We start from the raw sequence: 65,824 nt of genomic DNA, 5'->3' as shown, positions 1-65,824 counted from the left end.
TAATGATGAGTTAGTTATGGGTGATAGGTCACAACTGGGCTCGTCACTAATGACTGACTAGGATGATTCGTCATCATAGATAACATGTCATAACTTTGTTCCGGCATCTATGACTGGTCTAGATGATCCGACACCGATAATTTGTTATTAATGACAGGTCATAGCTATGACCTGTTGTTATTATAATCAGTGACTTATTTATTTGTTTTTCACTTAGCGTAAGATGTGAGGGTTTGCGTAAGAATCCTCCTTACTTAAAACATGTTCTTTGAGGCGAAAAGCCGCAAGTTAAATATGTTTGTCTTCGTTACCGCTGCGAAAACTTAAACGAGAAATTTAAGGGGTGGGGGGTTGGCTGATTATGAACTGACTTATCAAACCAAATACTGGTTGTGAGGGCGTAGGAAATTTGTATTACTTGCAAGGATTAAAACTTATCGTGTCGAGGAACAATGTTCTGTTGCATCCAATTCGATTTATGCAAGGATTGATGGCTATTAATCAATTGAGTTTGAACGCAAGAAGAAAACGGTGAGCTCAGGGTAAAGTCAACCAAGAGTTGACGGACACTCGGGCTTGGGCTTAGGGAAATTGATTGTATTTCTAAAAATTTGATAATATGTTCAGAGTTAATTATCTTTTGATTATATGGTAAATTAGTTTATAATAAAATTTAGTATCTACTTTTCTTATTTAATATAAAATTTGGTTATAAACGAATCCTTACAAGATACGTCTCACGTGTTATCGAACGATAATTAATTATAAATATATTATTAAAAATTAATCAACTTTGATATATATAATCAATTTTTTCCTTCGCTTGGTGTACGAGGCGGGGCCCTCTCTGACAGGATAGAAACGAATAGTCAATTCCACTTCAACCCTTCCCACCGGTGACATCGCCGTTCGCTTCTTGCTGTATCAAAAAAAAAAAAACTCCGGAAAACTTGAAAAGTTGCCGGCCGATCGCGAGGACGATGATGAATTGACGAGCAGGAGGAGGAGGAGGAGGAGGAGGCCAGGAGGGTGCTGAGAAAGGGGGAGCGGGAGCCGGAGACGGTGGTCCGCTGTTACTGCCGCGTTCCGAGCCCCGATCCCGCGGAAGGTTGGTGCGGCATCTCATCCTCCCTCTTCGCGGCTTGCAACCGCGTTCTGGATCTGCTCAGGTCCGATTTCGCGCTGTTGATCGGTTGCTGGCCTGTTTTGCTCCGCGGTTGGTTGATCTGCTCTGTTGGCTTTGGCTCCATCTCATTTCCGGCTGTTTCTGACGCCGCCGTGACCCATCTCACAATAGTCTTATCCCGTAGATTGGTAAGGAGCTTGAGAATCTTTCGCCATCCGAGTTCCGTAGCAAGGACACCATCGCCTACACATCATTCACACGTCGCGGACCGCATCCTGTAAGATGCTGGTCCTGGTCCAAGCATTTGGTGTTTTGTTTAGGGAAAGTCTTCTTAGCATTTGATTTGATATGTTATACAAATTATAGAAATTTCTTGCTGCTTAAGGTTCGAATTACTGCCCATTCAGTGCAAAATGCTAGGTCTTTGTTCAGATGAAACGGCTCACTTCAAAAATGGAACAAGTCCTCATTAATTGTTACTACTAGATACTTGCTCATTAGTTTGCATACTTATCTCTTCAACACCACTACCAATAAGCAAATAATAGCAGTATATGGTGAAAAAGTGAAAATGGTATCTCAAAGTCCGAGAACCAAAACGGCAAGTATTTGAACACCAAAACCAAGTGGCTAAAATCACATCAATGTTGGAGTGGGGATAATAGTAAGTCAGTGATTTTTTTCTGAAATCCAATGCAGTGAAATCAATGAACATATTGTTTCTCTCAAACTACTGCCATGCGTCCCATTGTTCTTATTGTCTCATAGACTGACCTTAAGAAGTCATGGCAGCTGCAGAAGTTCTCAAAGATTGACCTCCAGCAGTCATGACAGCTACAGAATATATGGCCTTCTTTGGCACTGTAGTTTGATTCAAATTGCAAAATCATCTGTCAGAATGCCACAAATTTGCCAATATCACGAATAATATGTCATATGCTATTGGTTATGTAACTGGAGGCAACAAACTTTCTTTTAAGGTACACTGTACAATAGCAAGTAGAACAGACTTGCTTTTCCTCTTCTGCTTCATGAGAAAGCAAAATGAAGACTTATATTTGGCAGGCTAGATAATCAGCTCTGTTCTCGCAAGGTTTACTTCTTACTATTTTATCATCGTGAAGATGCTCAGATGGAAAGGAAGATACATACAAGGGACATTTGTGAGAAACTGAGAAAATAATTGAGCAAAAGAAAAGATCGTTACAACATTGTGCCTCAGGTTCCAAAGACAATTAGTTTCTGCTATTGAACATGACTACAAGAAGTTGGCGTCACAACATAATCCAGATAAGAATTTTTACAACAAACAGAAAAAAGGTTGTAAGAAATCGCTGCTGGTTATGAGGCAATGCAGAACATGAACAATTAGCATTTTCTTGGCGTCCAGTTATGTGGATTATTTGTTCTTTAATATATGTAGCATCTACAAGTGATATAGTTAGGCCCCTCATTAGGCGTATTGACTGTACCAATAACCCAATGTTTGGTAATCAGATATTCCTTCGACACCAAAATAATGTTATAAACCTATTATAATGGAGTCCACCATTTTGTGAATCCCCTAAAATATATAAGTTCACAAATAATTTTAAACTGTGATTGGTGCAGTTGAAAGAACATTTTTTTGATAGGTTTAAAATCTGACAACACCTTCATTTTCATCATAATGTATATGCTATCTGTGTCTGAAAATACATACCTTTTCTGTCCAAAAGAACACATGGCCCCGTTGCTTCGGTCCTTTTTTGGTGTGCTCACTGTCATATACGACCTGTACTTTCAACCGAGTAGTTTAATGGAAATGAATTGTTCTTATTGGAATCAGTACACTGGTACGTGGTGTAAAATAAGGTTACTTGGTTCATTCTAGTTATGCACTGTGAAGCACCGGTATACTGAGGATAAATCACCAGTCATGTATCTTTCAGACTCAGAACTATAGGAGCAAAGCAGCAGTCATATGCCTGTTTATTTACTTAGTTCAGTTGAATCATATGCTTTTGTGTGTTTATTCTGTGATTTTGATCTTAGGCTGCATTGTTGAACATGCTAGGCAAAGCAATAAGGCATCCTATTCCTAGGTGCATGGGAGTCGTGCTGTCAGGTTCCTTATGCCTGGAAGGGGCTAGTGAGCAATCTTAAGGCACTTGGTCCACACCAAAGTGCCAAACTCACAATAAAGCCCATCGTATCCTTCCTCTCCTCGCTGAGAAGTGAGAAAGAAGGGAGAAAAGGTGGTGTAGCTTCTGTGCTGTTTCCAAATTGCAGGTATTCCTCGACGACGATAAGCATGCATTGAGTATGAGATGAGCACAGCTGGGAGTTCGGATTCCACGCTGATGGCCAGGATTTTCCTGGAGGATATTCAATTCAACTTGTGAATGAAGAGGCTGGTTTCTTCAGCCTGACAACAGGTGACAATCTGTGTCTTTGTAGCCGCATAACGGTGAGTTACATCCCATGAACTCAAATGCATGCATATGCTGTCTCCAATCTCTGCAACCGTGTTCACAGGCTGGTTATGCCAGTCTCCGCTCTTTTTATTTCTTATGGGACAGAGTCGCCTACTACTGCTCAGTGGAATCAAGTTTCAGTTTTGGTATCCGCGTGGTCAACGGACTCAGAATCGATGATGGATGCAGGCCGCCTTGTTTCTTGGTTCAGGTTGCAGCTCGCACGTGCGTTGGAAGTTGAGACTGTTGGGATTTGAGGGGATTTTCCCTTTAAAATTCGATTTTGAATATTAAGTCAAATTTGAATCTGAGCAAATTCCATAAAAAAAAAAAAGAAAAAAGGGAGGAGGAGACCTTGGACAAGTGGGCCGCTTCTAGGTCCAAATGGCTGAGCACCCCACTTGGCCCAGCCACCTCCTTGACCTCTTGAGCCAGGCTTCTAGGAGGGGGGCTGTCGCACTCGCGAGACTCGGTGTCTCCGCCCTAGCCGACGACCGTTCGTCCTCATGGCGAAATCGGATGAGAGGGGTGGCATGCGCTTGCTCGTGGCTCGGGTGGATAAAACCATTGCGGTTCCTCCTCTCTGGATCTATCCTCTTCGAGTTCTCCACCTTCTCCTCAGGCTCTCACCTCTCCACCCTCCTCTTTGGCACTTCTCTTCACCTGTCCTGCGTCTACGCCCCATCGGCTCCAGTTAGGGTGCTCACGATGCCCTGGTGCACCTCCTCTTGTCTTGTGCTTCAACGTCTTGTGCTTGCTGGTCTGTGCGGGCTCGGACGCGAAGCATTTGGACTCTTTGTGCATGGCGTTGCTCGGTCTCCGGGTCACACGTCTGTGCGTGTTTTGGCCGTGGCGGTGACGGTGCTGTGGTGGTCTAGGCCGCGCCTTCGTGCACGTTTCTGCAGGTGGAGACCTCGCTGTGCGCTTGCTATGCATGCGATGGCTAAGTCGCGTGCACGACTTTGCTATGGAGCTCGCCTTGTGTATCTACTCTGCTCGTGGTTATCTCACTCCGACGTTGATTGTCTCAGGCTAGTGTTCGACATCTCCTCCCTGGCCCAGAGCTAGACCTTGCGGTGATTTATGCTCCTTGGGTACCAGTTGCAGTGTGTCTTGTAGCTGGTATAACGACATTGTATCTACGAGAACATACACCATGTTGACCTCGACATAGGGGGGGTGTTTCTATTTTCTGGGACAACGCAACTGCGCGCCTTGTCTTCGGCTTCATCACTGGATTGTAAGCTCGTTCCAACCCTCCCTCTATTATTTACTATCTAGCATGCTTGTACTTGATTATTTTTGTTATGATTGATAAACTTACATGCTATTTGAGATGCGTATGATGCTTTGTGATGATAGCGGGCTAAGTGTGATTAGTGTGACATTTGTGCACTTGAGTTAGGCTGCAGTTGCTGGTTTATGTTCCTGTCTATCTTTGTGAGGTTTTGCTTCTTTTATCTCTCTGTTCTGTTTTTCAGCCTTGTTTTGTTGGCTTCGGTGGTGAGATATATGCATGATAGGCTTGATTAGTAGCTTGGGTATCTCGGCTTAGCTCTTGTGGTGTCACACTAATTAGTAAAGCTTAGTATGTGTTGAGTGGTCATTAATTCGGTAACTAGCATTGAGAGCAATTTTATTCCTTTAACACTTGCTATTTTTGTCCATGTGCTATTCCACCTTTTAATGTCAATTGTCATATATGATATCCTTGTGAATATGAGTAGCATATGTTCTGTCATATTCACTTTTGAAATGCTCATGTTAGTAATAATGATATTTTTTGTTGGCAGTTATGTTTCAATCTATCCACATTCTCATATGTTTAAATTTAGAATCATTGTAATCAAAATGTTACTAAAATGTACTTTGAAACAACAGAGATGTGGATACATTGATAAATAAATAGGCGAAATTGATCTGCATGTCCCTGCACCTAGACACATTAACATTTAGCGTGCTAAATAAGATTTTTCGGTCATTGGTTTTTCAGTCTTAGACCCTGTTTATTTCAGCTAGAGATTGTGGTTACAATATCTCATAATCTCTAGCTGTAACAAATAGACAACTTGCCACATATTGTAGCAATCTGGATTTCAGATTGTCACAATCTAGCAATCCATCTCATATCATCTTTTAGTAGATTGTAAACCGCGAAATAACCATTGTGCCCATCACAGTTTCAAGAAAATTACCTACCACCCCACCCACCAGTCCCCCACCCCCCGTGCAACCCGACTAATCAATGACTCTTCTCCCTTCGTTGCTCCTCTCTCCCCAAACCCTAGCCATCTTCGCCAGTGCGATGATGTGGAGCTTTGACTCCAACCACGAAGGACGTGTAGCACATGCTGCAGCAGGAGGCGGCGTGCCTGTGTTGGGTGTCGTGGCCTGTCGTGGTCACCGATGAGGAGGGCTCCTCTGATGGCGCATCTTCCACCGTTGGAGAAGGTGGCGGGATGAGGAGAGCGAGGAGCCTGATGGACGACGACCTGAAGGAGCTAAAGGGGTGCATCGATCTAGGGTTTAGCTTCAACTACCACGAGATCCCCGAGCTCTACGGCATGCTCCCCACGCTTGAGCTCTTGGACGAGCATCACCAGCTAAGCAAGGCTGAGGAGGCTCCGATGGTGTCGGCGCTAGCCTTGCCGGCATAGCCCGTCGCCACCAATGGGATGATCTCCAGCCCTGGTAAGCGCCAATTGTTCAACATATGCTTGTTGATGATTAGATGTTCTTGATTTTCGATGTGGACAAAAAAGCAAATATGTTGAAGATCCTGTGAACCTTAGCAAAAACTCATTTCTTGATTCATGCCAATCTTGTAGAAACCAGTCTAGAAATTTTCTAAGACAATAATTGAACAATTTGATGATTTGTTCAGCCTACTATGCTCTTCGATGGTTATCAAGCTCATGTGTTATTCAATATGTTGTTGCAGGGGACATCCCAGATGAGGTTAAGGCGAGTCTCAAGTACTAGGCACAGGCGGTAGCGTGCACCATGAAGCGAAAGGAAATTCTATGAGATTCTTCACCGAAAGATCCATATGAGACCCCCAATCCATGTCGTCATCTCTAATCCAACGGTTTGACACATGCAACTGAGAGGAAAGAGGGTGACACATGTCATACACAAGAGAGGATCTTTCTGTGATATCGGATCTTATAGAATTTTCTTCCCCACAAAGCTCTGCAACTAAGCAATGACATCATCGTTAATGCAATCACAGGAAGACGAAGAAAGGACCTCATTCTGCTGGTTCATCTGCTGAAATTATATTAATCACGACAAAAGATTGGACTAATCGTCAATGAACACAAGAGCAAGCAATCTATTAAGTTGCTAGGAAATCGCATCAAATCGTAACCTTCACCATGATCATTAGAAGCATACACACATGTTATTTTGTCGGATCATGTAGACATCGCTCGGAAATCTTAGAGAGTCATGCGAAAGCAAAGAGGAATGGAGATGAAGTGGAGGGGTTCAAGGCATGCTAATAAATTGCACCAACAATTCCTAATTTTTTACTCACACGTACTCAAGTTTGCTATTATGTATTTCTTAAGTTTTATTTATGCATTTTCGTATTTATGGACAAATATTCAAGTTTGCATTAATTATGTATCTTTTTATTTTTATTTATGAATTTCATATTTTAAAATAAATCACAAGTACAACACAACATGGGAACAGGCACAACAAGCTTTTGACTTTTCTTGTGTGAGGCTGAGTCTGCCAGGCTGGTTCAACAACCCAAAACAACGCGTTTCCATATGAAACAAGGAGTCAAGATCAACGAATTCCCTTTTTCTTTTAAATAAAAAATATAGAAAGAAAAGAAGGTGAAGAAAGCGAGACCATGGGTTTGTACATTTCTTGAGTTGCAAGCGAGCGACTTGCAGACAAAAACACCAGCGACAGCGACTTGCAAAGAAAAACACGAGCAAATCTGCACGGCACGGAACAGGCGGCGATCAGGCATCAGGCGGCGCAGGCGAGGAGTTGGCGTCGTCGTGGGCGAGTGGCTGGAGCGCGCGGATCTTGATGTCGTAGCGCGGTGACTTGTTGCCGCTGCCGTCGCCCCGGTCGTCGTAACCGAAGCCGAGGCTCTTGCCGCACTTGCGGCAGAGCAGGCGGGTGCGGCGCACGAAGAGCCTGCGTGCGCGGACGTCGACGCACCGGAACTCGTCGGCGTGGCCGAACCGCGCGTCGTCGATGGCGTCGAACGCCACCACGCCGCGGCGCACCGCGCGGCCGTAGCCGCCAACCACGATGCCCGCCGTGTTGCGGTCCGAGGAGCGCAGCCTGAGGTCGTACCCGCACGCGCCGCAGCTGCCACGCGCACGCTTGCTTGTCAGCCAAGAGCTCAAGATCGGAGCACGCAGGAAGCCGATCGAGAAGGGAATGCGAGGGAGGACTGACCAGTAGGTGACGGTGGAGAGGCTCCTCTCAAGGGATGACGACGCGTCCTTTTGTGTCTCCATCGATGAGCTTGATCGATCAGCTAGCTAGGTGCCTGTGTTCTTGGCAATTAACTGTTGCTTGATTGGTCGAGATCTTGTGTTGCCTTGTCGATACTCTTCTGCTGATGAGGGATGTGTCACTATATAAAGATGCCGACTTGCCGAGAGAGAGAGAGAGAGAGAGAGAGAGAGAGAGAGAGAGAGAGAGAGAGAGAGAGAGAGAGAGAGAGATTCAGGGGAAGTGCATGTGCAACTGCAAGGAAGGTGGAGGAAGGCGTGGGTCTGCGCCGACCGCGAGAAGAGGATGGCGCGTGGAGCACAGGAGGAGGTGGTCATTGCGAAGGCTAATGATGACGTGGACGCGCAAGGAGCTGGCGTTCATGCATGATGCGGGGCGGTGCTGTGTGTGTGGTGTGACCCTCCCGGGCCAGTCTTGCCCACGTTCCAACCAACCGTCCAACCAACTCAACATCTCGACCAATCAAGCACCTCCGGCGAGCTCCCATTCTCCGGCGAGCTCCCATTCTCTCTCTCTCTCTCTGGCTCAGATTCTCCTCTTCTCGATAGAGCGCCTCCCTGTAACGCAGGGTTGCAGGCTATGCTGTGCTTCCGCAGTGGTTGGTGGATTCTTTATGTCCGTCAAACTTCCGAGCTCTGACATAAACGAACAATGGGCTGGATACATAAACGAACAATGGGCTGGATACATAAATGGGCTTTCCTCTGGGTCCAAAAGAACGCAGTGCTTCTTGTGATTTTTACAAATGTTATTCAATAAAAGGACGATTTTATACAATTCATTTTGTTAGTACTTAAGTAGATTATGCTTTGTTGATCCTTTAGTGCAGTTTTCATTTGGATACCCTTCTTTCTATGCAAAAAAAGGAAGAGCACACCAAAACAAAAAAAAAACAAGAAAAAACTCCGCAAATGTATGCTTCGTTGTGTCGTTTGGGGTTTTTCGCCGGTTTTCCCTCTAATTAAGTGTGCAATTGTATAGTTTTCGGGTCCGATTTCTCTTATAAATTGGATCAACTCTCTTCTTCTAATATAAAATCGGCAGAGCTCATGCCATCGTTTCAAGAGAAAAAAAAAACTCCGCAACTAGTAAGAGAATGTCATGTTCGAAGATTTCACTCACAGGTGGACTTTGTTTTTGATAGCTCTTGGCCTTGATCAAGACATATGGGGAGCCTTATATAGTCTCAAACAAGCACCTAGAGCGTCGGTTTGCAAAATTCAAGATGGACATGGTGAATGAAGCTGGATTCAGAAAGAGCTCGTGTGATCATTGTTTGTTTGTTTGTTATATGACTTATGGTATGGTTATTTTTCTGGTCTAAGAAAATAACATTAAAAAAGCATGCATTGTTAATTGGGAGCTTTCTTTCTTTTTTCACACCTTCAGAAACATTTCAGAATTAGGGATGGCAATGGGTCGGGTCGAGTTCGGACGAAGTAGATCCGTGCTCGACCCTCCACCCGAATCGTTTGCCCTTAGCCGCACCCGTGATGGGTGACGGGAAAATTTTCGTACTTGTGCTCGTGCCCGTCAGATACCCGAAACCCGTCGGGTCCCCCGTGGGTACCACTGTTCGTCCCAGGGGAGAGGCGCGGGTGGATGGATGGATCTGCAGCATGCCCATGATGTGGATGGATATGCGGCGACGGTGGCAGCCGGCTGGGGGCCCAAACGTCAACATCAGTCAGCTGGGGAAGGGAAGCGGGTTGGCGGTGATGGCATGGCATGGGTGAGCGGTGGCGGTCGGCTGGGGGAGAGGCACGGGCGGGCGATGATAGCACGGCGCGAGTGGGCGAGCGGGCGGCCTGCACGACGGCCTACCATGTGGGAGCGCCGGAGCGGGACGTGAAGTAGCAGTGATGGTCGGCTGGGGGACGATTGTAGGTGGCCGGTGACGACTACCATGGGCAGACGGCAAGGGCCGACTAGGGAAGGGGCACAGGCGGGCCACAAGCATCTGGGGAGGGCGTGGGCGGGTTGCAGCTTGGCAGCGACGGGCGGTTGGGTGAGAGGCATGGGTGGGCGTGGCTTGGCGTAGCCGGCCGGTTCAGTCGGGGCGGGGATGGGGATGAGGGTGGGGGACTAGGGGTGGGGGCTGGGTGGGTGGGTGGGTAGGGGACTAGGGGTGGGGGTTGGGCCATTGGGGTGGAATGGACTGGGCTAGGGTTAACAATTGGATAGTGGACTAGGTTAATAATGCATATCGGGTATGCCCATGGGTATCCACAGACAGAATATAAATCATGTACCCGACCCGAAGCTTCGCGGATACTCGACCCATGATGCGCGTGAGGCGTGGGACCCATGGGTACCCGAACCCGCGGGTAGGATTTCCATCCCTATTCAGAATGAAAGATATTGATGACTTGAGGTAGTTTATCGGTATTGAGGAATATAATCCCTATTGTGGGTACATAGATCATGAGCCAACAGAAACCCTTGAGTCGATTTGCTCGATTTACGACCACATACTACTTACTAAATAGACTCTACTTTAGGGGTCGGGTCTTGATCCTAGTTGTTTAGTGAATGACTCAACCAATACATCTTTACCCTACCTCTATCTTCATGAAAGAATCAAATTATCTACATTGACCTTGCAAGCACCCACTCCAAACAAGGAAACCGGGACGGAGAACTCATATATCTCTGATCTCCAGGACCGCAAAATAGATGGCATTTTCTATCTTCTTAGCCGACGTAAGACCTTCATTCGACAGCAAAAAGCTTTTCCTTATAGCAATTCAAACATCTTTTAGGTATGAAGAAGCAGGAGTGCACCACATGAAGGAGAACCCAACTCGCTTTTTATGCCAAGTCATTGGACTAGCAAAAACAGATTCCTCTGAGGTTGAGCTTTTAAAGCAGGATTGTTCCAACGTGCCCGCACCTTATTGATTATTCAGGGGTGGGTAAAAAATCCTATGGAACCTTTCGACATTCATTGCCTTTCAATCATATTCGGATCTTGCAAGACTAGAATAGGAAACATAAATCATTCTAAAAGATGCTAGGAGCTTCTTCCCTACATATCCATCCTATGCTGGAACTGGCTACCCAATTGTCCTGATTCAAAATTCTTTTCTCGGCTTCGATGATTGGGACATCGAGGATGACCGCATGAGAGAGAGAGAGAGAGAGAGAGAGAGAGAGAGAGAGAGAGAGAGAGAGAGAGAGATTTTGAAGCCTTTGACACATTTGACCGACTGAATCAACGAAGTTCAATTGGCGGCTTTATCGGTCAATCACTCGTGGCTACTGCTCTCTTCTCTCGCTGCTTTTTCATTCAGACAATGGATTCAAACCACTGAAGGATTTTGAGTCCTTTGCTCTAACCACACGAACAAGGATTTGCAGTCTTGGGAACCTTTGCTTATTCATGGCTCTTCAATAAGAAAACTAGCATTTTCTCGTGTCTTTTCACTATGTTTGTGATAGATGGTGATCAAAGAGCTTCTTCTTGCAGTGGGGCATCTTGGATGGGGCTTTTGCCCATTGAAAACCTTGCCTTGTTGTGGAGGTTCCCTAGGATAGAGTCTCTTTCTTGTAGTCTCCAAGAGTGCAGGGAGAGGTGGACCTTCAATCAAATGTAGGAAGTCTTACTTGTCATCTGCTTCTTTTGACATGCCCCCTATTATCAATGTTGAGAACAGAATTAGAAAGACACTAGAAAGTACTCGGTAGAGAGTAAAATCAATGTAATGTTTCATTGCACTGTTGGTGTGTGTATGTATATGTATGTGTGTGTGTGTGTGTGCGTGCGTGTGTGTGTGTATAGATATAGATATATAATGAAGGGGTACTTCCAAGAAACATTTACAACTACTTGTTGCAGTTACTAAAATTGATCATTCAACCGGGTGGATGGCTTTGGACGCTGTCACAGAGTGACGACCGTCCGTTAGGTGTGCCACCATGGCATGGGGGAGGGTCCTCATTTGTTGGAGGAGGGCCACTTTCACTGGATCCATTAGATCTCGTCGCCCTAACCTCGGATTTGAGGAGGGTGGGGGTGTTGCCATTTGAGGTCGCTGCGGGGTATGTGCCGTCAGCGCAAATGAGCAGCTTAGGGAGAGTGTGCCAAGATCATCATGTATGCTGGTACCGTTGGTGCGTGATGGTTGTGGCGCGTGGTGAGCATGTCCACCGTGGTGACCGGTGGAATTCCAGTGTCTACAGAGGTGGCAACCGCAACAAAGACATTGGAGACGGTGAAGAGGATGGCTCCGGTGAGGCCATGAAAGAGGAAGAGCAAGAAGAATGACGGTTCCAAGCACCATCGGTATTGTAAGTTCTTTGTGATCCATGGATGCTGACCCTCTGTGGTGTCTATAAAAGTGTTTGATGCCATGGTGATGTTTACCATCGATGATTGTTCTCGGTACTTGTTCTCATGGCCTGCATAGAGTGGAGAGCAAGTGTGTGATGATAAAGTGTTGAGAACAGAATTGGAAAGACAGTAGAAACACTACTAGAAACTACAATGTTCCTTACAAAATTTTCCTTTCTCTAGTAGTCATTTAACAATAGAAGGGATATTTAGTATCCCTACATTATGATTCTTGATTCCTAAGAAAAAAAGTTTCCCCTACTTTCTTTTCCATTTCGTAGGGAACACTTTATGGGGGAGGGCCCGAACTGTGCCAAATCAATGCCACGCTGGACCAAAATTTCATTTGCCTCCCCACTGACATGGCGAACGAAGCCGCGCACACACAGAATATTTTACCAAGTCCCAGTAGTGTTCCCCTTCCTTCTCCTTTGTCAAAATAGTAGATGCCTCCTCCTCCTCCTCTCTGCCCCCAATCACAACACCATGACCACAACGCTTGCCGCCCCCAACCACCACCACTCTTGTCGCCCCAGAAGATTGACGACCTCGCTGCCCCCAACCAAGACAGCTCTGAAGCTAAGGGACCCCGACCTTTAGCCCACTGTCGGTAGAAGGATGGAGCCATCGCTACATGTAAATCTTGCCTCCAGTTGCCGGATGGATCATCAGTGACGGAAATCCCTCCTCCTAGCCTGCTTCACTTGTCCCCAGTGTTTCCTTTCAGTCCGGCCACCCTAAACCCTAGCTGAAATCCCTAATTTCTATGAATCCTACCTGACAGAGGTTGGTATCTTCTTGTTCCGATTCTTTTTCCTGATTCGTTGGACCAGATTTGGATGCATAGTTGTTTTGGAACATATTTGAGTTGATCTTGTGTTGGTTATTTAGTTGGAGGTGCAACCGGGAACAAATTAAGGAGGGATTGAGGAGGACTTCGGGTGTTCAATACAGGAGACAAGGGAGATCAATGGAGGAAATTCCACTTCATCTTGTCACTGAAGTAAGTATGCTCAGTCTCTCCTTCTTGATTTCCTTTTGTTCTTGAGTGCACATGTGATGCAAATTGTGTATTAAAATGAATTGTTTATTGTGTGGTGCTCAGTTTACTAATTATTGATATAACTAGGGATCTATACTGCTGCATTGTTTAGTAGCTGAGTTTCATTGTTTAATAACATTGTAGATTTAAAAATGTTGCATGTGAGATACACATTAGATAGAACCTCGGTACTGCAGTGCCGCCTTATGAACTCTTGTTAAAAATGGATAAGGTGTACAATATAAGTGTTAAACAAACAAACTATTTTCCAAAGGTGTTGGAACGATTCACATGCCCCATAGCTTCTGTTACTGCATACACCACCACACATTTTAAAATTTCTAAGGTTCTTAAGACTTAGCATTACATGGACATTAACATAACTATTTATTTCTAGTTTATTTTAACAATAACAACCCTGTCAGTTGAAGACCGTAGTTGGATGTACAACAGTTGGTGCGATCATGGTTCTCATTCTCAAGAGTGGGTGCGCAACATAGATGCGTTTTCGGATCATGCTTTTCAAGGTGTTCCAAATGCTGATCAATATGGAGTAGTATGTTGTTACGGCCCGAAATCTATAATTACGTATTTAAGCATAATTATGTATCATAAACATCATGTCTAAATTTTGAGTAATTTTATTTTAAGTACTAAAACACCTCGTTTTGAGTCAATCGGGCAAGAGAAAGAAAATTCGAGAGAGAAAGAATTGAGTTTGCACCTTCTTTCTCTAGCATGTGGGGCCCACCTAGCTAGCCGGCCCCACCACCTCACCTCCCTCTCTCCACAGCAGCAGCCCCCTCCCCCACCCGTGCTCTCTCTCCCTCCCTCACCCATCCACTCCCTCTCTATCTCATTCTCACACTCTCTCCCTCTCCCACCTGCTCTCTCCTGATGAGGACATTACTCATTTAGATATACGTGCTACAAGTGATCCTCCGGTGATTGATCCATTACAAGGACCGATTACACGGGCTCGTACACGTCGTTTAACTCATGAGTTGAATTCGTTACTCGCTGTCCATACTACTAATTATAAGGATGAGATGCTACTCAATTTTTGTGAATTTTTTATGCTTAGGAATATGGGAGAAGCACCTATAGAACAGCCAAGTCGGACGGGGCTCAAGCCAACTTCAAGTCGGAGTCGGAACTCGGTTCGGATTCAGCAGACAGCGCCGCACTAAAATAGCCATAACTACTTCATATGGAGTCCAAATAAGGTGTTCTTTGATGTATTGGAAAGCTAAGGACGATAGCTTTGTTTTGGAACTGGTCCTAGCTCCACATTCATGGTGGATTATTTTGTGTCATAAAAATAATATGCTGTGTCACAATTTTGGGCTATATCGGGCCTTGTAAATGTGTTCGGGTTTAAGACCAAGTTGTGGACGCCCCCTGGTCGTCCAAAATCCTAGCACGCCCCTCTTCATATATCTAGCAGCCGTCGTCATAGACTTTTTAGGTTTTGCTTAGATTAATCTGTCATTGAACAGTTTCGCCGTCATTCGGTTTGTGAAACCTCAACTCGTGAGCTTAATCATATTTGCAATTTTAGATTGTGTTCTTCCGTGTTCTTGCTTGTGTTCTCGATTCGCTTGCAGGAATTAGCCTTCTTGGCGAGGTCAATCGTGCCGTGCGTGGTTGATAACCAATGGAGCAGTGGTGTAGCGATTGCAAGGGTTGCGTTCTGTCCTGATCGGAAGCCTTGGATCGTCAACGTCGAGTCTCCACTAATCGACTTACCATTACCTAACGGAAGATAGGGCCTAATCCTCTCATCATCTCCCTCCCCAACTGAGCCAAGAGAAGAAGGAGAAGCAAGGGGAGGCCATGGAGGATGTCTCCGGCGAGCTCCCCCACCGTAGCTCGTCGAAGGTCGTTCTCCCCATCGAGCTCAAGCACCTCGGCCATCTCTTCTTTCTACTCAAGCCAGCCACCACCCTCCTCGACATCATCTCAAGCTCCGACCCTTCCTCAACTCCTACGGCCGAGATGCAATATTGTTAGGGCATGGTGAGCACCTCAACCCCCTCCCATTTCATTCCCATGGCCGGATCTACCGCATCGAGCTCAAAAGAGCCCAACCATGGACGCCGCCACCATCAGAGGTAATAGCTGAGCTCCGGTTATTTTTGGCTTATGTGTGTTGTCCTACATGGTAGAGGAGGTCAAGATGATAATCTATGTCCAAAATTCCCACCCCAAAAGCTGTCGGAATCGTTACCGGAGAGATCCCCAGCGAAAATTAGTATTTCTGACCTCACCCGACGGTTTCAGGTCACAACCCGGAGGTTTCGAGTCACAATCCCCACCCGAAGGTTCACCCAGAAGTTTCAGAGCCCGGAAGTTCCGGATTGCACTGTTCATCAAACATTTTTTTCTTTGCTAAAACTTGTAAAATTCATAATAAATTCTCTGTAGCTCCAAAAATTATGAAATCTATTTTGTTGGTTTCATAATAATCTCCTCTACCTATTAAAAATATCCCAACCATGAAATAATTAATCAACGTTTAGAGATAAATTAATTAGATTAAAGCTTCATTAATTCATTGTTAATTCTTTACAAGTCCAAAATTGGTGAAACTAATTGTGCTAGTCTTCTTATGACTGGTTCTAACTAGAAAAAATATTTTTATGCATTATAAAGCATATTTTATGGTATTTTGTTATATACTTATTGCGATGCTTTTTTATTCTTTTAGTGAATGGCGTTCTAGAGAGTAATAGGTTTTCGCGGAAAGGTTTTGTGGTTGATTTTTGATTTGAAGATAATCAGAGAGGAAAGCATCTAAGTATACTCTTCTCAGTACTTTGGATCAATATGTGTCCGTTGTAATAAACTATGCTTTATGTATGTTTGCATAGTAATAAGTTAAGTGTCGGGTTGATATGGGTAGAACCTATGTTGATGCATTATCTTTCTCTCGTTTTGTTGGTAACTTGTATCCTTGTAGTCTTGATAATATTGTTATTGTCTAACTTAAGAGTCGCTCAAAATGCTTAAAAATGCATCGATCTTTCGGTAGAAATCGAGCGGTAGTTCAATCCCCGTTCACGTGCTTAGGGCTTATTTACTTGTTCACTAAGGATATGACTAAGATGCTGGGATGTTTGAGTATGAGGATGAGATGAGATGTGAACGGTGCTAGGGGTAGGTCGAGAAAGGAACCCGAATGTCATACACCGCTTGCATCGGTTAAGCACCGTCCGTCGATGCCGTTAGCTTTAGCACTTTTCGTACTTACCATATGCTGATCTAATGGTAAGATAAGATAGGTACCATACGTCGTACTGACGCTCACCTTGTGGCCCTATGACGTATATGAAAAACAATGAGGAGAAGTAAGTTGGCGGAGAGTCAAAGGTGTCCGAGACACACTCGCGGTAACCCCGGTGCCATAGGGGTTTCTGCGAGTGGATAGTTCTGGGTATGAGAAAGGTTGCCTCGGGAGCCAAGAGGATGGATCCGGGGTGTGTGGGTAAAGGAGTATACCTTTGCAGGGTGTTAAATCAATTCGAATTGCCGCGCTCTCGGTCATAAGAATGCTTTTGTTCATCCGCATCGATCGTAGAGTCACGATTGTGGATCCACATCGATCGTAGAGTCACGATTATGAGTTGGTGAGGTTGAGATGGTTCTGTTCAATTATGCTAATATAATTGAGCCCTGCAGGCTCCTTCTCTGATCGAGTCTGTCGATAACAACGCCAACGGAAGAATGTCGATGCTACCGCCCACCAGACACAATCATTTGGTTCTTAATAATGCGCAGGTGACTAATTACTGACCTTGATTGATCTCAACTTAATTGGATTTTACAAAGAGGGCACTGCCTGTTGGATGGGTACTGCACCTGCTTTTCTCTTTCCAAATCATAGCCTTTTGCTTTCATGATCAGATACGTGTAGACCAATGTATGTCTCGGTTGATCAGATGGCTCGATCGATTCTCGCACACCGTACGTAAATATCACATATGCATCAGATCAGTGGCGAACACAGTGTAATCATGAAGGGGTCTGATCTTTCTCCTCCTCCATCTCATCTCCTAATTAATCTGCTCCTCTTACAAAAAATAAAAGAAGGGAGTAGCAGCCGGTAGGGAGGTTTAAACCCCTCCCGTCCCCTTAAGATCCGCCGCTGCATCAAATACTTTGAGTAGTACATGTATTGACTAGGTCCATAGATCTATATTGCATGTCTAGCAAGAAACATTGCTCATTTTTCAGACAATGGAATAGGAATAGTTTCATATCTTAGCCTCTCTGTATTAGGAGATGTATGCAGCCGAACTGACTTTACTCTATGTGTGTGTCGCATAATACAAGTACACTGTTTTCTACAGAAGCGTCGCTAGCTGCTGATGTTTGGTGTAATTTGTTTGTAATCACGGTCTTCTGTGCTTAATCAGGAGATGTGATCACTCTTTGATGTTAATATAATCCGGTCTCATTCGCATAAAGAAAGATGTCAATACGGTAGCTACTGAATTATATATAGAGCCAGCAGCTAGCCCTGATTACATTGGACACAAACGAGTTAAGTCAATGCTAACCAGGATCACAAAGCAAACACACATATGTTACTCGGAGTACGATCAGCTCCTTAAATTTTATCTCACCGGATAGCTTTATCTCATCGGACGAACTATTTTACTACACACATACATCATCTCACGAATTATTCTCACGACGACTTGACTCCATCAGCTGTACACTTGTACGTACTAGCTTACATCTCTACGTGCCTAACCACAGAATTGGAAAAAAACGCTTTCCAACGACACTAGCTGTTGTTGACATAGGAGAGAACCGGCTATGACGGATACCTGGACACCTACAACAGACAAGATGAGCATCATATTGACAGGTACCTAGAAATTAATTTTGTTTAATTTAGATTATAGCTATATATAAGGGCGATTCAATCGCTCATTCCAATCACACATACATCTATCGATCTATGTCTTTCATTTTTTGTTTCACAAATGCAAACGGGTAATAGCCCAGCAGTAAGGCTCGGAGGGGCCTTGCCTGCTGTCGTGGATTCGAACTCCGGTGTTTGTATGTGGGGATGTTGTCTTTTCGTGATGTGTTCCTGTCTCTGGTGGGTATCGCTCACCCCTGAGGTGTCTCTAGTCCTTTGAAGTTAAGGGTGTGGGTCTCGTTCGTGAAAAAAAATCTATAAATCTTTGTCTTTCATTTTTTGTTTTTTTAAACATCCTCTTTTAATTATTCCTTAAATGTATTTACTAAATCCTACTTTGACGTTTCTTTCGGGGATGAAGACTCGGTTTTTATCTGTGCCATGTGCTCCATGATCTTCGTTTCTGATCGGCTCTCTCTTCTTTCCCGTACTCCGTGCCATTTCGCACCAAAGCAACGTGTGCTATAAAAAGAGGGATCAAAGCAAATCATTTATAAACGTGACATGCATGCATGGTTTCAAAATGCGTCGGTAACCACTCGATATTCACAGTTACCGACCAATTTGCTGCGGTTCGCATTCAGAAATCGACAGGTTTTCGGTTAAGTTCAAATTTAAAATTAAAAAAATTAACAAAATTCGACTGATTTCTACCGAATTCCACTGAATTACTGTCAAAAACCGCGAATATCAAAGAAATCGTCGGAGCTCGATATTCGGTCTTGAATCAAATTTTAAAACCTTGCACGCATGCTCATAGGGTTTCAATGGTGCAATCAGAGAGGTCAAGAAAACTTTGTGTGTGATCCACATCGAGTCCATCCAGGTAATACTTTCAACAGCTGATGCGCACAGAATTGGCGGCACACGGGCTGCTATGGCAAGTGATCTACCTGTTTGCTATCATATGCTGTACACTGGAAAGTGCCATTTGGTCAGGTCATTTTGCATCAATCCCAAAACGGAGCAAGAAACAAATGCATCACATGACCCAGAAAAGGCCCATTTGGTACCTAGCTACAAATTCACCACCTCCCTCCTAATAATGCGCATATATATGTCAATATATATGCAGTGGTTCTGTCGTGGATTGGCGATTTGAAGCTATTTAGGCCCACTTGTCAGTGGCACATACATCGCACGCAATCGCTAATGACCTGAGTGCTTGCTAGGGGCACCAGTGGAGACCACCATCTGCGTTATGCACCTTCAGAGATGAAAGGAGCAGGTGACCAGTACTGATCGACCACATACGTCGAGATGTAACAACTCCAAATGCCTTCTTCTTAAATTTTGAAGAATTACAAAATGGATATTTTGATCGACAAAATAAAGGAAGATATTTACTTGCGCAGTTCCTCTCTCACACACACAACAACAACCAACTACGACGACAGCAACACACCGGGCATCAGCATCGGTACTTGTGTCCATACACACATGCACCTGGTGAACTAGCTTTTTTAAATAATGGAAACGGTTTCTGGCCTCTGCGCCATACGGTACACACAGACCGAGTCGTTATTACAATCCGGCTGTTCAACTGTAAAAATTCAAAATTAGATAACATAGATAAGTTTATTTATCGAAATAGATAATATGTTGTTGTATTTATAAATTTAGTATCTGTATTCGGCACATCATTTACCGAAAATGAATTTTCGGTACACGGTACGCCGAAAAACCCATATTCACCACACCGTGTGGCGAATACGGCACTGTAGCCCGTATTCGGCACACCGTGTGCCGAATATCAATCGTATTCAGCATACGGTGTGCCAAATATAGGCTACAGTGCTGTACTTGTCACATGGTGTGCTGAATATATGCTACAGTGTCATATTCGGCATACGGTGTGCTGAATATAACCGTACCTGTGGTTTTTTGGCGTACGATGTACCGAAATTCCATTTTCGGTAAATGATGTGCTGAATACGAATACTAAAATTATAAATACGATAACATGTTGTCTATTTCAGTAAATACGCTCATGTATGTTGTCTAATTTTAGATTTTTACCGCTGTTCAACTAAAGCATGCTTGAGTAAACAAAAATTACTGAAGAATGTGATAATTTGGAAACCATTCTTCGCATAGTTAAAGCTGGCAACAAGTCAGGTTAGAGCCAGGTGGAGCGAGAACGCACCCGACCCGAATCTAATACCTCAAATCCAACCTGACCCCGAAATGGTTACCGGGTCTAAAACAAGCCCCAGCCCTGGCCCCGTCGGGGACCCAAGACTCGCCCGTGAATCCACATGCAAGAGGGCGCAGGTGGCGGTAGCGACGAAGCACGGGAGGCGCGGAGGGTGGCGACGACGGAGCACAGGAGGGGCAGAGGGCGGTGGAGCCGAGACGGCGATGGCTATGGAGTGTGGGAGGGGCGGAGGGCGGTGGAGCTGAGGTGGCAATGGCGGAGCGCGATAGAGCACATGCAAGGCGATGGCGACGAACTGCGCGCAGGCCACGGCGGCAGAGCCGAGGTGGCGACAGAGCGTGGGAGGGAGACGGCGACGGAGCCAAGGCGGCACACGAGAGCCGGGAGGGTGACCGAGTTGAGACAACGTGAGGGAGGACGACGGGGTGGATTCGGGCTCAGGGCTTGTGGGCACCCACGGGTGCCGAATCAGTCCTAGTCTTGGACCCGGCTCGAGTTAGAGCTCCCGACCCAAAGGCCTCGTGAGGCGATTTCAACACCCGCCCCATCTCGCGCGGAGCCCCGATCCAACCTGTTGCTAGCCCTATGCATAGTCATGAATTAAAGCGCCACCCGTTCTTGACGAAGACTCCCAACGCAATGGCCTCTAGTCTTTGGCACATCTTTTGCATATGTTCCCTCTGTTATTCTTACTGTAGCAAACTCAAATGTGTTTTCCTGAAGAACGCCTACAAGAAAGATGTGATTATTGATTTTTTATAAAAATTAATATCATTATGGCACAGCTAAATTGCTCAACATAAAGTTGCTAAACCAACCAATATTTGGTTTTTATGTTTTTGTCCCACTCCCCTAAACCAATCACCCATCATAGAGGTAATATTTCTAGGTACTTGAATGTTTAGGGCCATTTTTCACAACACACCAATTGATTTAGCAATATAACAATCGAAAAAAGTATTGTTTGTTCTTATTCAGATTGCAGAAACAATATTTGGTATTCCCATTCCAACTACATTTACTAAATTATCTTTGGTTAAAATAATCCCTCCTACTAAATAAAAAAAAGATTCTTATCTTCAAAACCTTGTGAGCTAGCTAGCTGGTGATCATGTCTCATGTTCTACTCCTATATATTAAGAGGGCCGGCAAAAGCCGCTCCACCACTAGCTCGCTACCATCTATATATATCTACAAATCTAGAAGGGCAGCATCTATATGTAGCTCAAGGACTGTAGCTAATCCATATTCCGGCAAGAAGTACAGTGAAGAGTCTGCAGGCTGCAGCAAGCTCGTACGGTTGGCGAGGATCGACCGACCGTACCGGTCGATCGGCCATGACGACGTACAGGGTGTGCTGCTTCCTGCGGTGGTTCCGGGCGGCGTCGAACGAGCCGTCGGAGGCTGTCAGGGACGTGTTCCAGGCGTACGCCGACGGCGGCGTGCTCGGGGAGGAGGCACTGCGGAGGTTCCTGCGGGAGGTGCAGGGCGAGGCTGCGGCCGACGAGGCGACGAAGGAGGTGATGGCCTTCGTGGTGGAGCAGAGGCTGCTCAAGAAGAGCGGCCTCACCGCCGAGGGCTTCCACCGCTGGCTCTGCAGCGACGCCAACGCCGCGCTCGACCCGCGCCGAGGGGTAAGCTGCTGTGAGCTAACCTCCATTTCTTTTCTACTGTTCCTCTTTTTTGCCATTCTAAATTCTAGAGGATGAACATCAACATGCAAATCATACGATGCTTAGCCCTTCAACATGCAACTGTGCATGCATTCATGAAAAAAATATGATTTTATTTTTCTGAATTAGTGTTGATTTGATTGATTATAGTTATATTCGGTAGAGCTTCAGCTTCATATTAAATTTTAAGATTGTAGGTTAAAATAAAATAATTTACGATTCATCAAAATACCTACTTATAACTCCAACTTCAAATTTTTTTGAAGCTGTGTATTTACATAACTCTAAGAATTTTTAAGCTGAAGCTATGTCAAATATTTAGAGCTCTAGCTCTAAAAATTTTTAGGGCTAGTTATCCATAATTGAAGGTTTTTGGTTGAGCATTATATTCTTTTTAAAATTAAAAATAGATATTTAAACTATTTTAATTTATCCTATAAATTTTAAATTCTATATAAATCTCGCAGCGGAAACTAGAATCTATATATTTGCACTAGGATATTTATTTCGGGAAAGAGTAGGTGGTATTCTTAAAAGTGAAAGCATGCCATTAGGTCAAAGCTAGGTACAGCTCATGGTTGTGACGTGTGCTCGTAATCAGGGGCAGTTACACTGTGGATGAACAGGTTAGGCCCATGTGGCCATGTGCATGCACTGGCCCCTAAGAATGGCATCACAACTATTGCACAACTGTTAAGCACATGTGTAAATATAATAATGCCCCCAAATGGAGGGTGGTTCTACTTACTGCACCAAGATTAAGACCGATGGAGAATTTCTCTCCTTTTCTTTTCATTTTTCTTCTCTGGTTTAGAAACTTGGTAAGCACGTTGTCAACAGTCATTTGATAGTGAAGCTATTTAAAACTGCTCATAATCTTCGTCTCTCTGGTAGAAGAATAATTAATGTGCCATTTTTTTTTAGATTTTAAGTGTCATTTCAGATATGATTGGCCTTTAAAATGCAATTTTGATAGCCGCATTTTGTACTGTAATATATATGTTTGCAGAACGTATAGTAACATCGTTTTATGTGGCATGGACAAAATTCATAAAGGAATCAAGGGGGTAAGAATAAAAAAAAAAGCCTCTCTCTCTCTCTCTCTGGATTTTCCTTTTTTTCACCTGTACATATACCTCCCTTTTAATAGAAAAGCATTGTGGGGAACTCCCCACAGCTTTCATAAAGAAAAAATGTATTTGGAAAAACAGTATCTACAAGTTCTCGCTGATGTCACAAACAGAAATTATATATCGGCCGGCTTCGTTCTATCATAAGTTTCAAAATTTCGTGGTCTCCGATTTTCAGTGCAATTATACTATACAGAAAGTATTCTGAACAACAAAAATAGTAAAAAGTTTTCATCTTCCTAGCTAATTTAATAATATTGTTTTACACATGAGAGAAGGCATTGAAGGTTTTACTAGTACTTGAGATTAGATGCCTGTAAAAGCAAGTGTCTGGCACCCACCTGAAAATGAAAAACGAAAAAGCAAGTGTCGATCTCCTGGACGAAGCCAAAGCCCAACATGGAAACATGATTGAAATGTTGAGCACAGCAACGCACGCGCGCGTGTCCCTTTAAGAATAGTTACGTTGAAGCATGTTTGGATTATTTGTCGGATTTACTCGCTGCAAGTCGTGCTTTACCAAAACTTCAAAGATTAGGTACAACATGTCTGAAACCGTTTTTTCTTTTATGCTTCTTAAATTTCAGGCGTGTGACGATCAGACGATAACGTCTGTCATGTATATTATGGCTGGTGAGGTTTAGGTTTAGAGAAGGAATTTTTAGAGTCGTCGGTTTCCAGAGTTTAGAGGGATGTTCGGTAAAGCAGATCTGCTCGATGAAGGAGACGGACATAGAGTGAAGCAACGAAGGATGGCCGGAGGCTAGTACTTGAACAGGAGAGGTAATAATGTTAGATTAGTGCGACAGCGGCGGCAGATCCGAAACGAAGGAGCTAAACGCCAGAGATAGGTTGAAGATAGGAGATCCACCATTAAATTTGCATCCAACGGTTAAAGGACGCTGGCTGAAAAAATATTCAAAAACAAGCACCCATCATTAGCATCCGTCCTTTTCTCTTCCTTCATCTTTGTTCTTTCGATTCCGTCCTTTTTTTTCTAGTAAGTATTTCAGTTATTAATTATCAAATCCCCGTACGCATAGTATTGTATTGCATTTTTAAGTTACGCTTGGTTGTCCATACGAGATAAGTAAATACATAGCACTGTTCTAGCCTGGTCGAGTTTCCCTCCGCAGTCTGCTTCGACGAATGCAAAATCTACATCCACTCAAGCAGTCAGTTCTATTTGACAGTGTCATAAAATCATTTGCATGCGGGTAATCAATCATAGTCTCCACTCTTACATTCACTCGTGCGGCTTCAGATTCGATCAACCAAACAAAATATCCACTCAATTTATCCAAACAGATACAACCAACCAAATAATATTCTTCTTAAAAAATTACACTATCTATACGAGCAACGGATTAGACCATACAAGCAACAAATTACATCCTTAGTTACTCCATATAGCTAAGCTAACGTACGCATGGCGTGCAGGTTTACCAGGAGATGGGTCTGCCGCTGTCGCACTACTTTATCTACACGGGTCACAACTCGTACCTGACGGGGAACCAGCTGAGCAGCGGCTGCAGCGAGGCGCCCATCGTGAAGGCCCTCCACGACGGCGTCAGGGTCATCGAGCTCGACCTCTGGCCAAACGCGGCCAAGGACGACGTCGAGGTCCTCCACGGCAAGTACGTACGTGCATGCTTAATTGCTTATAGCTAGTGGTCAACTTGTGAAGTACTCCCAGACCCAGTCGAATACGTCGAGGTCCTCCGAATATGAATACTAAACTAATAAAAACAACTACATATTATCTATTTTGATAAATATATTCAGTATATTATCTAATTTTGAATTTTAGTCAATGATCACTCGCTAATAGCTTGCTCACGACCACCAGCCTTCTTGTGACACGTGGCAACACGAGAAGTGTTGGTGGAGGGTTCACCACACCAATAGGCTTGGCTAGGGTAACATTGGTGGTCACGGAGCGCGGCTAGAGATTAGTTGTAAGGTTTGCATTTTTTAATCATTAGACTAATTTAAATTTAAAAAATAAACTAAAAATAAACTTTTTACTCAATTAAATTAAGAAAATAAATAAATTAAGTTGTAACCTAAACTACTTGTTGACAATCCACTTACATCTCTATTGACAACACAGCTGGCCGTGAGTAACAAGGAGGGTTGCGGGTGGTGTCAATGTATAAGTGGGGATTCGTGTGGTTAGGGTGAACAAGGTGGAGGAGGCGACGTAGGTGTTATGGATAGTAGGTGTGAGGAACGGTGACGTTCTAAGAGGGGTGTAAATTAAGTTATTTAGAAACTAACAACTTTAAAAACTTCACAAGATAAACTTATCTTAATTTCTATCTAAGTATACTCTAGATTTATCTAGTGTGTCTATTCCACCGCTCAAAAAGATTGGAACCTACTCTAGCAAGGTAAGTTACAAGTATGTAAATACAGAAACGTAAATAAGATAGAGAGATAAACTCAACATAAGAATTTTTATCCTGTGGTATTAGTGGCACACAAGCCATCCCTAGTTCACGTTGAAGCTCCACAAAGAATATACTCCTGATCGTCATGTCTTTTCTGATCACGACTCTTGAGATACCAAGTCACCAAGACAAGACCTCAAGCATAATGAGCTACTAAGACGAGGTCTCACCACTAACCTCTCTTCTGATCATCTGTACGCTGTCTCACTTCAGAGCCTTGGTCACAAAGACAAGGGCCTCTATGTTCCCGCACAATCTTCTTGTCGTCGCTCTACACCAAGTCAAAGGGTCAACAAGTTACTGACGAGTCACCAAGATTCCAAGGCATCGGCGTACCTCTCAGTACACGATTAGATCACGCCTTGATCTACTCTCTAGGTTGCAGTATCTATCAATACTTCTCTCTAGGCCAATAAACACTCATCACTCTCTAATGGCGTACTTAATCGTCTTGGATGAACACTTTAAGTACTTAAGTGGCTTGGATGTCTTCTCATATATGTATGAGATTTTATAGACTCCAACATCTTCAAATGACTGAGTGAGTCGGTATTTATAGCCTCAAACTCACCAACTAACCGTTGCTCTAAGAACTTAACTTTATTGTGAACACCAGATGATTTGGTGACAATATTAGTACAATTACCGGACCATCCGGTGTGTACATCAGTGGATACTAGCCGTTGAAACTCCACTCAGATATATTCTGAACATCGGACTATCTGGTGTATCCTTCATTTCCATCCCTGGACTATTCGGTGTGTTGTCTTATGCCAAGCCGAGCCACTTCTTCTCTGTGCAATTACTCTGGTGTGTGGACCCTCTGATCATCAGACCTTTCGGTGTGTTGACCTTCATATGTTTTGACATCTTCCTGGAAAATACTCCGGTGTGTTGAAATCTTTTCTTCCCTCATTTGCACAACTTCTGTTAAATGCTCTAGTGTAGGCATCCGGTGTGTAGTACTCTGATCACCGGATCATCCGGTGAGGTCTTTATTTTTCTCTTTTGAGTGAAAATACTCTGCTTCTACACCCGTGAGGAATACTTCGATGTGTACAAAGTTCTGAGCACCGAACCATCCAGTGTAGTCATTTTTTTGATTTGTCCAATTCAGTCCAAACCTTGTCTTAGTTTCAGTAGCTTCTTCAAATATTGCATCCATAAGACCTATTAACATATATTCTTGACAAACATATTAGTCCCAATGTTTATATTATCATTAATCACTAAAATCACAATCATAGCCTAATATGATCATTTTTACTATAATCCTCATTTTTTGTGATTGATGATAACACAACCAAAATAAGAGGTAAATGATACCAATTAAGAAAATACATGATTTCAAAAGTTCATAAGACCATACCTCTTTGCTTGGATGCATGGTAAGAACAAATTAAGATACCAATAGTAAGGATAACCATGTTTTTACCAACATTATATCTCCATTTTTGCTATATTTTCCCTCAATATTATGTCCCCTTTTGATGTGGCTGCTATATAGATAGTTCTTCTTTTTTTATCCATTGTCACTATCTCTTTTCATCGACCTATGCAAGAGTTTCTTCACCTTTATCAACCCGAAATGCATCCCCCTTTGTAAACAATCTACCCGAGATAGTTCTTGTATCTTTCTTGCTTTTCTTGCATCTTGCTTTGATCTCAAAATTCTTCTCCTTTGTTAATAATCTCAAAAATGCTAGAAACACATATTGAACTCAAAGAAAAACATTACAACATTTGAGAGAACTTCATAAAATATGATTCAAAAATGCTAGAAACACATATTGAACTCAAAGAAAAACATTACAACATTTGAGAGAGCTTCATAAAATATGATTCATATACATGATACAACTTATGATTCATATGAGACACTGATATCAATTGAAAACGACAAACAAGGATCATAATTAATGAAATTAACAATGTTAACTTCCCCTATATATAATGACACCCACTTATGAATATCACTTGTAGGAATGTAGTACTATATTCACAACTAGACAATAAGTAGAGGTAGAGAGTTTAAACTATATCATATATGGAGGTAACTTAAATGTAGAAATGAATTGACAATAATACTAAATGAAGGCTTTAAGCATTGCATAACTCTGGAAACTTGTTGATCACTTTATAAAACTATAAAAGATATTACTTGAAATATATGTTAGTATTAAAATTATTACTTATAGTATATTCTACCTCTAAATATGTGCATACATGTGTTGAATACTTGTGAGAGATATGTATTTGTTATTGACAACAATGTGGACCCTATAGATTGATTCATGACACATAAAGGATACCAATTGTAAAGCTAATGCCATAAAAAAAGCTACAACTAATAAAACATGTAGATTGCTCATAAAAAAAAGAGAAACACAAGTAACCTATCATATAAAAAATCTACACTAGCCATTGCAATAATTTGAATTAAAAGCATGCAATCCTAGACAAGATAAATGTATAAATTGAAAGGATTTTGCATTTAATATATTTCACCTTTGGATAAGGATTTGGGTATGTGATCATCATGATCTTCACCAATACGCTCAATCTTGTACACTTGGCTTCTTTGCTTAAACATTTACCTCATCTTGTGAGATAAGTCTCTAAATCCTTAAGTCGCATGAACTTCAAGTATTCTTTGAAACCCAAACCGAATGGGGCTCCTTTATGTTGGTGATAACTTCCTTAGGCATCTAAATAGGTTGGTTCCATGCACAGTCCTTTTCCCAATAATGTGTGCAACCTCTTTGCCATTATTTTTCTTCTTGATTTTGTAGTGGTTGCTTTTAGTTTTGATCTTGTAGTTGAACTTGGTGTAGATGTTAGAGGTCTTGTTAGAGAGGTTTGTCATCATCATCTTCTTCTTCATGGTCTCCTTCTTAACTTGCTTGCACTAGAATGACTTATAACTTTCTTGATGGCACTTGAAGTATGTTATGGTGGATCATTCCTCAAGCTTATTCACTATACTATCGTAGTTATCTTAGGGAGGTTGGACATGCCCTTTAACCTTTAATCTTGTCAAGTCTTCCTTGAGTTCTTCACTTCCTGCTTAAACTCATTATTCTCTTATGCAATGAGTTCATTAGATAATTCTACAATAAGATTTTCAATGCATGTCTTATTGCAAAAGGGTGAGTTAGATAAATCAATCAAATTATCATAAGAAGTGAAAATATCTATCTTAGCAATAAAATTAAAGAGAGAGTTGAATTATTTCAAAAGTATCTTAGTTTGAGAATCAATACACTCAAATTTAACCTTAACATCTTCATATTTCTTGTTTAGCTAATTGATTTTTTTCAATAATTATTCATAATTAGAAATAAAGGTAGGATGAATGTCATTAAATGCATTGAATTTCTTAAGCTATTTTGATTGTTTTTAAGGCCCCTTTTTCTTATTGATCAAATCAAAAAATTCTTTATAGAAGGAAGAATTCTTATCGGATTCATCATTACTTACACTGTTTTCTATACCTTTGGCTATAAGGCACTTATGAGATAACTCGCGTGATGATGATATTGAGGAAGAGCTGTTAGATATTTCGGTGTAGGTATCCGATGTATAGTATCCTGATCAACTGACCATCCGGTGAGGTCTTTATTTTTCTTTTCTGAATGAATATAACACACCGGGATGAATACTCCGGTGTGTACGAAGTCCTGCGTACCGGACCATCCGGTGTAGTAATTTTTTTTCTTAAACTTATCCAATTCAATCCAAACTTTATTCCAGCTTCAATGATTTCTTCATATATTGTATCCATAAAATATACTAACATATATTCTTTGTAAATATATTAGTCTCAATAACTATATTATTATTGATCACTAAAATCATAATTATAATCTAATAGAGTCATTTTCGTTATAATAGAAGCAGCTAACGGCAACAGAGTAGGCTATGATGGTGTCGACGGAGACATCAGCGACGGCAGTCGGAGGATCATGGGATGAGGTGGAGGCAAACGGAGCTCAACAAGACTACCATATTACGCTGGAGGAGGAAGAAGGCGAAAGAAAAGAAGGACGCCTTACGACACACGTCATGGAGTCCGGCTGCTAGATAGCTGCCTGCATTTGATAATGGCCCAAAACCTGACCCAGCTTGCAACCCCATAAAAAATCCAACTTTTTTGATACAAAATTTAAATGAAAGAAAGAAAAGCACCTAATACAAAATTGGGCTTCGTTGTAAAGGCCCAAATCCAGTGCAGGCCAAATTAGAAACATGGATGGGCCCATGCCTTGACCTTCTTCCTCGGCGAGGAGAGCCCGGCCGACTTCCGGCGGCGCCTCCCGCTAATTAACACGGCCTCGAGTGACAAGAGTGCGGCGGTTGTTCAGCAGGCAAGCCCGCGCACTGCAATTGCAGAGAGATTCGCACTGACTTCTGACGACAACGACGGATTTGCAGGACATTGACGTCGCCCGTGGAGCTGATCAAATGCCTCGAGGCTATCAAGGAGCACGCCTTCGCGTCATCCCCCTACCCCGTCATCCTCACCTTGGAAGATCACCTCACCCCAGACCTCCGAGCCAAAGTAGCCAAGGTGCCATTTCCTTTCTCTGAACTCCAAACCGTTCCTAATTGCAACTCTGCTATATGAAGCCTGAACAATCCATGCTGAATCAAGTTTGTTCTCATGGCGACCACCCTGCAGATGGTGAAGGAAACGTTCGGGGACATGCTGTACATCTCGGAGTCGGAGCACATGGCCGAGTTCCCTTCCCCTGACGATCTCAAGGGCAAGATCATCATATCGACGAAGCCGCCAAAGGAGTACCTTCAGACCAAGAGCGACAAGGAGGAGATCTCCGAGGACAAGGCGGAGGGGGGCGTCTGGGGGGAGGAGATCTCCGACGACAAGACCACTGCTCGTCAGGTACGAACTGACGATCACAATGCAGAATTCACAATTTACATGGTACGTGTGCTGCTGTCTCTGAAGATTGTGTCACGGCTGTAAAAAATGCGCTGCAGATGTCGGAGCAGTACAGTGAGAAGTACGGGGAGGAGGCTGAGGAGGAGCAGGAAGGGGAGGCCGAGAAGAAGGCGCAGCACGGGACCGACGATGAGTACAAACGCCTTATCGCGATCCAGCTCACGAGGAGGAAGCACGACATGGATAAGGATCTCGAGGTTGATCCCGACAAGGTGACACGGCTGAGCCTGGGCGAGAAGGCGTACGAGAAGGCCACCGTCTCTCACGGAGCTGACATTATCAGGTGAGTTGGAACTGACAACTGAGGAGATTATTTGTTCTTTGAATCTGTGGAGATTCTCTCACATGGTCAGCGAATCTCATTGCTTTTTTCTTCATCAGGTTTACGCAGAGAAACCTGCTGAGGATATTCCCACGGTCGACACGCATCACGTCCTCGAATTACAATCCGTTGATGGGTTGGAGCTACGGAGTTCAGATGGTAGCGGCAAACATGCAGGTAACTGCATTCTTCTCAGTTTTCTCATTTTTCTTCACTCTTCAGTAATTGTTTTCTCCTGTAGGATAAGTTCATAATACCATAATTTGTGTTTATTCAGTATTGTTGCCGGTTTTTGGCAACGCACAGGGAAAGTTATAATAATTTCCTATTGTGTTTTATTCCGTTGTTGAAATTGAGAGACTTGTTTGACGATGTACCTTGACTGCCCTAATCGGAAGCATACTGACATGAAATCCTCTTATTCCTGCTATCAAAGGATTATAACAAGGAGACCTTCTTCTGTTTAGTACTGAATCATAAACTATGCGCATATTGAGATGTACTAAACATTTTTGGACAAAAGAAATGTACAAGAACTTAGGCTTTCGAGGCTAAGTTTCCCCAATTTAATTTCATATGACATACTAGTTCCTGTCATTCTTCAGGGACATGGAAGGAAACTATGGCTAACCCAAGGGATGTTCCGAGCAAACGGGGGTTGTGGCTACGTGAAAAAGCCCGATATCCTTATGAACAGCGAACCTGATAAATTGTTTGATCCCAGAGCCGATTTACCAGTGAAGACAAGACTGAAGGTACATGCGTGAAGCAAGGAAACCATGCCATTTTAAACCTGTTGCCACGGTCCATTTTTCGTATTTGCTACAGTGTCAGTGCAAGTCCGTAACCTGCTTTCCATGTCGATGCTACTATCTGAAGGTGACGGTGTACATGGGGGACGGCTGGCGATTTGACTTCCGCAAGACACATTTCGACAAGTGCTCGCCCCCAGACTTCTATGCAAGGGTTAGTCTAACTGTATGATGTTTAGTATTCAGTGCAAGTCCGTAACCTGCTTTCCATGTCGATGCTACTATCTGAAGGTGACGGTGTACATGGGGGACGGCTGGCGATTTGACTTCCGCAAGACACATTTCGACAAGTGCTCGCCCCCAGACTTCTATGCAAGGGTTAGTCTAACTGTATGATGTTTAGTATTCAGTGCAAGTCCGTAACCTGCTTTCCATGTCGATGCTACTATCTGAAGGTGACGGTGTACATGGGGGACGGCTGGCGATTTGACTTCCGCAAGACACATTTCGACAAGTGCTCGCCCCCAGACTTCTATGCAAGGGTTAGTCTAACTGTATGATGTTTAGTATTCAGCAATCGCCTAACGAACTGAAATGTGCCGTGTCAGAGTAAGCTCTGAACGTGCTTCTACTAGAAACGACTAGTGAGTAAGCTCTGAACAGTGTCTGAAAATTGCTCCCCGCGCAGGTGGGGATAGCAGGAGTTGCCGGAGACACGAGGATCGAGCAGACTCGGGTGATGATGGACAACTGGATCCCGATGTGGGATCACGAGTTCGAGTTCCCGCTGGCGGCGCCGGAGCTGGCCCTGCTCCGCGTGGAGGTGCACGAGTCCGACAACCACCAGAAGGACGACTTCGGCGGGCAGACCTGCCTGCCGGTGTGGGAGCTCCGGCCGGGGATGCGCTCCGTCAGGCTCTGCGACCACAAGGGCCAGCCGCTGCGATCCGTCAAGCTGCTCATGCGCTTCGAGTTCTTCCCCTCCGCTTAATAAGTTTCATGGTGTTCTGGTGCGTAAATTCAGAGTTTTTTTTTGTTTGCTATTTCTGTTGTTATTGTGCACGCGCTGTATGACACGACTACGAGACTGTAATTGAGAGTGCGGTTGTTCTTGTGATTGGGGTTGATAAATGAGTCAACAAAAGATTGATCTTGTCACTGGATGTTGATAAATACTCGTGTTAATAAAAAAGGTCAAATGTTATTCAAGGCAGTTGTAGCATGTGTTTACTGAAAATGTTATTCAAGATGATGTTGCGTTTAGGCAACAGATTATGGAGTAGTTTCTTGCGAAACTTTTTTTTTATATGTAAGTCAAAGCCACGTTCCCATCAGTGGATTCTTGACTTCTTCACTTAGTCAGATACGGCATGCTACCGTCGAATAAATAAGGCTAGGTCAGATATCGTTTGCGCCCTATACATGGCATGGAGGCTTGGTAACCGGCCTCTGTCTCTGAATTCGATGGTTCATGGTTGCAGTCCATGACCACTGGCTATTTTTCTTCCCTTGAATCTTCTGTTCAGGCTGAACCCCGAGCTTCCTGGGAGGTAACAGTGAAACAGATAGGCGTCTTATTCACGTGAGGATTTGACTGTGGTTGTAATTCACGCAGAATTCCAACTGAATTGAGTTGTGGTTTCAGCTCGCAGTGATTTTGTTCCGTTTCAGCTCAACTGAATTGAGCTGTTGTTTCGGCTATGTTTGAGTGAGTTCAGAAATGCTGTAGACATAGAACAAGTTGAGTGCTGCAGCCTATCTAGCTGTGCTTGAGTTTTCAGTCTACTAGGAAACAGAATAGCTCATGGTTATACCTAACTAATACAAGCGCAAAAAAATTAATCAGAAGTATAAAAAGGTACAAATGTAGTTATCACTCGTTATCAAGTCTGTTACAATGCAAAACCAGTTCTAAAATACTAGTAACTCCAGATCTGTGAAGAAAAGCTGGGGCAGGTAACGTGAAGGAGGGAATCAGGCGTACGTGACTCCAGCTCCATCTTTCTCCTCTTTTCTGCACTATACTCATCCATCGCTGATGCTGTTGCTGTTGCTGCCTGCCGTCGCACGTACTTGTATAAATATTTTTCTCTGACCTGTCGTTCTGACTTTGGATATGCAAATCTCCATACGACATCCTTACTCCTTGATCTGCAAATAGGGTGCTACTTTATGCAACAAAAAAAAAAAGAGTAACATAGGATGATGCTAATATTAGCCGATACAGACTTTACAAATCTGTCTCGTATAATGAACACATGACACTGATTGTAGCCTGAGCCCTCAACTGTGAACAGTTCTTTCCCCCCATGAGAACACAAATGTGAACATACAATGGAAACACGACAATGGAAGGTATAAAGGATGGCGACCTCCATCCACCTTGCCACAATGTGAACGATCAAACCAACTTGAAAAACGACATGGAATCCTTATCGCCGTGTACCTCATGATATACTGTAGAACATCACTATATGCTAAGGAGTTTGATCATGCACATTTATCCCAGATTACTACATGTTCCTCTTCCCCATGTAATGCATGTTCCGAAAATTCTGAATACATTATGCATAGAGACACTGAAAGGAAAACATTTGCGATCACAATCACCCTAACCATCCATGTCAGCTGGGTCATGCAGATGCAGACCTGTATATATTGGCATGGGCTTTACTTATATGTTGGCATCAAATCCAATCTGATCCTGGTTGGACCCCTGAACAGGTCCAATCTTTCACATTTGACCGTTGACCCAACCACAGAGACCTGTACACATATGAAGAACAGAAGGTCCATGCACTGCCCCATGTGGCAGTCTTTGCTGCCGTACAAACTGGACACGTCAGCGCCAGATTCTTCAACTGCTAGTCTGCTAGACATCTGAAAAGTCCAAGCATGAAGAAGATTAATAACTGCTCCATATGAAATATTTTTTTACGAGATGTATATACTTATTTTAAGTGTGCATACTTTTTTTTTCTAAATATCCATTGGAGATGGAGGGTGTGTTTGGTTCGGGTCTAACTTTGCTACATCTAAGATTAGCTAAGTGTGACTTGCAAGTATGATTAAAAAAAATTTAGTTACAAAGTTAATTAAAAAATTAAGTGTATAACGTATAGGCTATGAGTTAACAAAGTGTGATTTGCTATAGTTGCATCAGTTAACTAAATAGCTACTTAAAAATCTATGATATAACTAATTTTAGATGTGATATATTTAGACGTAAGTATGCACAATCGGGAGTTCAGAAAAAACTTCGTATATATAAATATAAAGGCACCATAGTGGCAGAACGTGAATTGCAGCACGGTTTGACTCACATGAGTTTTCATGGCATCTACTCACAGACTCTGAATTTCTCCATTTTTCAAAGGCAGCCATCAAGAACTGTATCCGGACCGTGGCCGTGATCTGCAGAGAATCAATTCGTTGCCCGACAAGTACCGTAGAAAATGGCGGATATCTAGTACCGTGAGTCGGTGACAAACTCAGCACAGGTTCAGAAACTGTACCAAACGCGGATTTGCCGACCTGACTACGAGGATTTGCGCAACAAAATTATATATGATTCCGGCTGCAAACTTATGTGCAGGGTAAGCAAGGATTAGTGCAAGCCATTAGTCATCTCGAGCGTCCCTACCTGCAAAGCTTATAGCTGAGCTAGCTCTTTTCAGTCAAATAGAGAAAGGAAAAGGGAAAAAAGAAAGAAAGACAAAGAACCCAAGAAAACAAAAGCTAAAAAAGAAAAGCTAGGTTGCAGGACAATTCCTCGTTTGCACTGACGAACTGACTGAAATGGAATTTAGTTTATGACTGAACTGGAATTTGATTTTGGAAATTATGGGACACATTGTTGTTATCTCTTAGAGTTTGTAGCTTGCTTTCTCTTTCTACTATGCATAATTATTATTACAAAGCACGAGATAGTGGTGTCAGGTAAATGGTGGACCCAGGTATAACCACATGATTGCATATGGTGGAGCCGTGACCTACGATGGTGATAAGAGACATCTACAAAATCGAGGATGAAAAAGGCAGGATGCAATTGGCATAAGCTGAGCTTGAGCTAGGTACTCTGCAGTTGCGGCAAGCAGGTGAAAAACATGATTTGTATTTTTTATAATTAAAACATATCTATACAACTATACTTGATTAGAATCATTAAGAAATCAGACAATAGATTTATTAAAACTAGCTGTGCACTGTGCATGGGCCACCTATAACCCAAGTCAAAGCTAAAGAGACCAATTTAATTTTGGAAATTATGGGACACATTATCTTTATCTTTCAGCATTTGTAGCTTGCTTTCTATTTCTGCTATGTGGTATCCCTGTCCGCACTCCATAATCCATTTTTTTCCACCCAACTTGCCAAGATAACGGATACCTAATCCACTAAAAATTAAAATATTTGAAACTCAGGGAATAAAAATGTTTATGGTGAAATTTTATGCTTAAAACTAGTGCCCTCACAAGAACCAAACATCGGCTTAAATGATTATTAGATGTGGTTAGAGCTCTACCTATCACAAATCAAATAGAGAAATAAAGACAAAAAAACCCCATGAAATAGAAAAGCTAGATTGTAGGAGCATCTCTTTTTTTCTGGTTACAATTCCTACTTTACTAGTCACCTATAGAAGGAGCACAACGTTAGACTCTTCGATCATCCATCCTGTGGTGTAGCTTATTGAGCGGATTAAGCGGATATGGACCTTTGGATCGCGTCGGGCGTATATCAATTAGGGTGTTTATTTTGCGAGTAATCCGTTTTGTTTTGCGGCTTCTATTGCCGCAGAGCAGGTTTATCTCCCCGCGTGTATTTAAACTAGTCTGTCTTTTAATATAATAATATGTAGTTTTTCAGTGTATTCGGAAAAAAAGATTTTAGTTTACGACTGAAATGGTAAAAGCCATCGACAGTGTGTTTCCAGTTGTGAGAGCAGAGCAGGTAGACGGAGACGGATCACACTGGAATGGTAAAAGCCATTGACGCAGAGCAGGTTCCCCTCCCCTTCCGTGGCGCGTACCCTGCTGGATTCCGCGCGCCAGAATGGAAAAGGTGCCGAGCCAGACCCAGATGGCTCGCGCGCGAAACCCCACGCGGCCGCTGACGCGGTCGCGCGCCCAACGATACCCGCGTATTCCACTTCCCCTGGCGACCGGCCTTCACCTTTTATTTTCCGCGCGCTTTAATTTAATCGGCGCCGCGGACTCTCGCTCCGATCCTCCTCCCGTCCCCGCCGCCCACCACCTCGCAGATGACGGCCGCCGCCGTCTCCGTCCAATGACAGCTCTGTTGCTCCTCCGCCTCCTCGTTGCGGCGCTCCTCCTGCTCGCTGCGGCCGCCCCCGCCCCCGCCTACGCGTCCACGCTCGCCGTCTCGGGCGGCGCCTACGGCACCGTCTGCGGCGCCGCCGTCAACGGCACCGTCTACTGCGCGCTGCTCTCGGGGGCGGAGAACTCCTCCGCGTCACCCGTCGCGCCGTTCCTCGCCTTCGCGGAGGTCTCCGCCGGGCGGGGCTTCGTCTGCGGGCTCCAGGCCGGGGGCGCCGCGCTCTTCTGCTGGCCACCGGGCGCCGCGCCGGGGCAGCTCAGGAGGGTGTACAACGGACCCGACGCGCTCACGGACCTCGCCGTCGGCGCGGACCATATCGCGGCCTACAACGAGGCTGCGCGGAGGATACTATGGTGGCGCGGCGGCGGGCGGTTCCCCGCGTACGTCGACGGGGGGTTCCGGTCGCTCGTCTCCGGCGACGGCTTCTCGTGCGCGGTGGAGACCAACTCCTCCGCGGCCGTCCGGTGCTGGGGACCGCGCGGTAGCGCCGTGCAGGCGGCCTTCTCCAACGCCTCCGCGGTGGCCTACCTTGCCGCGGGGGGAACCCGCGCCTGCGGTATCCAAGCCTCTGGTGCCATCCTCTGTTCTGGCTCCGGCGCGGCAGCCGCCGCGGTGCCGCGCGACCTCTTCCCGTACGGGCTGGCCGTCGGCGACTCCCACGCGTGCGGGCTCCGCCGGCCAAACCACACCGCCGTGTGCTGGAGCCTCGGGGGCCCCACCACCACCGTGTACTACCCGGCCTACGGGACGGAGTTCGAGTTCCTCGTCGCCGACGGCAACCTCACCTGCGGCCTAGTCACCGCCGACTTCAGCGTGCTGTGCTGGTCGTCCTCGTTCACGGACCTCGTGGCGACGCGGGTGCCGTTGCCGAGGATCCTCCCCGGCGTCTGCGTCGGCAACCGGAGCTCGTGCGAATGCGGCTTCTTGGCGCAGTCGCAGCAGCTCTGCGCGGCCTCCGGCGGTGGCGTGATCTGCGAGAAGCTCTGCGACGCTTCGCCGCCGCCGCCTGCATCTGTTTCCCCGCCTCCGTCGTCGCCTCCGCCGCCTCCAACATCAAGTAGGGGCGTGCCCAAAGTCTGGATCGCGTTCGCCGTCGTCGGCGCGGTAGGCGCCTTCGCGGGCCTCTGCTCCATCGTCTACTGCCTCGTCTTCGGCTTCTGCAGCAATAAGAGGGTGCACAACTCCGTCCAGCCCAACATCACCGCCACCGCCACCGCCGCCGCCTCCGACAACAACAACAACAACAACGGCGGCGCGGCCCCGAGCCCGTACGGGTCGCCGAACGGGTCGCGGGCCCGCGGCCTCTTCCGGCGGCAGCTGTCGCGCGTCATGACGCGGCAGCGCAGCGGGCCGTCGTCGTTCAAGGACTCCACCGAGGAGTTCACCTTCTCGCAGCTGGATGCGGCGACCAAGGGCTTCGCGCTGGAGGCCAAGATCGGCGAGGGCAGCTTCGGCACGGTGTACCGCGGCAAGCTCCCCGACGGGCGCGACGTGGCCATCAAGCGCGGCGAGTCGGGACCGCGCGCCCGCCGGTTCCAGGAGAAGGAGAGCGCGTTCCGATCGGAGCTCGCCTTCCTCTCCCGCCTCCACCACAAGCACCTCGTCGGCCTCGTCGGCTACTGCGAGGAGAACGAGGAGCGCCTCCTCGTGTACGAGTACATGAAGAACGGCGCTCTGTACGACCACCTCCACCCCAAGGCGACACCTTCGTCGCCGTCCCCGGTAGTGTCGTCGTGGAAGCTCCGCATCAAGATCCTTCTCGACGCGTCCCGCGGCATCGAGTACCTGCACTCGTACGCCGTGCCGCCCATCATCCACCGCGACATCAAGTCGTCCAACATCCTGCTGGACGCCGGGTGGACCGCGCGCGTGTCGGACTTCGGGCTGTCGCTGATGGGTTCCGAGGCGGAGGAGGCGCAGGCGCACCTGACCGTGAAGGCCGCCGGCACGGTGGGGTACATGGACCCGGAGTACTACGGCCTGCACCACCTCACCGTGAAGAGCGACGTGTACGGCTTCGGCGTGGTGATGCTGGAGGTGCTGACGGGGAAGCGTGCCATCTTCAAGGAGGCCGAGGGCGGGAGCCCCGTGAGCGTGGTGGACTACGCCTTTCCCAGCATCGTCGCCGGGGAGCTCGGCAAGGTGCTGGACGGGCGCGCGCCGGAGCCCGCCGCGCACGAGGCCGAGGCCGTGGAGCTCGTCGCGTACACCGCGGTGCACTGCGTCAGGCTGGAGGGGAAGGAGCGGCCGGCGATGGCCGACATCGTCGCCAACCTCGAGACCGCGTTCTCGCTCTGCGAGGGCAGTGCCGGCGGCGACCGTGGCGGGGGTGGCTTTGGCAACAGCTCGTCCAGCGCCAGCCTCTCCGTCACATCCATGGATCGATCAGGAGGAATATAATAGTTTGACATGACGATTTTGTTTTCTCCATTGTTGTGAAGAGCTCCAAGCTGTGATTAGTCCGGGAAAGATGTGATGGGTGTTCAAATTCGTTACTTAGTTCATTCTTTTTTTTTTCTTGGTGCCTGTACATGAATCTTACTGCTCTGATTTCACGACCAAACATGAGAGAGAATTCTTTCTCACTCTCAAATCTCAACACTAATCCTCTGCTTGCAAGGATTCCAGAATCACCATCGTATTCCTGCATTCAGCGCAGCGCTGTCAAAACATCAAGGCTAGCAATCAGGCTTCGCCGTGCGATTAGAGTCAGGAAAAAGGAGAGTGACAGCACAAGGAGAAGATGCAGCTCTCCTCTGCATGTGATGATAGCCATTGCCGGGGACCAAATCAAGTGCGTGCTTTGACTCTCAGTCTAGAACTAGAGCGTTCTTTCTCCGGTCCAAGAGAGAGAGAGGAAGCTGGAAAGGTCATCAGGTCAGAGCAGTCGCTGCAGCATGGTCAACAGTCGACCGCTACGGCCTCTAGGCGAAACATTCAAGGGCCTCAAGTTGTTCATCATGTTTGTCTGCTCGGAAATTTGGATAGAGCGGAACGTCAGGATCATATTGAGCAACCGTTAGATTGTATTATCCAAAAAATCAAAGTCGAGTAGCCCTTTTGCGGTATCTCGGCCGCCTTATTAAAAAGAATAGTCTTTGCCTTTAGCCCTAGCCTTTGGCCGGACTTTCTTTGATCTCTTTGCGGTATTTTAGTGAGAACTTTTATGGTGTTCCATGCTGAAGACGCATTTAGACTCTTACGCGTGTTTTGATGATTGACGATAAGCGATTAAAAGATTAATATGTTCGATAAGTATTTAAATAGGTAAAAATCTAAATAATCAAAGCTAAATAACGTTGGCGATCCTAAAAATGAAGAAAGAAGACGACGCTCGGATATTTCTATGGTTATAAGAAGTTTATTTTATATTGAGTAAACCAATGTCGCACTATTAAGAGGAATATAACTTTGAAAGCTCTGTCATGAACTTAGTGTTCAAAATTTATCCTTAGAATGAGAGACATTTTGCACAACATGGATACTTGGGTTAAAAAGTTCTGGAAACATCGGAAGTTCCGATTGGTTCAATCGGAAGCTTCAGTCACAGTTGGAATGTCTGATGTTTTGGGTTCTAAGTCTCTCGGGTTTCTGGTTTTGATTTAATCAGAAGTTTCGATATTTTGATCGGAAGTTCTGATGTAAATTGGAATGTCCGGGCTCTCTCAATCCTTGAGTTCTCGGGTTAGAATTCTTTTGCTAATCGAAAGTTCTGATTCTGTGATCAGAAGTTCCGATGTAGATCGGACTGTCCAGTTTTGTCAAAACCTTGGGTTCTCAGGATGGAAGTATTTTGCTAATCGTAAGTCCCGTGAGGTCGGAAGTTTCGTTGTGTATATTCTTCCAGTTTTGGTTTGGATGGAGTAAGTCAATGTTGTTACTTTGCATAGATCAGAAGTTCCGATCTATATCGAAAGTTCAGATGTGGGCTAAAAAAGCTCATAACAACTAGTTTTTAGAGGGTACTCTATAAATACCCCTTCGCCTCTCCCAAGCTAACTGTTGCTCCCTTTGTCTTGTGAAAAAAAATAGAGCAACTTTTCACCTCTCCTCTCTCCCTTCTAAGTGATCGAATCTTTGGTGAGAGATTCGAGAGGAGATTCAAGTGCTAGTGAAAGCGTTAAAATCTTTGAGCACTAGGGTTCATCTCTAAGCATTCTTCGTGTGCATTTGTTACTCTTGGAGATTGAGATCTCCTAGATAGGTAGGAGTCGCTCACGAGCCACCGATTCACTTGTGGTGCTTCGTGAGAAGTTTGTGAACTTTGCAAGAAAAGAAATACCAAAGGAAGATGAGGAGTGCTTCGTGCAACTTCGGGAGAAAAATGGTTAAAAAAGACCCGACTCAAGTGTGATCTAGCCTCTCAACGAAGATGTAAGATCCCCTCAAGGATTTGAACTTCGGGAACAAATCCATCTTGTCTCCGCCTTCGGTTATTTCTCACCTCTTAAGTGATTTCGAGCAATTCACTTATCTTGAGTTAGACTTTGTGCTTACTAGTTCTACTTCAAACTGAATAGCATCATATCTTGATGCATCATGTTTTTCTTAGTTTAACTCATCCTTGCTCGTAGATCAATCAAGATTCAAATTTTAGGCAAATTGGAAGTTCCGATCGTCTACATCAGAACTTCTAGTGTTAGTCGGAACATCCGATATTTAATATTGTAACATCTGACCTATTTTTGATGTGCTATTTTAATATTTGAAAAAGCGTCTTTTCACCCCCCCCCCTCTAGGCTAGTATCTCGAACGATGCACCTTGCTCTACTAGTGTCTCAAGTAACATTGATTGTTTTAGATGCAAATATATTGATATTGATGCTTGTGCTACTAACGCTAAATCTATGCAAACATTAGCAAGTCAAAATGAGAAGCTCATTGGACTCCTTCACAATGGCCTTCTTAAGTGCCATATAGGTAGTAAGGCCCTCAGAGAGTATCTTGGTTATCAAAGAGACAACTTCAACCATGAAGGACTTGGATACCATCCTCCCAAGGAAAATAAGGTTGAAACCTTGGTGCAAAAGCAAGAATTCATCAACTTTGTCAAAGCCAAAAGTATCCAAAATCATTATCATGCACCTCAAACTACTTTTGATATATCATATGTGCTTAGAAAAGATTGTCATGGTAGAATTATTGTTAAGTATGTTGGACTTAGAAATAAGCATGTTTCTATTAAGAAATTTATTTGGGTATAAAAATACTTGTGACTAACATAAAAGGATCCAAGCAAGTGTGGGTACCTAAGAATAAAATTTGATCTATCTTTGTAGGAATATACCTTCGGTGGAAGAAGTTGGGTAATCGATAGTGGTTGCACAAATCATATGACTAAAGAGAGATCTGTTCTCATCATTTGATACAAGTGGATCGTCGCATGAGAATATTGTGTTGGTGACAATGGAAAAGGAAAGGTAATGGAACTAGGTAAAGTTGTTATTTCAAGTGACCTTTCCATATCGAATGTTTTGCTTGTAAGATCCTTGAACTATAATTTACTATCCATGTCTCAATTATGTGAGATGGATTTTAATTGCTTATTTACAAATATTGATGTGACACTCTTTAGAAGTGATGATTTCTCCATAGTGTTTAAAGATCATATGAAAGGCAAACTTTATCTTGTGGATTTCTTATTGGATAAAACAATCCTTGAGACTTGTTTAATGGCTAAATCTAGCATGGGTTGGCTTTGGCATCGTAGGCTAGCACATGCCAGTATGAGAAATCTTAGCAAACTTCTAAAGGGCGATCACGTTTTGGGACTGACAAATGTTTTTTTTGAGAAAGATATGATTTGTAGCGCATGTCAAGCCGAAAAGCAAGTTGGAATGCCACATCCCACCAAGAATATCATAACGACTACAAGGCCATTGGAACTACTTCACATGGACATCTTTGGTCATATTGCTTACATAAGTATCAACGGTAACAAATATGGTCTAGTCATTGTTGATAATTATTCTCGTTTCACTTGGGTATTCCTTTTGCATGATAAGAGTGAGACTCAATAAACATTTAAGAAATTTACAAGAAGAGCTCAAAATGAGTTTAACTTAAAGATCAAGAAAATTAGAAGTGACAACGGGAGTGAATTCAAGAACACTCAAATTGAAGAATTTCTTTATGAGGAAGGAATCAAGCATGATTTTTTGGCATCCTACTCTTCTCAACAAAACAGGGTTGTCAAAAGGAAAAACCATGCGCTTATTGAGATGGTAAGAACCATGCTTGATGAATACAAAATCTTCGATCGTTTTTGGGCGGAGGCCGTCAACACTGCTTGTCACGCAACGAATCGGTTGTATCTTCACCGGCTCCTGAAGAAAACATCATTTGAGCTTCTTACCGGTAACAAACGAAATGTCTCATATTTTCGTGTTTTTAGAAACAAGTGTTTCATTCTCAACAAAAAGGCAAAATCCTCTAAATTTGCATATAAAGTAGATGAATATTTCTTGCTTGATTATGGATCAAATGCTTATGTGTACCATATTTTCAACAAAACCACTGGTGTTGTTGAGATCACGCATGATGTAACATTTGATGAGAATAATGGCTCTCAAGTAGAGAAAGTTGATGCTAATGTACTAGGTGACGAAGAAATTCCAAACAAAGCAATCAAGAGGATGACGATTGTTGATATAAGACCACAAGAGCCTCAAGAAGATTCAAATCAACCATCTTCATCAATTCAAGTGGAGCCTCCAACCTCAAATCGAGATCAACAAGATTCTAGCACATTCCTTGATCAAGATAGAGAAGATGAAGTTGAATCTCAATCACAAGTGCCACACCTAAGAATACATCAAAGTGTGCAAAGAGATTATCTCACCGATAACATCCGTGGTGACATAAATAGAGTAGTCTCTACTCGATCTCGAGTTGCTAATTTTTGTGAATATTAATATTTTGTAATGCTGTCCAAATGGGCCTGTCGGGTCGGCTCGACACGGCCCGTCTAGGCACGATCCGATAGGCTCGGTTAGTGCGATGGGTCATGTCGTGTCAGCCCGGCCCATGGTACGGCCCGTTAGCCATCGTGCCGGGTCGGGCCGGCCCGGGCATGATTGTGGCCCAGTGGCACAGCCGGCCCGGAGGCACGGCGCGACATGGTTGGCTCGGGCATGATGGAGGGGTCACGGGTGGAGGCAGGAAGCCTACACGAGCACGATGGAGGGATCGCGGGTGGAGTGGAGCCAAGCCACGGGCACGAGGCAGTGCCGTAGTGGGGTATGGAAGAGATCCAAAAATAGAAAAAAATAAAAAATAATAGCTATAAAATTCTAGAAAAAATAGATATTGAAAATAGATAAAAATGAGCTTTATTGATTGGTTGTATCGTTAAAAACCTTTCTATTAGAAGGAAAAAAGAGTACAACTTATGCTCCAAAAATTACATGATTTCGTTAGAAACCCCAAAATTTTACTTGTAATATTTATGATGCCTCCTCAAGTGCTATGTTCCATGTGTAGACCTGTCACCTATTTTATTACTGCATATATTACACTTACCAAATCTTACTTGTTCCTTGTTAATTTCTCTAAAAACCTTTTCAAAATATTGCCACACAAACGACCATGCATGCGAGTTCTCAGCGTCTTGATACATGAATGGAAATATGGAATTGATTTGTTGAAGCGGGCAAGTGCCTTTCGCTAAAAAGTAGAAAAAGAGAGATGAGTGGCCGATGTGATCACTGGAACTCTGGAAGTTTAGGAATTAGGATGGTGGATATTTATAGGCTAAGACGAGAGGTGAGGGGTGATGGGTCGCTTTGGAAAAAAAATAAAAGAAATAAAAAATAATAGGGAGAGAGCCAAAGAGGTGAGTCCGTGAGTGGTTGTGGGTCGCTTTAAAAAATAAAGAAATAAAAAATAATATAAATAATTAATTCTAAAAATGAGCTTTATTGATAGGTTACCTCATTAAAAACCTTTCTAGCAAAGAAAAAAGAGTATAACCTAACTCAGAAAATTGAAAGTTACATGTTCTCATTAACATCTAAATACAAATTTTTGAATGAATCTTCAAGCTCAGTGTTCTCTGCAATATGTTGTATTCGCGCTTCAGCTTATTCCCAGTTTTTACTATAGTGAGTATTTCCCCGATCTCACTTGTGAGAGTTGTTCTTCTCTCTTCGATTATCCTTCTAGTAAGACTGAAGGCAACCTCTGAAGAAACTGTAGATACGGGGACTGTTAATAAATCTCGTGCTAATAGTGAAAGCACTGGATAAGTCGTCTTGTGCGCATACCACCACTGCAGTATGTTGAAATTTTCTTGTTCATGACTGATAACGTCGCTGTCGATGAAGGTTGTCAGCTCCCCTCCAGATGCTGGAATTCCGGTGCTCATGGACGATCGTGATGAAGAGTTTGAACTTATTGATGAAGAACCTTCTCCAAATATTTTTCTACATGTTGTCGTCTTCTTACTTGTTGCAGGTGCCAGTGCAGGTCGTTGCAGGCGAACTCTGGCATACTTTATTTCATATTTACTATAAACATTGAATAACTTAGAACAAATATTAGATAATAATCATGACCAAGAACATCACCTAGAATTGTGAGAACTCTACAGAAACCTACAATTTTTGCTCTAGGATCTAAAATAAAGGCAAATACACACAATAAAGGAATTTCTTTCCAATATTTTAAAATTTTAGATTTCATAAGAACTACACAATCTCTTAGAAGATTTTCATTTTCATAGCTGTTTAAATGAGTAGCAATTTCAACAATATTATGTATTACTAAATAAGTTATTGGATAATAAACTCTTGATAAACTCATAGTTGCATCATAAAGAAATTTAAGAAACTAAAGTATCCTTTCATTAACATACTAATGCGCTTTTGTGAGTAAAGTCTGACACCATGCTGATGATAGTGTGTATGAATAAACACACCAAATGTGCTCTTATATGGTAAAGTCTGACACCATGCTGATGATAGTGTGTAGAATATTTTTGAGCATCAAGAAAGTAGAGTTCCACCTTACCAGTATGTCCACAATAAACTTACGTGAACACACACCTATTGCAACATTATTCTACTAATATGCTGCAACATGTTGGTTAGAGGAGTTCAAAAATGATATTGCATTATGAAAATCGTTTAGGTTTTGCTCCAACCTCTTCAAACCAGATTTTACTATAAGATTGATAATATGACAAGCACAACGTTGATGTAACAAGAAAGATTCAGCATATGTATTAAACAACGGCGTAAGAATATTCATTGCTCTAGAGTTTGCACCGATATTATCTAAAGTGATAGAAAATATATTATTTGTGAGCCCAAAGTCTTCAACTACTTGAGATATTTTTTTAGCAATATTTTTACCAGTATGTGCACTGTCAATCAATAAAAAATCTATTATTTTCTTTTCTAGTTCCTAATAATTATTAAAAAAATGAGCAACCATACTAAGATAATCCTTTCTAGCCTTACCTGCCCATATGTTCGAGGTAAAAACAACTGAAAATGTACATGTTTGCAACATTTCTTTAAGCTTGGTACGACACACGTTGTAGTATTTTACCATATCCCTAGTAGTTATCTGTTTAGAAATATATGTGGACCTAGGATTATGAGTTTTTTTAATGTAATCTTCAAATGCAGTAGACTCACTGATATTGAGTGGTAGATCCGCTCTTACAATGAAGTGGCATAACTCTTTTTGAGCATTGGCAGAGTCATACTCTCAATGACGAACAGAGCCGTCGGGGTTGTACAGTAGCACCATCTGCTTCATGGTTGCTCCACTCTTTCGCTTACAAGTTATAGCGTGCCTCTTCAAGTGTCCTGTTCCACCTAAGGACTTTGCAGATAATTCATGTTTACAAATATAACACTTAGCATATCTGACACTTACCCCGTCTTCCTCTCTATAGATCTTTTCGAAGTCTTACCAAACTTCGGAAATAGTGGCTCTTGATCTTTTAGAGCCAGTGCTTGCTAACATATGTGTACTTGTAGAGCCTGACGATGGAGGTGCTGTTGCATGTGAACCAGTTGGAAGTTCACTGTCGGGTCCTTCATCTACAGCACTGGTATCAAAATTGTCATAGTCCCCTGAGAGTCCTTGAAGAAAAAAATCATGATCGATATATGTATAATCATAATCACCAACGTCCATGATCAATATCAAATAGCACTACAAATAATTCATATATTCATAGTTAGAAATAACAAATAATAAAAAAAAGATTAGAATTTGGAAGAAACAACAAAGAACAACGATAAAAAAAATCACCAAGATTTCTTTAAGATAGCAGAATCATGGTGTTGAAATTTCTTGGATTTTTGGCAACAATTCAACCTAACTGTGCCAAATTTCGTAAATTCGCAAGAACTTTGAGACGAATGAGAGGAAGAAACAAGAGAGCAAATGATGTTACTGGTGTGGAATGAAATGCAGGGTGTTTCTCTGTTTATAGGTGAAAATGTTGATTTTTGCCAAAAAAAATTGAATTGTTTGGAGTTCAAACGGTCATAAAAACGACTACAAAATTCAAAAAAATTGAGTTAACTGGTTAAACGGGCTGGGCGTAGCCCATTTAACATGTTAACCGGCTGTGCCCCCGTGTGCTTTTGCGTACCGCCCGTGCTGCCCGTGCTCTAGCTGTGCTGACCCCACGCGTCCAACGGCTAGCGCCAAGCGTGCCATGCCGAGTGTGCCGTGTTGACCGGGCCGGCTGTGCACCGCGTGTCGCATTGGCCATTGGTGTGCTGTGTTGAGCCAGGCCAGGCATGCCGCCGCGTGCCTAGCTGGGCTAACTGTGTCGCACAGCCCGCTGGCGTGCCGGCCCATGCTGTGTTGTGCTCATGCCGACCCGGCGTGCCGCGCACTCGGCCCAGGCATGGCCCGTCGCAGCGTGTTGTGCCAGTCCAGCCCATCTACACTTAGGTTGTACCGTACCTGGGTCGTGCCTATAGTGACGAGCCTCGGGCCAGCCTAGTAGGCACGGCCCATTTGGACATGTTTGCTCTTATGTATTTTCTTTGGAACCTTTAAATGTAGAAGTAGCAATCGAATATTCGGATTGGGTGATGACAATGCAAGAAGAGTTAAACAACTTCACCCGAAACAAGGTATGATAATTGGCGGAAAGACCCAACCAAAATGTGATTAGCACCAAATAGGTTTTCTACAATAAGCAAGGTGAAAATGGGATACTGACGAGGAACAAGGCAAGACTAGTTGGATAATGCTTCACACAAATTAAAGATTTAGATTTTAGTGAGACTTATGCCTCCATTGCTAGATTAGAGTATATTCGCATATTGCTACTCACCATGTTTCAAACTTTATCAAATGGACGTGAAGAGCGCATTCCTTAATAGACCCATCACATAATTGGTATATGTTGAACAACCTCCAGGTTTTAAAGATCCTAAATTCCCATCTCATGTAAACTCCATAAGACACTCTATAGGTTTAAACAAGCTCCTAGAGCTTGATATAAGTGACTTAAGGATTTTCTAGTCAAGAATAGTTTTAAAATTGGTAAAGTCGATACTACTCTCTTTACTAATAAGATTGATAATTATTTATTTATGTGCCAAATATATGTCGATGACATTATATTTGGTTCTACTAACAAATCTTTTAGTGAAGAGCTTAGTAAAATAATGACAAAAAGGTTCGAGATGTCGATGATGGGGGAGTTGAAGTTTTTCTAGGATTTCAAATCGAACAACTCAAGGAATGGATGTTCATATGTTAAACCAAGTATATCAAGGATATGCTCAAGAGATTTGACATGGAGAACGCTAAGCCTATTCGCACTTTCAAGCAAGCAAATGGCCATCTCGACCTTAACAATGACGGTAAATCCGTTGATCAAAAGGTATATCATTCTATAATAGGCTCATTGCTTTATTTTGTGCATCTAGGCCCGATATTATGCTTAGTGTGAGCATATGTATAAGATTTTAAGACACTCTAAAGGAGTGTCACTTAGTAGCTGTTAAGAGAATTCTTCGATCGTGTTCATACACCAAACCTAGGGCTTTGGTATCCTAAAGGTTCGAGTTTTAATCTCATTGGATATTCTGATGCAGATTATGTGGGTTGTAAAGTGGATAGAAAGAGCATCTCGGGTACATGTTAATTCTTATGTAGGTCTCTAGTGTCATGGTCTTACAAGAAACAAAATTTTGTAGTCCTATCCACCGTTGAAGCAGAATATATTTCTGTGGGTAGTTGTTGCGTACAATTTCTTTGGATGAGGCAAAGTTTAAAAGATTATGAATTCATATGAACAAAGTGCCTCTCTTGTGTGACAATGAAAACGCAATCAAGATAGCCAATAGCCTCGTCCAACACTCCTGAACTAAGTTCATGGATATTCGACACCACTTACTTAGATATCACTCCAAAAAGGGAGACATAGACCTACAACACATAAGGAAAAAAACAATTAGCGGATATTTTCACTAAGTCTCTAGATAAGCATAGGTTTTACGAGTTAAAAAATGAGCTAAATATCCTAAATTCTCAAAACGTGGATTGACTCCTTGCATACAATGTTTGCATTTGCCTAAGTGTTTGAACTAAGATGGTGAACCTATCTTGGCAAAGTGCTAGTGAAAGCGTTGAAATCTTTGAACACTAGGGTTCATCTCCAACCATTCTTCATGCGCATTTGTTATTCTTAGAGATTGAGGTATCCTAGACGGCTAGGAGTCACTCATGAGCCACTGATTCACTTGTGGTGCATCGTGAGAAGTTTGTGAATGACGGATTTCGTCTCCGCAAGGAAAGAAATACCAAAGGAAAACGAGGAGTGCTTCGTGCAACCTCGGGAGGAAAAGGGTTGAAAGAGATTTGACTCAAGTGTGACCGAGCCCCTCAACAGAGACGTAAGATCCTCTCAAGGACCCAAACTTCGGAAACAAATTCATCTTGTCTCCGCCTTCGGTTATTTCTCACCTCTTATGTGATTTCGAGCAATTCGCTTATTATCTTGAGTTGGACTTTGTGCTTGCTAGTTCTACTTCAAATTAGATAGCATCATATCCTGCAGCACCTTGCTTTTTTTAGTTTAACTCATCCTTGCTCATAGATATAGCTAGATTCAAATTTCAGGCAAATCGGAAGTTCCGATCGTCTACATCAAAACTTTCGGTGTTGAAAGTGCATCTAGGCCCCCTAAGTGGGTTTTGGCTTATTAATGACAAAACGATTAAAGAACTAACGTGCTTTGTAAGTATTGAACAGGCATGAGCATTAGTTGTGAAGGCAAGTGACGTTTGTCGCCCGTCGAAACAATTGAAGATTCATCGAAGGCTATTAAATAGGTCTTAAATTCTTTTCACTTTTGAATTTGAGTCTAGGATAGATTTTTTCCTAGAGGGATGTTTTTATTTTGCTTGATTAGTGTCTCAATGCTCAAGAGAACCTTTAGAATCACCTAATTGAGAGACACATTCACTCACGGACACGAAACTCTTTCTGAAAATTCTCTGAGTCCGGAGTCTCCGGTGATCACCGGATACTCCGGTACTCAGCGCAAGACCGGAGTCTCCGTGCTAGTCTCCGGCAGAGAGTCTCGGCTTCTGGTCCTTCTTTAACAGAAAAGACCGGAGTCTCCGGTGTTTACCGGATACTCCGGTAAAATGTTTCGGTAGCAATCGGAGTCTCCGAGGTAGACTCCGGCAGAGGCTCTCGGTTAGCTTTTAATCTTTTTAATAAAAAAAAGGACCGGAGTCTCCGGTGTTCACCGGATACTCCGGTAATATGTTTTGGTGGCAGTCGGAGTCTCCGAGGTAGACTCCGGCAGAGGCTCTCGGTTAGCCTTTAATCTTTTTGTTTTTATTTGAAAAGACCGGAGTCTCCGGTGTTCACCGGATACTCCGGTACCTGAAGTTGCCGGAGAGTCCGGCTTGTCTCCGGACTTAATCTTTTTGGAAAATCTGTCAGGACCGGAGACTCCGGTGTTCACCGGAGACTCCGGCAATTAAACAGAACTGTAACGGCTAGTTCTGACACGTTCGGTGACCGTTCTGACGCCGTTTTGGATTTAGGACCGGAGACTCCGGTGTACACCGGATACTCCGGTAAGCTCTGACAAAAACAGTAACGGCTAGTCTGTGAGAGAGTGCTATAAATGCCCCCTCTCTCCATAGCATTGAGTTTTTGCTGTGACTGGTTTCCTTGAGATCTCTTGAGCACTTTAAGAGCATTCAAAGCCTCTCCAATCATCTCTAGAGCCAAATTTGCAAAAATTTGAGAGTGTGGTTTTGGAGAGAGTTCAAGCCACTTGAGCATTTAGTTCTTCATTGAGCATTTACTGCGATCATCTCCTTTGAAGCTTTGGGTTTCTAGAAGGAAAGGAGTCGCCCGAAGAGCACCCAAAACTTGTGGTGTGCCTCGGGAAGTTTGTAAGCATCTTCATATTGAGTAAGAATTTCTAGCTTGATCTTTGTGGTCGCTAGAAGAGGATAGGGTTGGAGAAGACCCGGCTCTTTGTGAGCTCCTCAACGGAGACGTAGGCACTTCTTTGTGAGGTGGCCGAACTCCGGGATATATTCTCGTGTTCTTACTTGTGAAACTTACTTGATCGCGTGCATTTGGTAATTTGTCATTTAAATTGCTATAGTATCAATCTTGCTAGTTTTAATTGTTATTCTAGCTTGGTAATATCTACTTGACCTAGTGCAACTCTTAGAATCTAGCTGTGGCCTTTAGTTCAAATTTATTCTGAAATTTCCTGTCAGGCCGGAGTCTCCGGACTAGACCGGATACTCCGGACCATACCGGAGTATCCGGACTTCACCGGAGTATCCGGCAGTTTAATCCGCTGTTTTTAGTTTTAAATTTCAGAAAAGCCTATTCACCCCCCCTCTAGGCACTTTCAATTGGTATCAGAGCCTAACCTCCTACAAGGCTTCACCGCTTGGAGGGAATTATCATGTCGACATCCGGAAGTCCGAGGGGTCCGAAAAATGATCCATCAAGAAGTGATGATGGTAATGGTAAAGGAAAGGGAAGTGAAGTTCCTTTCAATTATGATCGTTTGAATTCTTCTAGCAATTACATTTCCGTGCCTTCCGGACGTGCGCCATTCTTCGATGGTACACATTATGCCGCTTGGAGGCACAAAATGAAAATGCACTTGATTTCCCTTCATCCAAGTATTTGGAAGATTGTTTGCACAGGTTTTGAGCTGCCGGAGGAAGACCAAGAGCTCACCTCAAGTGAAGAACAAAATATGCATCGCAATGCTCAAGCTACAAGTGTGTTGCTTAGTGCCTTGAGTCCGGAGGAATTCAACAAAGTAGATGGACTTGAGGAAGCTAAGCAAATTTGGGACACACTTCAAGTTGCTCATGAAGGGACTACAAGTGTGAGAGAATCTAAAATAGAATTGCTTGAGGGAAAGCTAGGAAGATTTGTGATGGAGGATCATGAAACTCCTCAAGCAATGTATGATCGGATGATGGTGCTTGTGAACAAGCTAAGAGGACTTGGAAGCGAGGACATTGATGATCACAAAGTGGTCAAGAGACTTCTTAGGGCATTTGCTCCTAGAAATCCCACTTTGGTGACGCTTCTCCGCGAGAGAAGAGATTACAAGAGACTCACACCAAGTGATGTGCTTGGAAGGATTCTTGCTCATGAGCTTATGGAAGAAGAAGCAAATGAAGTGAAGATTCATGCTAAACAAAGCTCAACCTCAAGGCATAAAGAAATTGCATTCAAGGCAAGCAAGAGCAAGCAAGTTCAAGAATCAAGCACAAGTGATGATGAAAGCTCCGAAGATGAAGAAATGGCATTCTTTGTGAAGAGGTTCAAGAAATTCATGAGAAAAGGAGGCTATTCAAAGTACAAGAGAGACATGCCCAAGAAAAGAACATCAAGAAGGGCATGCTATGAATGTGGCGAAATTGGTCACTTTATAGCCGATTGTCCGAACAAGAAGAAGGGAAAGGACAAAGAAGACAATAAAGTCAAGTCATACAAGAAAGACAAGAACAAGATATACAAGAAGAAATATTCGGGTCAAGCACATATTGGAGAAGAGTGGGATTCCAACTCCGACTCGGACTCCGATAATGAAGGAGTCGCCACCATTGCTCTTCATGAGCTTACACCAAGAAAATCACTCTTAATGAGTGATGATGATGATGATGATGATGATGATGATGGAGACTCCCCAAAATGCTTCATGGCCAAGAACCGCAAGGTAAAATCTCAATCCAAACTCCTAGATAGTGATAGTGAGTATGATAGTGATTGTGACAATTTGTTCAAAGGTTTGAATAAAAATGTCATGGCTAAAATAAAGGAGCTAATGGATACAATAGATAGTCATGAAGAGACCCTTGAGAGGCAAGAAGACTTGCTCATCCTTGAAAAGGAGAGAAACCTTGAACTCGAGGAGCTCATTGCTAAAGAGAAAGAAAAAGTTGAGAAATTGTCTAAAGATTGTGATTTAGCAAATTCCTCAATTGCCGATCTTAAGAGTAACAATTTCGTGCTTCTAGAGAAAGTATCTTGTTTAAATGAAAATTATAGAACTCTTGAAACACAAATTGATATTCTTAAGAAAGGCTCCTCTAACTCTAGTGAAGCAATTTTACTATCTAATGCATCTACTAGCAATGGATGTTCTCGTTGTTCTAACCTTGAAATAAATGCTTGTACAACTAATATTGAATCCTTGCAAGCATTACAAAAGGAAAATGAGAGGCTAAATGCTTTGGTCAAATATGGGTGCATCAAAACTTATAAGTCAAAGGATGCACTTTACAAGACTATCCAAGCCAAAGATAATAAGCAAAAGAGAGGTCTCGGTTTTGACCAATATACAAGCAAGCCAAATGATCGTGTGGTATTGAATGGAGTGGAATGCCTCAAGTTTGTCAAAGGAGGCAAACAAGTTGATCAACCTACTCAAACAAGGCAACCGAAGGCTTATGCCCCCCAATGTTCCTTTTATGCTTCATACATGCTAAAGAGAGACCACCATGGTAAAGTGGTTGCTCTCTATGTTGGTCCCCGCACAAGAGATAGAATTGTGAAAAGGAATGTGTGGGTGCCAAAAGTGCTTGTGACTAACGCTAAAGGACCCAAACAAATTTGGGTACCTAAAATAAAGGCATAACTTTGTTTTGTAGGCATACTCCTCCGGCGGATCAAGTTGGGTCATTGATAGCGGTTGTACAAATCATATGACCGGAGAAAAGAGTATGTTCTTCTCCTTTGAAGAAAATGGAGGACCTCATGAAAACATCATTTTTGGTGATAATGGAAAAGGAGAGGTAATGGGACTAGGTAAAATTGCTATCTCAAATGATACTTCCATTTCAAATGTCTTACTAGTAAAATCACTCAATTACAACTTATTATCCGTATCTCAATTATGTGAAATTGGTTACAATTGTCTTTTTACAAATGAGGGTGTGATTGTCTCTAGAAGGGAGGACGCCTCTATAGCCTTCACGGGCAAGTTGAAGGGTAAACTCTATCTTGTTGATTTTTCAACGGATGGAGTGATGCCTAAGACTTGCTTGATGGCTAAGTCTAGCATGGGTTGGCTTTGGCATCGCCGACTTGCTCATGTTGGCATGAGGAATTTGTCCAAACTTCAAAGGGGTGAACACATTCTAGGACTAACGAATGTGACCTTTGAGAAAAATAGAGTTTGTAGTGCATGCCAAGCAGGAAAGCAAGTTGGAGCATCTCATCCCTTGAAAAATGTGATGACCACCTCAAGACCATTGGAACTTCTTCACATGGACTTATTTGGGCCAATCACTTATATAAGCATCGGAGGTAACAAATATGGCCTAGTTATTGTTGATGACTTTTCACGTTTCACTTGGGTATTCTTCTTGCATGATAAAAGCGAAACTCAAGCCATTCTCAAGAAGTTTGTGAGAAGAGCACAAAATGAATTCGAAGTAAAGATCAAGAGAGTTAGAAGCGACAATGGAAGCGAATTCAAGAACATACAAGTTGAAGAGTTTCTTGATGAAGAAGGAATCAAGCATGAGTTCTCGGCTCCATACTCCCCTCAACAAAATGGAGTGGTCGAAAGGAAGAATAGGACTCTAATTGAATCCGCAAGAACAATGCTTGATGAATACAAAGTATCGGATCAATTTTGGGCGGAAGCAATCAACACCGCATGCCATGCCATTAACCGGTTATATTTACACAAGTTGTTGAACAAAACCTCATACGAGCTTCTAACCGGTAACAAGCCAAATATTTCCTATTTTAAGGTATTTGGTAGCAAATGCTTTATTCTAAACAAGAAATCTAGAAGTTCAAAATTTGCTCCAAAAGTAGATGAAGGGTTTATGCTTGGTTATGGTTCAAATGCTTACGCCTACCGCATTTTCAACAAAACCACCGGATGTGTTGAAATTGCGAGAGACGTAACATTCGATGAATCTAATGGCTCCCAAGTGGAGCAAGTCGATACAAATGTCTTAGGTAATGAAGAAATACCAAGCGAAGCAATCAAGAAGATGGCAATTGGCGAAATCAAGCCCCTAGAACAAGAAAAGACTCAAGAAACTCAAATTGATAGGGATCAACCATCTTCTTCAATGCAAGCTGAACCATCAATGTCAATCCAAGATCAAGACGACAAGAGATCACAAGATCAACATCAAGACCATGAAGATCCGAACAAGTTCTTGAATAATGAAGTGGAAGACATCCAACATCAATCTCAAGTGCCACATCCACGTGTTCATCAAAGTATCCAAAGAGATCACCCCGTGGACAACATCCTTGGTGATATACAAAAGGGGGTAACTACTCGTTCAAGAATTGCAAACTTTTGTGAATTTTACTCTTTTGTTTCCTCTTTGGAACCTTTGAAGGTAGAAGAAGCGCTTGAAGATCCGGATTGGATAATGGCTATGCAAGAAGAATTGAATAATTTTAAAAGAAATGAAGTTTGGTCCTTGGTGGAAAGGCCAAAACAAAATGTGATTGGGACAAAATGGGTGTTTCGCAACAAACAAGATGAAAATGGGATAGTAACAAGGAACAAAGCTCGTTTGGTTGCTCAAGGATTCACTCAAATCGAAGGTTTGGATTTTGGTGAGACATACGCTCCCGTAGCTAGGCTAGAATCAATTCGTATTTTATTAGCCTATGCTACTCACCATGATTTCAAGTTATATCAAATGGACGTGAAGAGCGCATTTCTAAATGGACCAATCTCCGAATTGGTATATGTGGAGCAACCGCCCGGCTTTGAAGATCCCAAACATCCCGAGTATGTCTTTAGACTCCATAAGGCGCTTTATGGGCTAAAACAAGCCCCTAGAGCATGGTATGAATGCCTTAGGGATTTTCTTGTCAAAAAGGGCTTTGAAATAGGCAAAGCCGACTCCACTCTCTTTACTAAGAATATTGATAATGATTTATTTGTTTGTCAAATATATGTCGATGACATTATATTTGGTTCTACTAATCAACAATTTTGTGAAGATTTTAGTAGGATCATGACAAGAAGGTTTGAGATGTCCATGATGGGAGAATTGAAGTTCTTTCTCGGTTTTCAAATCAAGCAACTCAAGGAAGGAACCTTCATTTGCCAAACCAAGTACATCAAAGATATGCTCAAGAAATTTGACATGGAGAATGCCAAACCAATCAAAACGCCCATGCAAGCTAATGGACATCTTGACCTCAATGGAGAAGGTAAAAGTGTGGATCAAAAGGTATATCGCTCCATAATTGGATCCTTGCTTTATTTATGTGCATCTAGGCCCGATATTATGCTTAGTGTGTGCATGTGTGCAAGATTTCAAGCCGCTCCCAAAGAGTGCCATTTGATGGCCGTTAAGAGGATTCTTCGATATTTAGTTCATACTCCATACCTTGGGCTTTGGTATCCAAAAGGGTCATCCTTTGACCTCATCGGCTATTCGGACTCCGATTATGCCGGTTGTAAGGTGGATAGGAAGAGTACTTCGGGTACTTGCCAATTCTTGGGTAGGTCCCTAGTATCATGGTCATCCAAGAAACAAAACTCCGTAGCTCTATCCACTGCCGAAGCCGAATATGTTGCCGCGGGAGCATGTTGTGCTCAACTCCTATGGATGAAGCAAACTCTAAGAGACTATGGACACAAAACTCCCAAAATTCCACTTTTATGTGATAATGAGAGTGCCATCAAAATAGCCAACAATCCCGTACAACACTCAAGAACCAAGCACATAGATATTAGACATCATTTCTTGAGAGATCATGCAACAAAAGGGGATATTGACATTCGCCATGTGAGAACCGAAAATCAATTAGCCGATATCCTCACTAAACCACTTGATGAGCAAAGGTTTTGTGAGTTGAGAAGTGAATTAAATGTCCTAGATTCTCGGAACGTGGCTTGAACTGTTGCATACACTTGCTTGTTGTAGATTTATAGTTTTTCTAGTTAAGAGTTTGCGAAAACTGCATTTTGAGTGTTTTTTCTCAAAACTATTTGGATTTTTTGATCTTCCGATCAAAATTTGTAACTTGTGATCATAGTTATGTAATGATGCTTGGTTGGCTGATCACATTTGACAAATTAATCCTCTTGTCCAACCTTTCTCCTTCCACTAAAATTTTATTCAGCTCTAAAATCTGCTGTGACAGCTCCAGGTCCCGGAATGTCCGGTGTTCACCGGAGTATCCGGACCTGACACTGTTCACAGACTCAGCGTTATTTTGTTCTGTTTCCAGTTACCGGACAGTCCGGTGTTCACCGGAGTCTCCGGTAAAAGTGTCAGGACCGGAGTCTCCGGTCTACACCGGAGTTTCCGGTGTCTCCAGAATTCTATATTCTTCCCCAGCCCGAACAGTTACCTCTTTTCATCTATTATCTTGTCCTCTCTCCAAACGACCTTCTCTCCGGCGATTTTGAGAGGAACTCAAGGATTTTCAAGTCTTGCTACGATTATCTCCTGGATTCAAGGCGGGAATCTCCGGAAATCTCTCTTTCTTAAAAATCCCCGGAGGATTTGAGCTCTAAGGTACCGTTTTCAACAATCTTCCCGATCTCTCAATGCTCTTGTCTAGAGTTGTTTTCCTTTGGTAGAATAGTTCCTAGTACCCTCTAGAACCCATTCCCAAACTTGTTTCATCCCTAGTCGGCCATATCCTCCAAACCCTAGATGGTTAGGTTTTCTGCCGGGGCCGACCGGAGTATCCGGTGTTCACCGGATACTCCGGTATCAACCTGCAGTTTCAGCTTTTCCTGTCCAATCTTTTATTCCTCAAATTCTTTGATCATTCCATTGCTTCTAGGTGCTCTTGCAATGGCCGGAGACCGTTTTGAGAAGGGTCGCACTTTTGAGAGGAAGAAGAAACAAAGAAGTGATCCCCTCTCTCAAAAATCAAGTGCTCCTGCCCAATCAGAAGATAGTGGAAGCGGCCATGCCAGTGGTGAAAGAGTTCGCAAAATAGCCGCAAGTGGTGGTATTCACATCGAGGAAGGCATAGCTGCTGAAAGTAGTGACAGGGACCTTGTGACCCTCTGCCGAACCAAATCTCATGCTATGCGAGGCAGAGAGTCTGCAAGGGGAAAGGGGCAAGCCAGAGTAACTGCAGGAAGAGGTCGAGGAACGATGCCTTCTACTGAAGAAAGAGGCAAAGGTGCTGCACAAGATAGCTCATCTGAATCCGAGGATAATGAAGAAGATCAAGCTGATGAAGTCATTGGTCCCCTAAAGCTTCACAGACCTCGGAGGACAGCTTCTGTTGTTGATGCTCCAAAAAGGACAGTAAACTACATGAAGAATGTATCAAGGGTTGTTAGTGAAAGGTTAAACAACCCATATGATTTTGAGAAGAATGTTGCCGATTATCGTTTCTGGAATGACTTTCAGGCAGACTTTTATGAAACGGTAATTTTGGCCAAGAAGAAGCCTATTACTCCCATGCAATGGATTGATTGGGATTATATGGCCAGGAAGAACAACCCAGTGTTCAACGAAGTGATTGCAGCCTGTGAGAGCAAAAGGGTGAAAGATGTTATGGCTTTCAGATATGATTGGTGCGAGGAGGTTATTGCCCAATTCTATGCCACAGTGTGGTTTGAGGGATGTGAAAATCCCATTATGCACTGGATGACAGAGGGAGTCAGATACAGGATCAGTTTCAAAGGCTTCGCTCACTACTTCCATCTAGATGTCAGAGATACCTCCAGGGATCAGATTCACAATGAAAATCAACTGACACTGGAAGAAATTGGGTTCATGTATCTAAATCATGGACGAGTTGAGTTTGGGAAACTCACAGGGATGAGGCCTTTCTATCGTTGCTTGAATTCCCTATTCCGGCTCACCTTGGCACCCAAGAGTGGGGATGCAACTACAGTTCAAAGTATCTCCAGAAATCTCCTTGCAGCCATGTCAAATGATCATGCTCCGTTCAGTGTGGCTTACTTTCTATGGGAGGAAATTGTTTTTACATCCAAGTCACCTATAAAAAGTTGTGGATATGCCCCTTATCTCATGTTTATCATTGAAAGGATATCCAAAAAGACTTTTGTCAAGGAGATCAAGCATGAACCATACAGAATGAGGCCGTTGAACATTCAAGCTCCATCTCCTTCTCCATCTCCTCCTCATGCTCCTCCTAGCTCAAGACCGTTTGCCTCGAGACGTGCTCCTCCTCGAGGGTCTTCCTTCATCAAGAGTGCTCTCAAAGCAATTTTCAAGATTTGCACTCACAATGCCACTGAAATCAAGAATCAAGGTGCTCGCTTAAAGAAAATGGAGGATCGTCAGAAACAAATGTACACATCCATGAATCTCCAACCCCCTTGCTCTCCTATTGAGTCAGATGAAGCGGAGAGTGCACCGTTTGAGGTTGAGAACCCTTGGGCATGGTATGATGAAGCTCAAGCAGCAGCCGAAAGCTCTCAACAACAAGCTCAAGACGATTCCTCTGACGGCAGCGAAGGAAGAGAAGACGTGGAAGACGATGATGAGGAAGATGGTAGCAGCGAGTAGGCTCCTTCTCTCTCTTTTTGGTGCTTGATGCCAAAGGGGGAGAGATAGTTATCCTTTATCTTAGTTTCCTTAGTTCTTTTTTTTAAAAAAATCTCTTTCGCTGTTGGACAATTGGAGTTTGGCTTGTGATGAACCCTTGTACTATTTAATTTCATAAGACCTTTATGTTAGTATGATGATTGTTGCTCTTACATTAGTTTTGTGTGCTCTATGTCTTTTCATAATCTTTTGCTTCCCACTGATTCTAGGATATAGGGGGAGCTCTTGTGTTCCACTTCCTAAAATAAATGCATTGTTGCTTAACTTTGCTTAGAACAATGCATACATTTAGGGGGAGCTTACCATATCTTCTAGAATTTAAAACATTTTCTTGTATCCTTATGTATCCTTTAATCGGGTTGTCATCAATCACCAAAAAGGGGGAGATTGAAAGTGCATCTAGGCCCCCTAAGTGGGTTTTGGCTTATTAATGACAAAACGATTAAAGAACTAACGTGCTTTGTAAGTATTGAACAGGCATGAGCATTAGTTGTGAAGGCAAGTGACGTTTGTCGCCCGTCGAAACAATTGAAGATTCATCGAAGGCTATTAAATAGGTCTTAAATTCTTTTCACTTTTGAATTTGAGTCTAGGATAGATTTTTTCCTAGAGGGATGTTTTTATTTTGCTTGATTAGTGTCTCAATGCTCAAGAGAACCTTTAGAATCACCTAATTGAGAGACACATTCACTCACGGACACGAAACTCTTTCTGAAAATTCTCTGAGTCCGGAGTCTCCGGTGATCACCGGATACTCCGGTACTCAGCGCAAGACCGGAGTCTCCGTGCTAGTCTCCGGCAGAGAGTCTCGGCTTCTGGTCCTTCTTTAACAGAAAAGACCGGAGTCTCCGGTGTTTACCGGATACTCCGGTAAAATGTTTCGGTAGCAATCGGAGTCTCCGAGGTAGACTCCGGCAGAGGCTCTCGGTTAGCTTTTAATCTTTTTAATAAAAAAAAGGACCGGAGTCTCCGGTGTTCACCGGATACTCCGGTAATATGTTTTGGTGGCAGTCGGAGTCTCCGAGGTAGACTCCGGCAGAGGCTCTCGGTTAGCCTTTAATCTTTTTGTTTTTATTTGAAAAGACCGGAGTCTCCGGTGTTCACCGGATACTCCGGTACCTGAAGTTGCCGGAGAGTCCGGCTTGTCTCCGGACTTAATCTTTTTGGAAAATCTGTCAGGACCGGAGACTCCGGTGTTCACCGGAGACTCCGGCAATTAAACAGAACTGTAACGGCTAGTTCTGACACGTTCGGTGACCGTTCTGACGCCGTTTTGGATTTAGGACCGGAGACTCCGGTGTACACCGGATACTCCGGTAAGCTCTGACAAAAACAGTAACGGCTAGTCTGTGAGAGAGTGCTATAAATGCCCCCTCTCTCCATAGCATTGAGTTTTTGCTGTGACTGGTTTCCTTGAGATCTCTTGAGCACTTTAAGAGCATTCAAAGCCTCTCCAATCATCTCTAGAGCCAAATTTGCAAAAATTTGAGAGTGTGGTTTTGGAGAGAGTTCAAGCCACTTGAGCATTTAGTTCTTCATTGAGCATTTACTGCGATCATCTCCTTTGAAGCTTTGGGTTTCTAGAAGGAAAGGAGTCGCCCGAAGAGCACCCAAAACTTGTGGTGTGCCTCGGGAAGTTTGTAAGCATCTTCATATTGAGTAAGAATTTCTAGCTTGATCTTTGTGGTCGCTAGAAGAGGATAGGGTTGGAGAAGACCCGGCTCTTTGTGAGCTCCTCAACGGAGACGTAGGCACTTCTTTGTGAGGTGGCCGAACTCCGGGATATATTCTCGTGTTCTTACTTGTGAAACTTACTTGATCGCGTGCATTTGGTAATTTGTCATTTAAATTGCTATAGTATCAATCTTGCTAGTTTTAATTGTTATTCTAGCTTGGTAATATCTACTTGACCTAGTGCAACTCTTAGAATCTAGCTGTGGCCTTTAGTTCAAATTTATTCTGAAATTTCCTGTCAGGCCGGAGTCTCCGGACTAGACCGGATACTCCGGACCATACCGGAGTATCCGGACTTCACCGGAGTATCCGGCAGTTTAATCCGCTGTTTTTAGTTTTAAATTTCAGAAAAGCCTATTCACCCCCCCTCTAGGCACTTTCAGGTGTTAGTCGGAACATCCGATATTTAATATCAGAACATCTGACCTATTTCTGTTGTGCTATTTTAATATTTGAAAAAGCCACTATTCACCCTCTCTAGGCCGGTATCTCAATCCTTCACATACTACTTGTAAGTAAGAGGTAGTATAGACTTAATTCTACCGTTAATGTGATTGGATATTTTAGTAACTGTCATAGTATTGTTAATATTTACTCACCATATTATTGAATGGCACTACAATTTTTTTGACGTACTCCACAAAATACTCGATTCCTTCAAACACACGAGAGTTGCGGTAATGGAGCAGCCTCGAGCTGCCGCAACCGTGAGTCAAGCCACCACGCCGCAAATCGAGCAATCTCACCTAACCTTAGGTCACACGTGGTGACGAAATGTGCGAATGGGTGGACCGAACCCTAGGTCATGGTGACTAAGGTCAGGAATAGGCTGAATGGGTATAATGATTCGAGTCTCACTTTGCACATTATTACCTTATACCTTTTAAAAAAAAAATACCCTTATACTCTCTATACTACTCTACTCTGTATACTATCTTTAAACAATAAAAAATATTCTAACCGATCTAGACCATTCTATAAAACATAGATTACTTAATTACTCTGAGACCACAGTAAAATCATTCATTTTAATATTGTTCATCTTTCGTTGAACTTCCTATAATCAATACAACGATAGCTCTCCTGCCGGTTTCATTAAAAAGAAAAAGGACGGTCAACACTCAACAGAGCGCTAGATTCGGATCGTCCAGGCGAGATGAGCAGCAGTTGGCGTTTGGTCTACCGCTACCAGGCCGACGAACGAACAGGGTCGTGGTCGTCGTTTCCTTACCTGCCAGCATTCACATCAATTTTATGGGAAAAAGCTCTCGCCGTCGTCCGTCCTCCATCCATGCATACCCCGGTCGGCGCCAAACCATGCCGGGCAGGTCGTACATGTTGGGCATGCAGCGGCGGCAAAAGTTTGTCATTTTCCTCCCAGGTAGGCTCTCCTGCTGCTAGCATGGTGATTGGTGAGACGCCTCAACGATTTGGTGAAACGAAGCTTTCGTCTTGTTGCTTCAACAGTACTCATTAGTATGTACTAGTAGCTTCTTCTCACATTTCTATGATATCATGATGCTTGTCTGATCTGATTGATCATGGTTGGCGTGTCTTCATGTATGGGCAACCAAACCAATGGAGCAGGTGAAGGATACTACGGAAAAGAAACGAAACGCAATTGTAAAGTCTGAATGTCTGATGAGTTCATTAGGATCATTTCTTTTGAATTTGAGTAAGCTAGCAGAGGAGCATGTGCCTTGGTAGCTAGGCCCTGCTGTTCTCACTCTCAAAAGGAGAGGCTGAATAGCAGACATGATTTGAAAATACGATGATCATCGAGCGATTATCGTGTTTACAAAGCTTATCGGTCCGCATCGATTTTATAATAAAAAACTGTTTAAATTTAAATTTAAAAAATTAAAAAAAAACAAAATCAAAAATAAAAAAATAAAAGAAATTCTAAAAAAGTAGAGATAATTCTAAGACCTTCCGTAAAAAACATTTTTAAAAATAATTTCGTTTTCATCATATTCTATAGGGAGGAAGTTTGAAAAAAAAAAAGAAAAAAGTTGAAGCGTGCAGCTCATTTATTAACTCAGGTTAAGAAAAATCTTAACAAACAAACACATATTTTTTGTGTAGATCATATCTTAAGAGGATCTTTAAAATTAGTTTTATTTCATTTAGAGTTTTATGTTAAGAAACATCACTGCAATTAACTTTATCGTGTCTACTATTATTTCTCCTACATAAAACATAGTATAAGTAAACTAATAAAAGTGGTTTTATTTTTAGAGGTATGATGGGTTAGTTATAAATTAATCTAGTTGCAACACGTTTACACAATCCTGCATGTTACAATAACTATTTCATGAGTTCATGTATTTTTAAAAGATATAGGATAATATAAGAAGACCGATAAAACTGGTTTCATGATTTTTGGACTAGCAAACAGTTAACTAGGTTTAGTAAATACATTTTCTCACAGAAAATATTCAACTTTTTTATGAGTATAAATACTTTTATCTTGTAGATCATTTTACAAGAAAACCAACAAAATTTGTTTCACTTGATTTGAAGCTAAGATGAATTAGTTATTGATTTTACAATATTGAGCTATTTTTATTTATTTTTAGTTGAACTTCACTTAAACTTGAGAAAATCGCTCGATAAATTGGGACAACTGAACGGTTACCGAGAAATGCAGTTAATGCAAAAAAAATCGATAGATAAATTGGTGAATTCACTCAGTTATCAGTGCAATTCGACCGGTTACCGAATGTCAATTCGGTCGACTTTTTCTCTTATTTTCAAATTTGATCGAGTGAATTTTGAATGAATTCTCATCGAATTTTGAGCGATTTTCGCGATAATTCTGGTTACCATAGGGGATCGGTTTTCGAGATCCAAATGATATTGTAAACCTTGATAGCAGAAAAGAGGATGGATACCCTATGACAAGATGAAATTGCTCAACTTTTGCTCACTAAACAAACACAAAATGCTGCGATTAATAATCCCTTTTCCTTTCTTTCTTCCCTTTCTTCTCTGAGGATCCTATCATTAGTCAGAAAATGATTGACCAGCAGCATATACTCCAGTATGCTACTGATCCTACACTTATTAGCCTTGCATTGCATTGGTTTCTCCATCACCATTCACCAGCCAGCCTTGCCCCTTTCCTTTCGGCAGCCACTTTATTCTCGAGGTGTGGGAACACAAGACCTTTCCTTTCTTGCTCCATGGCCACTAAAATAACCTTCCTTTTGTTGCTCTCTCTCTCTCTCTCAACAAAGCAGAAATTAGTAAGAAACAGCTAGCCTTGAGTGTAGTGTTGCAGTGCAGTGGCCGACTTGAGGCGGCCGAAAACTTTCAGCGGAAAGCGCCACGGATCATGGCCGCAAATGATTGTCGCGTCGGAAACGGGCGAGGCGAGCTCAAGAGGAGAGGAGAGGAGGTCGACCAACTCTTTTAGGCGTTTCCATGTCGCGATCAGATATTCAGCTCATAGTCCAGCAGGTGCTGCTGCTGATCATTGCGATGGCATTTGATCGATCCCAGCTGCCCATGTCATACGAATGGCTAAACTCGACAGGCTTCTATCACACAGAGCTCTCACGTTCACACAGTCGAGAAAATTGATCTTTTGACGATTGAAAGAAGCGCCTTGGACGATTTGCCACTTCGAACGTTGGACACGCTAAAATTGCACTTTGATGTTATGACATTTTGACCCTTTTAATTTTATTTTGATTCCCCCCCCTGGTTTTGCCACCTGAAAAGAACCTTCTGCCCTCCATGCTAGCTGAGACACTCCAGGCTGCCTTTTTCTCTTCGGCTGAGCTGGACTGAGCCATCCAAGTGACATGGCTCAACAAATTTGTACGAACATTGTAGCACAGGTGCAACAAAAAATGAGAACACAAATGCACAAAATGGTCAGAAGCATATAAT

At 43.2% G+C, this 65,824-nt stretch overlaps 4 protein-coding genes and 1 pseudogene across 4 annotated transcripts; 4 read left to right on the top strand and 1 right to left on the bottom strand.

The window, feature by feature from the left end:
- Positions 1 to 5,601: 5,601 nt before the first annotated feature.
- LOC133929617 (uncharacterized) lies at positions 5,602 to 6,609 on the top strand (annotated as a pseudogene).
- Positions 6,610 to 7,321: 712 nt separating this feature from the next.
- LOC133928378 (uncharacterized protein At4g08330, chloroplastic-like) lies at positions 7,322 to 8,551 on the bottom strand. The gene is made up of 2 exons (XM_062374684.1): positions 8,011 to 8,551; positions 7,322 to 7,920 (listed from the first exon to the last, which is right to left on the bottom strand). The coding sequence occupies exons 1-2, from the start codon at positions 8,070 to 8,072 to the stop codon at positions 7,563 to 7,565; spliced, it is 420 nt and encodes a 139-aa protein (XP_062230668.1). The 5' UTR covers positions 8,073 to 8,551; the 3' UTR covers positions 7,322 to 7,562.
- Positions 8,552 to 21,680: 13,129 nt separating this feature from the next.
- LOC133928377 (phosphoinositide phospholipase C 2-like) lies at positions 21,681 to 33,038 on the top strand. The gene is made up of 9 exons (XM_062374683.1): positions 21,681 to 22,170; positions 24,780 to 24,976; positions 30,227 to 30,362; positions 30,474 to 30,695; positions 30,794 to 31,038; positions 31,137 to 31,254; positions 31,683 to 31,832; positions 31,957 to 32,043; positions 32,518 to 33,038. The coding sequence occupies exons 1-9, from the start codon at positions 21,874 to 21,876 to the stop codon at positions 32,818 to 32,820; spliced, it is 1,755 nt and encodes a 584-aa protein (XP_062230667.1). The 5' UTR covers positions 21,681 to 21,873; the 3' UTR covers positions 32,821 to 33,038.
- A 3,858-nt stretch (positions 33,039 to 36,896) lies between these two features.
- Positions 36,897 to 39,754, top strand: LOC133928376 (putative serine/threonine-protein kinase-like protein CCR3). The gene has a single exon (XM_062374682.1). It carries the CDS (start codon positions 36,912 to 36,914, stop codon positions 39,567 to 39,569), a length of 2,658 nt encoding a protein of 885 aa, XP_062230666.1. The 5' UTR covers positions 36,897 to 36,911; the 3' UTR covers positions 39,570 to 39,754.
- Positions 39,755 to 57,973: 18,219 nt separating this feature from the next.
- On the top strand, positions 57,974 to 62,305 carry LOC133928374 (uncharacterized). The gene is made up of 2 exons (XM_062374681.1): positions 57,974 to 58,171; positions 58,446 to 62,305. Exon 2 carries the CDS (start codon positions 58,457 to 58,459, stop codon positions 60,152 to 60,154), a length of 1,698 nt encoding a protein of 565 aa, XP_062230665.1. The 5' UTR covers positions 57,974 to 58,171; positions 58,446 to 58,456; the 3' UTR covers positions 60,155 to 62,305.
- Positions 62,306 to 65,824: the final 3,519 nt, after the last annotated feature.

Source organism: Phragmites australis, chromosome 9 (genome assembly GCF_958298935.1).
Source record: "Phragmites australis chromosome 9, lpPhrAust1.1, whole genome shotgun sequence".
Taxonomy (NCBI): Eukaryota; Viridiplantae; Streptophyta; class Magnoliopsida; order Poales; family Poaceae; genus Phragmites; species Phragmites australis.
The sequence above is the reverse complement of the archived record's forward strand: the minus strand, read 5'-3'. Positions and strand labels throughout refer to the sequence as shown.

What these genes read in the sequence shown, in the direction of transcription:
- LOC133928378 (XM_062374684.1), bottom strand. Translation starts at nt 8,072, where the DNA reads ATGGAGACACAAAAGGACGCGTCGTCATCCCTTGAGAGGAGCCTCTCC. An exon ending in CTCTCCACCGTCACCTACTG is followed by an intron (nt 7,921 to 8,010) that starts GTCAGTCCTCCC and finishes TGCGCGTGGCAG; the next exon opens with CTGCGGCGCGTGCGGGTACG.
- LOC133928377 (XM_062374683.1), top strand. Translation starts at nt 21,874, where the DNA reads ATGACGACGTACAGGGTGTGCTGCTTCCTGCGGTGGTTCCGGGCGGCG. An exon ending in TGGTAGCGGCAAACATGCAG is followed by an intron (nt 31,255 to 31,682) that starts GTAACTGCATTC and finishes GTCATTCTTCAG; the next exon opens with GGACATGGAAGGAAACTATG. An exon ending in CAGTGAAGACAAGACTGAAG is followed by an intron (nt 31,833 to 31,956) that starts GTACATGCGTGA and finishes TACTATCTGAAG; the next exon opens with GTGACGGTGTACATGGGGGA.
- LOC133928376 (XM_062374682.1), top strand. Translation starts at nt 36,912, where the DNA reads ATGGCTCGCGCGCGAAACCCCACGCGGCCGCTGACGCGGTCGCGCGCC.
- LOC133928374 (XM_062374681.1), top strand. Translation starts at nt 58,457, where the DNA reads ATGGCCGGAGACCGTTTTGAGAAGGGTCGCACTTTTGAGAGGAAGAAG.